The sequence below is a fragment of the Gymnodraco acuticeps genome, unplaced genomic scaffold (genome assembly GCF_902827175.1).
Source record: "Gymnodraco acuticeps unplaced genomic scaffold, fGymAcu1.1, whole genome shotgun sequence".
Lineage (NCBI taxonomy): Eukaryota > Metazoa > Chordata > Actinopteri > Perciformes > Bathydraconidae > Gymnodraco > Gymnodraco acuticeps.
The window spans coordinates 909-72,997 of NW_022990594.1; the positions used below are offsets into that span (position 1 = coordinate 909).

Genomic DNA, 72,089 nt, shown 5'->3' on the forward strand with positions numbered 1-72,089 from the left:
TTCCCCCCTCTCACGGTTTCACCTACCTGTTTACGATGGTGGACAGGACCACCCGCTGGCCCGAGGCTGTTCCCCTCACCTCAAAGTCAGCTTCCGACGTCGCCCAAGCTTTCATCGGCACGTGGGTGGCGCGCTTCGGGACCCCGTCTGACCTCTCCTCTGACCGCGGTTCTCAGTTCACCTCGGAGCTGTGGAACGCTGTTGCTGTGGGTTTGGGGGTCAAGCTGCACCGCACCACCGCATATCACCCCCAGGCTAACGGATTGTGTGAGCTGTTTCACCGGTCCATGACAGACGGCAACTGGTTGGATAAGCTCCCGTGGGTTATGCTCGGCCTCAGGTGTGCCCCCAAAGAAGACCTGCAGTCCTCGTCGGCGGAGCTCGTCTATGGTCAGACGCTACGGGTCCCCGGGGAGTTTATTCCCACCGCCACTGTGCCCTGGTCTGCGGCAGGGCAGCGCTCCTCCCTGCTGGAGACCGCCGGGACATTCACGCCCGTCCCCACGTCGCAGCACAGCAACCCAGCTTTCCGGGTGTCCCCCGGATTACGGTCGGCGGATTTCGTTTTTATTTGCCACGACGTCCACCGCGGTCCCCTGCGGCCCCCTTACGACGGTCCGTTCAGGGTCATACGTACGGGACAACACCTGGTGGTGAACGTTGGTGGCAGGCCTGAGACTGTGTCCGTTGATCGGATTAAGTCTGCTCACGTGGACGTTTCCAGGCCGTTGGAGTTGGCTCTGCCCCCACGCCGGGGCCGCCCTCCCATGGCCCGCCCCCTGTGGGGATGCCCTCGCCCTCGTTGGCGCCCCTGCCCCTGCCCTCGCCTACTACCCCGCCCTCCTCGGCCACTGTGGTCCGTACGCGCCGGGGTCGGGTGGTACTTCCTCCCAGGCACGAGGATTTTGACTGTGTGAATTCTGAGCGGGCTTGTGTGGTGATTGACATTATTCACCCACGGATTTATGGGTTGGGGTATTGTTCCGCACGGAAATTTTAGCGAACCGGACTTCCTGTTTCCGCCGGTTTTCGCTTTCCGGGCATGAAGTTGTTTACATGTGTGTTCAGATGCTAAATACAAGTCTAGCTTGTACCTTTGATACCCCGCCTCCGACTCCCGTCTCTCCCTGAGACTGATATTGTTGGACAGAGTATTTTAAGAGGATATGGTAGACATAATATCAGCAATACTTCCAGTCAGTACTCCGGCCAGGGCCGGCCCTTGGCATAGGCAGTATAGGCGAATGCCAAGGGCGCATCAACCAATCCGGGGCGCCGAAAATTGGGGAGAAAAAAAAAGTTAGAAATAAAAAAAAAACAACACAGTTTCCCGATTTTGGATCAACAAAGTACATCTTATTATCTGACATTAACAGAACTACGCCTATATTGCGTACAGCGCCAATAAACTATGGCACACACCCCCCCAGTAAAAACCAGAGGTTTATGTGAAATTGTTATTTTTTTTAAAATAATGGTTTTAGTGTGCAATTATAGGTTTTCATTTTGTATTCGTGTTAATTTAAAATAAATCAAACTCCCAAAAAACGTACACAGCTTCTGTGTGCTTTTATTAACATTGGAATTTACTGTGTAAGCGGCCGCGGGGGGAGAGAGCTTTAGAGAGCTCTCTCCTGAAAGACTGAGCGGCTCTGATAACCTCAGCTCAGTGAGGTAAAGGCACACCTTTATATGATCATTATAGTTATTAAAAAATAAGAGGATAGATGAAAAACAGGTATAAAATACTATGTGACAGTAAAAAAAGTTGTTATTAATAAACAACAATACAATTTGAAAGAGGAGTGATTTGTAAAATATCCATAAAGAAAATCTGCTTACAGTTCCGTTTCATTTGGGTGTTGAGAGATGTATCCATAGATCTCCTAATGTAGCTCTCAAAGTGCACCAGATTGATGCTTTCAACTTCAAGATTTAAAAAAGTCTTCCCGGAGCATGCCCCCGGACCCCCCTAGAGGAGGTGAGGACCCCCCCCACTTAAATGATAAATCATGTTCAAATGGATAGGAAACTAAATACATTTGCACACATCTTGTGTCCATATCTTTCTGTTTTGGTGGTCATGCCACAACCGTGCACGTGCATGCATGCGCGAGTCATAGTGAGTCATGAACAGAGCCGTGATCAGCTGGAACTCTTTACCGGTCCACATCTTTCAGGAACATTCTCAAGTACATTTCAAAAGGTTGCTAAAAAATATTTAAGTATTACAAAGTAAATTTGAACTGTGGCTGTGGCTATGTATGCATATATTATTATATACACTTATTTGTATTTACTTTTGTTTGGCCTTAGGATGGCGATAATTGGATGACCATTTTAGTTTTCACTTCATTTCACTGTAAATTGCATGAAATTATGAGCTGTTTTGTTTTGTTTTAATGTTGTTGTATGTTTGTTTATGTATGTTTTGTGTGTGTGAGGACCCCAGGAAGAATAGCCAATGCTCATGCTAGTGCTAATGGGGATCCTAATAAAGATAAAGACAAAGGTCCCTCAAAATTGTACTTAAGTACAGTACTTGATTAAATGTCCATGTAGCTTGTTCCAGTTCCTCGCTTTCCTTGACTTCCACTGCCATGCAATTCATGTTCAAATACCCGCTGGAATTACGAAGGAAGTTTGGGGGAAACTTGGTAATGTGATTAATTTGATGTAAATGTTTTGACACGTTAAGGTTTGCAGATTATTCGCAACCATTTTTTGACAGCACAAATTTAAACCAAAATGTATCATTATGATGGATTTGATTGAAATGCTTGCATTATAAAGTGTGTGTTTATGTATTTGTCTCCAGGGTTACTATTTCGTCTCTCAGAATGGAAACCATGAGAGATTTGGATGATGAGGAGGAGGACACAACTTCAGTGTCCAGAAAACCTCCAGATTTGAGTAAAACACTTGGAGCATCTGCCACAAGGTAAGAATCTGTTTCTGCTGTGAACTGACCTGCAGAGGAGTCTGGTCTGATCTGAGTAGCAGATCACAGTTCGTGTGTGTTGGGGGAGGGGCTCTGTGAGGAAGGGGCAGATTTGTTCCGGCTGTGTATTTTCAAATTCTAGCCACTGGAGCTGGTTTCTCCAAAATTACATACGCCACCTTTAAAGTAAATGAACTTGGAACGTCTAGAACGTTTCACTCTCACAAAATAATTGTAACAACAGAAACCCTCAAACACCATTTTTAAAACATAAAGTTTAGAGTAAGAACAAAAATCTTTAAAGGGGAAAGAAAATCAAAACTGAAATCAAAAGCTGCTTTTTACAAGAACTAGTGATGTGTGTAAAACATTTGTCGTTTCCACAGACAGAGAGCAGAGTCTCCAGTCCCCAGCTGTCTGTCTCTGAAGAGTGACCGGTCTATGGCGGAAACCTATCTACTTCAGTAATGAACCTGGACCCTCAGACACAGAGTAAGAGTCTGTTTCTGCTGTGAACTGACCTGACAAACATATATATATATCTATATATATATATAGATACATACTGTATATATATATATATGCCATCTGATCACTTTAAACTCTTCTTTAATAATTACATGAGTGCAGTAGCCCACAGTATAGAAACTCAGTAGAGCTCAGTATAGAAACACAGACATACTTGAATCAGATAAGGAAAATATCGGCACCTAGAGCTCTACAGTACTTCATATTGAATTGAAGTTATACATTTATGTGTATCAACTATTGATTGTTAGTTTGACTATTAATGGAGCAGCCACAACGTTAGCTGAGTCTAACTCCACTCAATCTAATCTCCATTCAGGAACTAGCATTTTTAAAGTGATTTGCTTTCCATGTTGTGGACAGACCTGACAAAGTGTTCACTGCTTTTACAAATTGGAATCAGTATGTAGTTATTATTAAACAAGTTTAATTTAGCCGTAGTAAAACTTGTGAGGTACAGTGAACATGCTGTAGGCGATGATGTTACAGACAGAAGGGCGTTTGGTTTCATAATTATATGAATAACTAAATATCTACCACTTGGGAACAGTTACCAGGATGAAATATCATCTACAGATAAAGAACTTTAACAAACAAATCAAACAAGAATTTGTCATCTTTGGGTTGTTCCATTGGTGAAAATCAGTCCCCGTAATGTGCTATAAAGGATGTGTTGATCTCCTCAGAGGGAAGAGGAAGAGTGGTGTTCCTGTGGAGGAGCAGCTGTCCAGCTGTGCTCTGTGTCAGGACGTCCTGAAGGATCCAGTCTCTACCAGCTGTGGACACTGGTTCTGCAGACAGTGCATCACCTCATACTGGGAGCAGCGCCCTCCATCAGGAGACCCCTCCTGTCCCCAGTGTGGAAAGAGATCCAGAACCAGAGCTGGACTGCAGACAGCCAGTCAGACCAGAACAGTAAAAAGTAAGTCTGAACATCTGTCCAGGGTTTCCCACAGATAGACTTTACTTGGGCTGCCCGCCCAGGTATATTACTACCTTCTAGGGATGCCAGCGATTATTCGATTATTCGAATATTCGTTACAGTCTCCATAATCGAAAATTATTTTTAAAATTCGATTTTATTTATATATTTTTTTATTATTATTTATGTTTTTTTTTATGTACAACACAACAGGATTCTTCCTGCTGTGTTGTACATAATATAAGTTCATTTAAAACATTTTTTTAATCTCACGTTTCCTTCTCTCTCCGCAGAACGTGGTCTGCAGGAGGTTCTAGATGAACATAGGCTCAGTCTGAGGAGGAGATGTGAACGTGTGACTGAAGGAACTGATCAAAGTGAAACCCTCCTCAACAGGATCTTCACTGAGCTCTACATCACACAAGGCCTGAGTGAAGAGGTTAATACCCAACATGAGGTGAGGCAGCTGGAGACAGCTTCCAAGAAGAAGCCCCTCCATGACACTCCAATCAAGTTCCAGGACATCTTTTAAAGCCTTACCTGACCAACAGACTCTCATCAGAGCGGTCCTGACCAACGGAGTCGCTGGAGTTGGAAAAACCGTCTCAGTGCAGAAGTTCACTCTGGACTGGGCCGAGGGTTTGGGGAACCAAGATGTCAGTCTGGTGATCCCGCTCTCCTTCAGGGAGCTGAACCTGATCAAAGGTGAGCAGTACAGTCTTCTCAGGCTGCTCCATGTTTTCCATCCAACCTTACAGAAGGTCACAGCAGAGCAGCTGGCTGGCTGTAAAGTGCTGCTCATCTTTGACGGCCTGGATGAAAGCAGACTTTCTCTGGACTTCAGAAACAATGAGGTTGTGTCTGATGTCTCACAGCAGTCCTCAGTCAACGTGCTGCTGACAAACCTCATCAGGGGGAAGCTGCTTCCCTCGGCTCTCGTCTGGATAACTTCCAGACCTGCAGCGGCCAATCAGATCCCTCCTGAGTGTGTGGACAGGGTAACAGAAGTACGAGGCTTCACTGACGCCCAGAAGGAGGAGTACTTCAGGAGGAGATCGAGTGATGAAGACCTGTCCAGCAGAATCATCTCTCAAATCAAGAGCTCCAGGAGCCTCCACATCATGTGTATGATCCCAGTCTTCTGCTGGATCACTGCTGCAGTTCTGGACCACATGTTGACTACAGACCAGAGAGGAGAGCTGCCCCAGACCCTCACTGACATGTACTCACACTTCCTGCTGGTCCAGACCAAGAGGAAGAAGCAGAAGTATGAAGAGGGACATGAGACGAGTCCACAGCAGCTGACGGAGGCTGACAGGGAGCTTCTTCTGAAGCTGGGGAGGCTGGCGTATGAACATCTGGAGAAAGGAGACATCATGTTCTACCAAGAAGACCTGCAGCGCTGTGGTCTTGGTGTCACCGAGGCCTTGGTGCACTCAGGAGTTTGTACAGAGATCTTCAAAAGAGAGAGTGTGATCTTCCAGAAAACAGTCTACTGCTTTGTTCATCTGAGCATTCAGGAGTTTCTGGCTGCAGTCTACTTGTTGCACTGTTACACCAGCAGAGACACAGAGGTGCTGAAGGACTTCCTGCAGGGAGACTGGGACGATGACAATGATAGCAGGGATCAGGATTACCCATCCCTGGATGTCTTCCTAAAGAGAGCCATGGAGAAATCCCTCAGAAGTAGAAATGGCCACCTGGACCTGTTTGTCCGCTCCCTCCACGGCCTCTCTCTGGAGTCCAACCAGAGTCTGTTAGGAGGCCTGCTGGGTCGCACAGACAACAGACCAGAAACCATCCAGAGAGCCATCAGCAACCTGAAGAAGATGAGAAGTGATGAAGACTCTGATGAAAGGAGCCTCAACATCCTCCACTGTCTGACAGAGATGAAGGACCACTCAGTACATCAGGAGATCACAGAGTTCCTGAAGTCAGAGAACAAATCAGAGAAGAGACTCTCTGTGAAACGCTGCCCTGCTCCGGCCTACAGGCTGGAGATGTCAGAGGAGGTTCTGGATGAGTTGGACCTGGAGAAGTCCAAAACATCAGAGGAGGGACGACGGAGACTGACTCCAGCTGTGAGGAACTGCAGGAAGGCTGTGTGAGTCCAGATGTGATTAACTTTAGAGATTAGTGCAGATAAGGATTTTAGTTTTTAAAATAAACACTATACAACTTTTTGCTGTTTCACATACTGTGAGAGCAAAATTGAATTAATACAATTATTCTAATACTTTAAAAATGGTACAGTTTTTTCTTCTCTTCATTTTCATTGTCAAAATAATATGAAGGATGTTTTATCACAGCAACATGTGATAGAACATACAGAATAACTTTACATGTCATTGAATGCAGTAAAGTTATTATGAAAGGATTGCAGTTTCTTTATCGTTAAATTAGACACAGAGCAATATCTGATTTATGTTGACTCTGGTCTTCTCTAGTCTAGAAGGTAGCTAGCAAAGAGGTGACAGACATGGGATCAGATCACACTCTACCACATATGAAATAGACAGACATCCAGTGGTAATCAGATCATGATATTCAAAATGTTTTTCCTCAAATGCATGAAGTAAATATGTTGTTTCCCCTTTTTCTATATAAACTAATTCTGTAATATGTGTTCTAACAGAATTCCTGACAGTGGATTCTTAGACTGGGAAGTCGTGGCCTCAGCTCTGAAGTCTGACCCCTCCAATCTGAGAGAGCTGGAGCTGGGAGTAGACCTGCAGGATTCAGAGGTGGAGCAGCTGAGTTCTGGACTAAAGAGTCCAAACTGTAGACTGAAGACTCTGAGGTCAGATCACTGGCTGTAGTTCATGTGGTTTTCTACTGTATTTATAATTGATATATTTATAATTCCATCATTTGCCTGAGTACAAAGATATTTTAATAAGTTCACATTTCTTTCTAAATTGCTGAATATTTGACAAGAATAACAGAAAGCAGAGAAAGTAGATGTGTGAGGGGACAGTGTGTGAGACAGACTCACACTGTGCTCCAAGAGTCAGTGGAGATGCTGTCAGGACTGATGAGCTGTGAGGGAGATGGAGGAGGTTCTTCTGATGCATTACCAACGCATTTATAGTTACCTACTATTACATTTCTAAAAGTATCTACGTCATTTTTGACCTCGGCCTCTGAACCCTCTCCAGGTCTGAAAAGATGATGAGACTTTGAACTATCTCAAGCAGGACCATTGTTCTCTGAACTTACATGATGTGTTCTTTATTCAGACTCTGGTGCTGCTTCTTTGTAAACTCTGTGATCTTGAGTTGAAATGTTGTGGAGATGTAGCACTCACAACAGGAAAGAATGAAACGGAGAGGAATCAATGAAACACAAACACAGAAATAGTGGAGATGACTCATTATTATTTCGTTGCGCTCCACCAAACAACAATGGGGAAACATGAGCTGCTCTCAGCACTCAAACAGCAATGCTCCCACGAGTACCAGACACACAGGGCAGATATAGGTTTCTAAAGGACACACAGACATGTTCCTAAACATGTTTAACGCACACACATTGTCAGGTCTCCTAAACTTGGACATGTTCCAGATGTGGAAAGGTCATCATCTCATGACTTCTTTAGGAGTCTTGCAGGATATGAATGATCCAATTAACAAACTGTATACGTCTGCACATGAACGCACATATATTTCTTACATTAACTAACACTTAACTGTATTATATCTAAATGTAGCCTCTTTGCATTTCCTCTGAGCTTGGCGTCAGCTCACTTAACGTAATAATTAGCAAAGAGACGATTCTCTGGAAACTCTAACTTAATAACAAACCTAGTTACTATGACTAGGTCCAAGACTGATGTAACAGAATCAGTTTCTGTGGGTTTGATTAGTCTGGCTGCACATCACGAGTTAGTGGAGAAGGAGCAGAGTTTATGATGTGAAGTCTCCACTTTTTATTGAAGGTGAAGAACGTTGTCTTTCATATTAATGAGAGCTCTTTTCACTTTTTGGATCTTACTGTTTTTAACCTGTGGGGAGTGTCCACTTTATAAACGTCTACATTCTCTACTTCTCCAGCTATAATCAGATTATTAAACCTTTCATTATTTCAATCAGGAACATTGTTTTCTAAACTTACATCATGTGTTCTTTATTCAGACTGAGGAGCTGCAGTTTGTCAGAGATCAGCTGTTCTGCTCTGATCTCAGCTCTGAAGTCCAACATCCATCTGAGAGAGCTGGACCTGAGTAGCAACGCTCTGCAGGATTCAGGAGAGCTGCTGAGAGATCTTCTGGAGAGTCCAGACTGCAGACTGGAGACTCTCAGGTCAGTTCTCCATCTCTAACTTCTGTGCTGAGATGAATATGTGAGAGTTGTGTTGACTCTGAGCTGCAGACATCAGGCTGATATGATCCTGATCCTCACTGAGCATCTCAATGCTAAAGTCTACTTTCTTCTTCTGTGGTTTAGCTCATTGACTGTAGCAGCCCAGCTAGAAATGTTTGGTTCTAAAAACATTCTGAGAATGTTACATTCATTGTTCTAGGAATGTTTTCAATGAGAAGTTTTCTTTTGGTTCCAGAACGTTCTTCTGAAAGGTAGGATAACGGTCTCTAAAACATTCGTAAAAGGTTTTTGATAACATTGAACATTATGCCCTACTGTTCTTAAAATGTTTTCAGCTGCAAGTTAGATTTGTTTATGTTGCCAGAATGTTATTATTTGAGAGAAGGATAACATGCTTTATATTTAAAACATTATGCAAATGTTCTGTGGTAACAATTTACTCAAATATGTTTACATTATTAGAACATAAAGACATAATATTCCTGTAATTGTTCAACTCAAAATGCCTGGGCAAGTGGACTGACCACTGTGGCCATTAGGATGATTTTGATAGTTTACTTAACTATTGGAATTTGACTCTTAACACATGTGAAAGGATGACTCGGAATCAGCTGTGAAAGTAACATTTGTTTATTATAAAAGGGGAGCTGGGAGTGGAGGTTGGTGATGGCGGCAGTGGGAAACAGTTGTTCCAGCGTGGAGGGGGGCCTGGCTGGTCTTGGGAGTGTGGAGGCCTTGGATTCCTCCTGGGAGACACACACAAATGAGTGTGAGGCAAAAGCAGGCAAAGCTGTCAAAGAATATGCTGGCAAAAAGTTAGAGCGGCCGCAACAAACCGCTCATGGCAACAAACCGCTCACGGCAACAAACCGCTCACGGCAACAATCCGGCAGGGAATGAGTGCAGGCTGCAGGCTTTCATAGTGTGGCTGATGATCAGGCTGCAGGTGGGGTTGATTGGAGATTGCTCCCAGCCGTGTGGAGCAGACCAGCAGGTAGAGAGAGAGACACAGTAGAAACAAACACATACAAACACTAACAGGGGTTTCAGTAGTGATGGCGAGATGAAGCTTTGAAGCTTTCCAGCCAATTGGTTCGCAAAAGGGTTCATCTCATGAGGCTTCATCTCATGAGGCTTCATCATGGGCTTCATCTCATGAGGCTTCATCATGGGCTTCATCTCATGAGGCTTCATCATGGGCTTCATCTCATGAGGCTTCATCATGGGCTTCATTTGAACACAAACCCCCTGTTGGTCAAAGTGTGTAAAACAGGCAGATTGGACATCTCAACAGTGTGCTCCATCTCATACCGAGTTCCCAATGAGTAAAGCCTTAGAATAACTCTAAACAACCAACATTACATATTTTCATGTTAACAATATTGTTTTTATTCCAGTTGAATGATTGTGATTGAAAAGCCTAAGGAGGCTGGTACACATTGCAAAGAGGGATTTGTATTCCTTAATAATATTCTTAAACTTAACCATGTTGTAGCCGGAGAAAGGCTAAACCATATCAAAGACTATTTATTAACTACATTATCTCATTTAGCTGTAGCTTTTATAAACAACAAAAAAGACGTATTGTTCAGTCGTTGAACCAGGGACCCTGCGGTCGTGAGTCAACTGCTTTCCAGCTGAGCCACAGCACACAAGCTGAATCTCACCGAAAACACTGCACTATATTTATTCATGTTTTTATTCCTACATTTATTTATGCTTGTATCCATTTATACTTATGACATGTTCCGACCTCTATATGAGTGAGGGTCTGAGCTCTTTTAATTCCATCGTGTCACCAGGCCCGGGTACAGGAAGGGTAATATGGTTCTTATTATACATCCATGGGTATTATGAGCGTTGTGGTTCAACCGATCTGAATCGCTTCCTGAAGCAGTCACGTGGTATCGACAGGCAGCGAGGCTTCGTTTGTCATCGGTGACGTCACTGGCCCAACACGATACAAGCCTCGATACAAGCTTCACAAAAAGCTTCGGGGATTACTCGACACACGCTCCGAAGCCTCGGCGCAATACGTAACATCACTAGGTTTCAGGGACGGGCAGTGACAGTCGGTCCGTTCCTCTATATGTCTGTCTTTGGTTTTCTAAGTGTTATTCGATCCATATGAATAGAGATATGTGCATAAACAACAAAAACACTTATGGTATAATGTTCGAGCAATGTTATCACCAAACATTTGAAGAATGTTTTAAGAGAACGTTCTCCTACCTTTCTACATTCTAGGAACCAAAATAAAACTTCTCGATGAAACCATTCCTAGAACAATGAATGGTATTATTCTCAGAATGTTTTTAGAACCAACAATGTCTAGCTGGGAACTCAGACATGCCTACGCAAACGTGCAATACCATGAATTACGTGCTTTATTTTTTTTAAAAGGAAAATGTGGAGACATCAGTTTGTTTTTTAAAGCGCACTACAAATAACTCTGACGTTGACCATGACCGTGTTAATATTTCGCATCACAGGAATGTTTTATAAAAAAAGAATAACCTCCTGAAAACATTATCCAAATGTTGCTTTCAAAATGTTCTTCTTTGGTTATCAGGTAACATTGAGGGAATGCTTTATAAAGAACATCTTTAATGTGTTACCCAACAACGTCCAAAACACATCCTTAGAGTGTTGCAGGCGAAACGTTCCACCTTCGTTAACATATCACATTCAAGGAACGTTTTATAAAAACACTTTCTGTCATCTCAGGCCTCAATAACATCCTCAAAACATCCTCTGAATGTTGCAGTTAAAACGTTACGTCTTAGTTAACCTTAAACCTTATAGGAACATTATTTGAAAAAATAAACATCTTAAAAAGGTTCTTTGAACATCAGATTAAAACGTTTCTTTAAAACCTTATTAGAACCTGTAGGTCAGGCATCCTCAAAGTCCGGACTCCGGTAAGATTTGTATTTGAGTGCCCCTGCTGTAGGTAACGTTAGCCAACGTTGTGAGAACGTTCCCCGCTAGCTGGGAGAGCTTTGTTAAAGAAAAATCATACTCTGCATAATTCACTCTGAACCTTTAAACACCTGAAATTCATCTTTTATTCTCCATCATGCTTTTTAAATAAATGACATTATAAACACATGAATACAATAATTAAATATTTCTATTAAAACTATCAAACACTAACAAATATGTTCAGTTGTTGCTGTTTCTAACATGTTTCTGAAGCTGCATGATGCTCAGACTGACTGAATAGTTTACACTGAAGATGCTGTGATCTATGTCTCCACTGTTCCTGAGATCAATATTCTCTATTTATTGTGATCACATTTCTTCTAAATTCATCCTGACTTCTTTGTAAACTCTGTGATCTTGAGTTGAAATGTTGTGGAGATGTAGCACTCACAACAGGAAAGAATGAAACAGAGAGGAACCAATGAAACACAAACACAGAAATAGTTGAGATGACTCATTATTATTTCGTTGCGCTCCACCAAACAACAATGGGGAAACATGAGCTGGGGCCTGTTCTACGAAGCCGGTTCAACCTAACCTGGATATGTTTGAGTTAGCCGGTTGGCCTAATCCAAAACATACGCGCTCTCGCTAAACTGTACTACGACGCTGGTTATCAAGTGGATCGCTCAAGCCAGCCGTGTCCTATCTAGTTAGGTGTTCACATGAGAGGGGTGGTATCTGGAGCATTCGACCAATCACAGACATGGAGAAGCGTACTGACAGCGCAGCGTCATACTTCCTGAATGAAAAGTGAACTTTAATACTAGTCAAAAATGAAGAAGTTAAACTTTAAACATCCATGACTTAAACACTTGATCCAGGATCAAAGCCACAGAGCTGCACCTGCAAGGTGAATACAGCTGGTAACAGAACAAGTGTTTGAATGCGTACATTAACAGGTTTATGATATCACTGCCCGTCTAAGACACCATCTGACTTTCATTACATTTGTCTCGAGTGTTTCGTCAACTTAATGTGTTGCTTAAAATAATACTTCTGCATCCAGTAGTAACAGTAGGCCTATGTGACGCTGTGAGTGTTGCACGGCCAGATACGGCTCAGCTGACTCAGATCAGGAGATATATGATACATTATGAAGTGATATGGACTGTACTTAATGTGACTCTGATCCGGTTACTTATGTTGTGGCAGATATGTGGTAAGTGTTCTTAACGCTAATGTTATTATAGTCAGATTGCTCTGAAGATGGAGCTGATATTCTATTCATGTTCACGTTCACACAGTCGGTGATTTTTGCCGGCCGTCTTTCCTGCAACGGCAGCTTTTCTGTATTTCCTTTCTCCTGTAATTTGACTTGATCGCTTTAAACTCCACACTGAGCTCTGATTGGTCAGCAGGCAGTGCTTTCACTGAGTTGAGCTCTTAGCCTGCAACCTAACCTGGTCCCGACCAGGTTAGCCGCTAAGCATAAGTTACCATGGAGATCTAGCCCGCTAAAAAGAGAACCAGCTTCGTAGGACCGAAAAGCCGGAGTTTTCCCTAAATGTAGCCGGCTAAGCGAAAATCCTGCTTCGTAGTATACCCCCCTGCTCTCAGCACTCAAACAGCAATGCTCCCACGAGTACCAGACACACAGGGCAGATATAGGTTTCTAAAGGACACACGGACATGTTCCTAAACATGTTTAACGCACACACATTGTCAGGTCTCCTAAACTTGGACATGTTCCAGATGTGGAAAGGTCATCATCTCATGACTTCTTTAGGAGTCTTGCAGGATATGAATGATCCAATTAACAAACTGTATACGTCTGCACATGAACGCACATATATTTCTTACATTAACTAACACTTAACTGTATTATATCTAAATGTAGCCTCTTTGCATTTCCTCTGAGCTTGGCGTCAGCTCACTTAACGTAATAATTAGCAAAGAGACGATTCTCTGGAAACTCTAACTTAATAACAAACCTAGTTACTATGACTAGGTCCAAGACTGATGTAACAGAATCAGTTTCTCTGGGTTTGATTAGTCTGGCTGCACATCACGAGTTAGTGGAGAAGGAGCAGAGTTTATGATGTGAAGTCTCCACTTTTTATTGAAGGTGAAGAACGTTGTCTTTCATATTAATGAGAGCTCTTTTCACTTTTTGGATCTTACTGTTTTTAACCTGTGGGGAGTGTCCACTTTCTAAACGTCTACATTCTCTACTTCTCCAGCTATAATCAGATTATTAAACCTTTCATTATTTCAATCAGGAACATTGTTTTCTAAACTTACCTCATGTGTTCTTTATTCAGTCTGAGGTGGTGCAGTTTGTCAGAGATCAGCTGTTCTGCTCTGGCCTCAGCTCTGAAGTCCAACATCCATCTGAGAGAGCTGGACCTGAGTGAGAACGCTCTGCAGGATTCAGGAGAGCTGCTGAGAGATCTTCTGGAGAGTCCAGACTGCAGACTGGAGACTCTCAGGTCAGTTCTCCATCTCTAACTTCTGTGCTGAGATGAATGTGTGAGAGTTGTGTTGACTCTGAGCTGCAGACATCAGGCTGATATGATCCTGATCCTCACTGAGCATCTCAATGCTAAAGTCTACTTTCTTCTTCTGTGGTTTAGCTCATTGACTGTAGCAGAGCTTTGTTAAAGAAAAATCATACTCTGCATAATTCACTCTGAACCTTTAAACTCCTGAAATTCATCTTTTATTCTCCATCATGTTTTAAAATAAATGACATTATAAACACATGAATACAATAATTAAATATTTCTATTAAAACTATCAAACACTAACAAATATGTTCAGTTGTTGCTGTTTCTAACATGTTTCTGAAGCTGCATGATGCTCAGACTGACTGAATAGTTTACACTGAAGATGCTGTGATCTATGTCTCCACTGTTCCTGAGATCAATATTCTCTATTTATTGTGATCACATTTCTTCTAAATTCATCCTGACTTCTTTGTAGACTCTGTGATCTTGAGTTGAATCAGTTTCTGTGGGTTTGATTAGTCTGGCTGCACATCACGAGTTAGTGGAGAAGGAGCAGAGTTTATGATGTGAAGTCTCCACTTTTTATTGAAGGTGAAGAACGTTGTCTTTCATATTAATGAGAGCTCTTTTCACTTTCTGGATCTTACTGTTTTTAACCTGTGGGGAGTGTCCACTTTCTAAACGTCTACATTCTCTACTTCTCCAGCTATAATCAGATTATTAAACCTTTCATTATTTCAATCAGGAACATTGTTTTCTAAACTTACATCATGTGTTCTTTATTCAGACTGAGGAGTACTGCAGTTTGTCAGAGATCAACTGTTCTGCTCTGGCCTCAGCTCTGAAGTCCAACATCCATCTGAGAGATCTGGACCTGAGTGGCAACGCTCTGCAGGATTCAGGAGAGCTGCTGAGAGATCTTCTGGAGAGTCCAGACTGCAGACTGGAGACTCTCAGGTCAGTGAGGGGTCGACTCAGTCTCTGCTGGTTCAGCAGGATTGTATTGAACACAGGGAGGTGGATGTGTTCCTCTCACTGGGGAATCTCTCCAGTTCCACCTTCCAGGCGTAGCCTAGCTTAGCACAACACATCAGTGATGTTACCATTTACCTGCAGTTTCTCCTTTTGTTCATCTCATGGTCCTTTTCTTGCGTTCTCCCAAGAACAATAGAATGCAAGCTGACAATGCAAAGCCACATTTCAGTCAGGCGCAACTTGTTAACAGACACATTTTACAGTTAAAAAGTTAGTCTGTTAGTTTTTCCTATGAAGTTGATTTGTTCCTGGACTTACGCCTAGTTAACTCTGTGATGCAGCTGAGAGCTGTGGCAGGCAGTCGTAGTGTTTGCAGACAGGATATGATGGGATGGAAAGCATGAGATCAGGACTCTGAAGCTGACTCAAAGAACAAACACTTATTCGAACTGGATCTAAAACTGTTGGATTGTGTTCATCCCTACAGGATCAGAGGAGGAGAGACGATCACAGCCAAGATCCAGAAGAAATGTGAGTATTGTTGGAGTAGATATCTCTTCTCCGCGCCGATCCTATATGAGTCTGCTTTAAAAGAAGGAAAACTCAAAACAACCGGGATACGGGTTAAACCAGGGGTGCCCAACCTTTTTTGAACCGAGAGCTACTTTTAAAGTTGCCAGTCTACCGAGATCTACCAGTCCAAATAGAGAGGCGTAGCCATTACTGACAGCCTACTACCAGGTAAATACACACTTCTACTTGTATAAAACTGACCTTTGTACGATTAATACTTCATAAAATACTCAGATCCTTTATCTTACCGCTTTCTAATCTACACAAGTATTTAACTGAAGTTACACAACAGTGTTGTTGATACAGAGTTGGCGTTTATTCACACGTCACTACAGTGGGTAATGTTTTCAAGAAACATTGAACAGTGCTGCCACATATGAAACAGGGAAAAAGAAAAGACTCTGAACCCTTTCTTTGCCATTATATAAAAATAGTGTTGCTACCAAAGTATAAATGAGGCTTACTAATAAGACGACTCAGATCTGAAGCTACACAGGAATCTGCTGCCAAAGTGCAATAAAAAAGACGACATTAATAGAATCAAACCCTTTTTTTGTTGCATTTTAGTAGATTATAAAAATAAATGCCTTTTTAAAATAGGAAGCCAGCAACACTAGTTTCTTAACCTGAATTGATAATAGACTATAATCAATTTAAGTTTACATTCTTATACCATTTTGTACAATAATTATAAGGGTGTCATTACTGAGAAATGTCAAACAAATTAAAAACCTTACATTTGAAAACAGGTTTGCATTCCTCCACTTAAGGTGACGTTATCATTGGAAACAATAAAAGCTAATTGTTTTGACGTAGAATCTATAAATTGAATCGTTAGAGCAGAACAGAATGGTCGTATTGTAGCCTGAGTTCCGTGCAGCCTCCAGCTTTACCAGGTGGAAACATCGTCTATATAATGTGAATACATGCAGAATTAGACAGTAAGAGGCCCCTGACATTAGGCCTATACTAAAAATTGTAGGGGCTTTTAAGAGCTTGCAAACCTACAGGCATCCTCTGCATAGCAGTATGAATAGCCTTAAAAAACAACCCACTCTGTGATAACGAGAGTCATGTATCTGACCCAAATGCCCTAAGTCAGGGGTCTGCAACCTTTTTGACCAAAAGAGCCATTTTGCTCCTTTTTCCAAAACATTTTTTTGTCTGGAGCCGCAAAACATATTTCATAGTTTTTTATTGTTACATCAGACAAAAACTAGTTTTTTTGCATTCATTAGGTTATTTATTACATGATATAAAACTGTTAACCTCTAATAAGAAACAAAGAACTCTTATAAGGAGAATTAAAAATAATACACAGGCCTACTTTAAAATAAATTAAACACAGCACTTGGGGAGTCCTCTGCACATTTGAAGGGAAAAAAATATTATTAAAATGGGCCCACTTTGAAATAAATAAAACATATAGCTGCACCCTAAAAAGAGTTAAAGGTAGGGTAGGTAAGAATGGAGAAACCAGCTCGAGTGCGCTAGAATTTGAAAGTACACAACCGGAAAAGATCTGCCTCTTCCTTCAGACTTCCTCACAGAGCCCCTCCTCCAACACACACGAACGCGCACATGACCAATGAGGGCACGAGATAAGTTTGTGCCCAGATGGAAGGCTGACAGGCAGGTAGGCCATCCAGTTACTTTAGCCGGGCCGGCTCAGAGGATTGGTCGTGCTTTTTACAGCGCTACGGCTTCCAGAGATTAATTTTTGTATGTATTTATTGTCAAAGCATTTAATATATTCATTGCTATCGGGACGTTAAGAGCATTCCATGGAATATAACAAAGTGTTTTCTGAAATAAATTACATACCCCATTGAATTATGACTGAAGATCGTCAGCTGTCTTCCTCTCCCGTGTTGTTCCTCGATACGTAAAGGCTGCAGCACCGTTGACAACTTCTCTCTACATATCAAACATACCGGTAAACCAGCATCGCTTGCTGTGAAAGCATATAACTCTGTCCACACAGAATTAAATCCTGTGTTCCTCCAGTTCTTGTATTTGATGTATCCATAGTTCGCTCATCGAGCCGGGGGTCAGGTTATTCGCCTCCAAGAAAAGGCGCTCGCGCGGGACCATAGCAGGATGTGACGCTATTTTAGTTGACCTAATTAAAACCGTTTTGTTTTTTATTTATGTGTCACAGTATCACCTCAAAATACAAGATACGAAACATTTTCAACCATGCAACAAAACATAAATAGTCCTACAAATATTTTAATTTTATTTCCTTCTTATTTTTGTCTAAGCTCAAGGGAGCCAGAGCAGAGGGCTTAAAGGGCCGCATGCGGCCCGTGGGCCGCGGGTTGCCGACCCCTGCCCTAAGTGAAGCCGTTAGTCTCATCTGACTGACCCAAGGGTTGGTGCTGGTGTGACAGGGAGGCTTCCTGGTGTTCAAAGCAGAGGTCAAGTTTTCAGTTCATGGCTCAGTGGGGGGGAGCAGACCCACGTGAGACAGTATCAACGGCTGTAATGTTCAGTTTGAGGAGTGTCATTCTCTCTGGGAGCAGGAAATGGTGTCCATTCTCGGACCAGACCATTAATGTCATGTAGAGCAGCCATAGCATCTCCGCGACTGCACTCAGCCGGACTGTAGCAGGGCAGAACTGGGTGACTTTTAGTGAAGCTGTCCAAGGCCATGGACAAAATGGAATCACGTACTAACAAAAAGGACACAAGGTCATCAATGTCTCGCTTTTCCATTGGCCTAATCATAACAAATTAGTGGGAAAAATGTGGAACACTAATCCATCATCATGTGAAATTTTGAGTTAATTTAAATAATTACTTATGGGTTGAAATCAAATTAATATTTGTAATATATTAATATTAAGATTTGTCGGTATCCTGCCGACAACGCCAATTTGTCAGGGAAACTTCTGCAGCAATGGAGAGTCAGGACTCAAACAGACATGAGGAGAGTTGGAGCTTTGATGTCAAACAATGATGTTTATTACAAGTCAACGGCCGGAGAATTCATATCACAAGTCACAGCAGCAAAAGGTTCTGACTGCACGGGTGGGTTGCCATGTCAATTCTGACCAGCCTATCTCTCGATAGACCTTTTAACTAGTTTACAGAGAGTTAATGAGCATATTGGGGGAGGGTGCGTAAACACTGGGAACACTGCAGATATCCCCGATATCTGGAAATACTCAATCACCTGTCTGTGGAGCTTTAGAAAGCCAGCGTTCTCACAGTCGTAAACCATTTCGTGACCGAGAGTTGAACTGGTTTATCAAGATAGCTGGAGCCTCCCATTCCTTAAGAGAGATAACAGAGCCAGGGTTTGGTCGTAAACGTCAACACACAGAAAAGGTTAAATATCTAGGAGTAAGGAAGAATTATTCCCTAACACTCTCCTGTTTCCTTCTCTCTCAGCAGATAGTGGTCTGCAGAAGGTTTTAGATGAACATAGGCTCAGTCTGAGGAGGAGATGTGAACGTGTGACTGAAGGAACTGATAAAAGTGAAACCCTCCTCAACAGCATCTTCACTGAGCTCTACATCACACAAGGCCAGAGTGAAGAGGTTAATACCCAACATGAGGTGAGGCAGCTGGAGACAGCTTCCAAGAAGAAGCCCCTCCATGACACTCCAATCAAGTGCCAGGACATCTTTAAAGCCTCACCTGACCAACAGACTCCCATCAGAGCGGTCCTGACCAATGGAGTCGCTGGAGTTGGAAAAACCTTCTCAGTGCAGAAGTTCACTCTGGACTGGGCCGAGGGTTTGGGGAACCAAGATGTCAGTCTGGTGATCCCGCTCTCCTTCAGGGAGCTGAACCTGATCAAAGGAGAGCAGTACAGTCTTCTCAGGCTGCTCCATGTTTTCCATCCAACCTTACAGAAGGTCACAGCAGAGCAGCTGGCTGTCTGCAAAGTGCTGCTCATCTTTGACGGCCTGGATGAAAGCAGACTTTCTCTGGACTTCAGAAACAATGAGGTTGTGTCTGATGTCTCACAGCAGTCCTCAGTCAACGTGCTGCTGACAAACCTCATCAGGGGGAAGCTGCTTCCCTCGGCTCTCGTCTGGATAACTTCCAGACCTGCAGCGGCCAATCAGATCCCTCCTGAGTGTGTGGACAGGGTAACAGAAGTACGAGGCTTCACTGACGCCCAGAAGGAGGAGTACTTCAGGAGGAGATCGAGTGATGAAGACCTGTCCAGCAGAATCATCTCTCACATCAAGAGCTCCAGGAGCCTCCACATCATGTGTATGATCCCAGTCTTCTGCTGGATCACTGCTGCAGTTCTGGACCACATGTTGACTACAGACCAGAGAGGAGAGCTGCCCCAGACCCTCACTGACGTGTACTCACACTTCCTGCTGGTCCAGACACAGAGGAAGAAGCAGAAGTATGAAGAGGGACATGAGACGAGTCCCCAGCAGCTGACGGAGGCTGACAGGGAGCTTCTTCTGAAGCTGGGGAGGCTGGCGTTTGAACATCTGGAGAAAGGAAACATCATGTTCTACCAAGAAGACCTGCAGCGCTGTGGTCTTGATGTCACCGAGGCCTTGGTGCACTCAGGAGTTTGTACAGAGATCTTCAAAAGAGAGAGTGTGATCTTCCAGAAAACAGTCTACTGCTTTGTTCATCTGAGCGTTCAGGAGTTTCTGGCTGCAGTCTACTTGTTGCACTGTTACACCAACAGAGACACAGCGGTACTGAAGGACTTCCTGAAGAGAGACTGGCCCTATGAGAACAGTAAAAACCGTGATCAGGATTACCCATCCCTGGATGTCTTTCTAAAAGGAGCCATGAAGAAATCCCTCCAAAGCAGAAATGGCCACCTGGACCTGTTTGTCCGCTTTCTCCACGGCCTCTCTCTGGAGTCCAACCAGAGACTGTTAGGAGGCCTGCTGGGTCGCACAGACAACAGACCAGAAACCATCCAGAGAGCTATCAACAACCTGAAGAAGATGAGAAGTGATGAAGTCTCTCCTGGCAGGAGCATCAACATCCTCTACTGTCTGACAGATATGAAGGACCTCTCAGTAAATCAGGAGATCACAGAGTTCCTGAAGTCAGGGAACAGATCAAAGGAACTCTCTATGATCCACTGCTCTGCTCTGGCAGACATGCTGCAGATGTCAGAGGAGGTTCTGGATGAGTTTGACCTGAAGAAGTACAAAACATCAGCGGAGGGGAAACTAAGACTGATTCCAGCTGTGAGGAACTGCAGGAAGGCCAAGTGAGTCCAGATGTGATTAACTTTATAAACTGATGTGGATCAGAAGCTTAATTATTCAATTAAACACTATAACATTTCTGCTGTTTAAAAACTGAGAGCAAATTAAAACCAACGCTGTTCTTCTATTTATTTATAATAATAGTTCAATTGAACAGTTTTTCTCTCTTCATACTCCTTTGAGTGATGGAGGCGACATGTCAAACACATGAAGGACTCTAGAGGTTTCTCAGCATGTGATCTCACCACACTGCAGGACTTACAGTTATCAGTTATTACTTTCTAGTAGTTTCTTTATCATTAAAACACACACACGTTTTTATTACAATGTATTAGAGTTTAAAATAAGATCTAGATAATTTCCCACTAATACCAGAGTTATGTCTTAATGCTGATATACGGAGAACATCTTGCTGATGGTTGAAACCGTAGTGGTTTGTTAATTGTGTTTGTGTTGAAAATACATGTTCAGATGCTCAGAGAAGCAATCTAGCAACAGCCTCTGACAGCAGAATTATACATAATATAAAATGGCATCAGCAAATGTCATTCAGAACATATGTATATGTATATGTATGTAATGTATATCAAATGTTTATTCATGAAATGCTTGAGGTTAATATAATGTTCCCTCTTTTAAACACATGTTGTAATATTTGTGTTATTATAGACTTACTGACTGTAAACTCTCAGAGGCTGAATGTGAAGTCGTGGCCTCAGCTCTGAAGTCTGACCCCTCCCATCTGAGAGATCTGGACCTGAGTCACAACGCTCTGGAGGATTCAGGAGTGGAGCGTCTGAGTTCTGGACTAAAGAGTCCAAACTGCAGACTGGAGACTCTCAGGTCAGTTCACTGACTGAACTTCATATGGATCCGTTTGTGTTTATGATTTTCTGAATTTGCCTGAGAACAAAGACATTTTAATTATTTTCCTCACTTTTGCTAATGACTGAATATTCATCAGAATAACAAAGAGAAGGTGAATGTGTGAGGGAGAGTGTGTGAGCTTCCATAGACTCACTCTGTGCTCCAGGAGTCAGTGGAGATGCTGTCAGTACTGAAGAGCTGTGAGGGAGATGAAGGAGTTGTTAAACATCTGATCAAAGTTAGAGTTCCAGATCATCAATGGATTGTTTCTGCTTCATCGCTGACATTAAAACCCTGTTTAGCTCTGAACAGATTATTAAATCTGGAGTTATTTCAAACAGGAACATTGTTTTCTAAAGTTACATCATGTTTTCTTTATTCAGACTGGAGAGCTGCAGTTTGTCAGAGATCAGCTGTTCTGTTCTGGCCTCAGCTCTGAAGTCCAACCCCTCCCATCTGAGAGATCTGAACCTGAGTCTCAATGATCTGCAGGATTCAGGAGTGGAGCTGCTGAGAGATCTTCTGGAGAGTCCAGACTGCAGACTGGAGACTCTCAGGTCAGTTCACTGACTCTCTGTTACTGCTGGAGATCTCATGTTTCATTAGTTATTCAAGCTGATTCTTCTACATTAATATATTACATCCATATGTTTGAAATTGTTGTTTTGTTCATATTTTTAAAGCAGGGGTGTCAAACTCAAATACACAGTGGGCCAACATTAAAAAGTGGGTACTAGTGGAGGGCCGGACTGGTTCAATGTTTATTGCAGAACTTATTGAAATTAACTTATTGCACATATTGAACCTGGAACTAACAAAGCTTCAATTATTGCCTATAAAAACAACATTAAACATTAAATAATCAGGTGCATTCATTTCTTATGGCTCTATCTGCAGCTTTTCCAGAGTCATTTCTTATGAGTACATTTTCCCACAGGCCAACAACAGCTTCAACAAAACTATTCCCCTCAAAGAGAAAACCAAACATGCCCTGTCGTCCTGAGAGAAAGTGCAGAAGGAAACATCCATTAAACTCAGTGTGCTGCTCTGTGATGCTAGCTCAGATACTTGGCATCTCATCTTGGGTGCAAGGTCATCAATGTTTGGGCTCAGGCTCTGAGCTGAGGAGACCCTCAGGATGGAGTGAAGGTGTGCGTTAGGGCTGAACGATATACCGTGTCATGGCGATAACCGCGGTATGCGCATGCGCGGTATTCACACCGCAGGGACGTGCGGTTTTATTCATTAAAAAAAAAAATGCTAACGCACTTTATCACAGAATTCAAAATAAAGATACCCTTATTACTTATCGAAACTGCACATACAATATATCCGATTAAAGCTGAGACTCCACAGATTATTTAAGTATAGTATCTAAGCGATCCGATCTCGCAACAGGGGAAGCAAACACAGACATCGCAACACGTACCTTTTACGGAGCTTTTACGGGAGATCTTCTCACCGTAGCTGTCAATCTGATCAAAAGACGTGTTCAATGGCATTAAAACGAGAAAGAAAAAACGCGGCTGAATCGGTTGATCCATAGGTTGATAATGTTTCTGTGGCTTTGAAGCAATTGTTTATAATCCATAATTCCATTTTTATGTAAAAATCGGAGCACAACAGTTAGCTGCTAATGGTAACCACCAGAGTGTATGCAGCTTCCGGTTTTGGCTACGCGTCACTCTCACTCCTTATTTGGTAATGTGTGTGTGTTAGACTGCGCTGGGCTGCCGCATAGCCAAGACCGGAAGCAGCAGCCACTCTGGTAGCTACCATTAGCAGCTAACTTTTGCTCTGCGATATTTACATAAAAATGGAATTATGGATTATAAATTAAATCATTTTTTTATACAGAGACGTTAAAAACCTATGGATTAACCGATTCAGCCGCGTTTTTTCTTTCTCGTTTTAATGCCATTGAACACGTCTTTTGATCAGATTGACAGCTACGGTGAGACATCTCCCCTAGAAGCTACGTAAAGGTACGTGTTGTGATGTCTGTGTTTGCTTCCCCTGTCCGAGTTCAGATCACTCAGTGATGATACTATATATCTAAATAATCTGTGGAACCTCAGCTTTAATCGGATATCTTGTAAGTTTAGCTACGATAAGTAATAAGGGTACTTTTATCTTGAGTTCTGTGCCAAAGTGCGTTAGCATTTTTCGCTCAGGGGTCATTTAGATGCTTCTTATGAGACTTGTGTTTTGTTTTGGTAAAAATGGTTTGTATCGTCAGTTAGCTGAGATTATTTCCGTTAATCTGGTATAACACATTAATAGGTTCTTAAATATTACGATCCCCTGAGACACTGTCGTGAAAAAAAAACCCTAAGTACCCGCCGGGACTTTGGGGTTTAACAGGTTAAAAAAAACGCAATATATACCGCAGGGGGGGGGGGAAATCGCAATGTCAGTTTTTTTCAATACCGTGCAGCCCTAGTGTGCGTGCAATATACCGGCGGGCCAGATCTAATCGTAATTAGAAATTATCCTGCGGGCCGAAATTTAATCCGAGTTTGACATGTGTGCTCTAAATGTAGTTTGCAGTCATAGTAGTTGATTGTTTTATAAAGTAACTATTATTCTTCCACTGTTAGTTGTTAAAGTTAATGTATGTTTTTCTTTAGTAAATTATCTGAATAAAGAAGCTCCTCTGAACTAATATTAGTTTAACATAAAGTTAACTTTCTGACATAGAAATGTTAATGTTCCCATCATGTAGACGTGTTTCCACAGATAATAACCAGAAGCTGATATAATGATGATCCACAATAACAGAATGACAGTCACTGTAATTCAGGGAAAGATCATTGATTAGAACGCAGTAATGATGAGCTGCACATTTCAGACCTGAACATCTGACTGGATTATAAACTGATTTTATCCTCATCATGTTTTCTTTATTCAGACTGATAGAGCTGCAGTTTGTCAGAGATCAGCTGTTCTGCTCTGATCTCAGCTCTGAAGTCCAACCCCTCCCATCTGAGAGATCTGGACCTGAGTCTCAACGCTCTGCAGGATTCAGGAGTGAAGCTGCTGAGAGATCTTCTGGAGAGTCCAGACTGCAGACTGGAGACTCTCAGGTCAGTTCTCTGACTCTCTGTTACTGCTGGAGATCTCATGTTTCATTAGTTATTCAACCTGATTCTTGTTCATTAATAACTTGCATGCATAAAGTAGTAAATGTCCTTTTATTCATGTTTTTATTTGTACGTACTAAAGGAAGAACCGCATAAATAAATATTGACTGTTTCTTAAAGGAACTTTAATAGCTTTTATTTGTAAAAAGTAAATCTGTGTTTTTAATATTTAGTAAACGATAACGTCTGAATAAAGGTCATCTGAAGTGATATTAGTTTTACATGATAAAGTTTACTTTCTGAAAGAGACCTATTTTATTGTTCATTCATTTCAATGTTGAGAAACACATCTGATTATAAATTCATTTTTTATCCTCATCATGTTTTCTTTATTCAGACTGAGAGGCTGCAGTTTGTCAGAGACCAGCTGTTCTGCTCTGATCTCAGCTCTGAAGTCCAACCCCTCCCATCTGAGAGATCTGGACCTGGGTAACAACAATCTGCAGGATTCAGGAGTGGAGCTGCTGAGAGATCTTCTGGAGAGTCCAGACTGCAGACTGGAGACTCTCAGGTCAGTTCACTGACTCTCTGTTACTGCTGGAGATCTCATGTGTTCAGTTTGTAATTGAAACTAATTTATGTACATTAATAACTTGAATCCATAAAGAATCCGGGTCCGGGCCCCCAAGTAATATGAGAGCTGTTCTCTGCCGTCATGTCGGCTAAACTCTGCTGCTCCGGGATGACGGTCTAACTGCTGGTGAACTCGGAGCGCTGTTAGAACGGGACGCTCAGATACTCAGAGCAGAGCTCACTGTCAGAGAGCCTGATGTGCAGGGATTGTTAGGGGGGTTATTTTTCTTAATATTATTTAATTTAGCCTTTAGCTGGCTAACTAGCATACATTGTCACTAACTCCTAATGTTAGCTTTATCCTTCGTTTTCCAATAGATTTTTTGATGTTACAGACCGCCACATGTCAATAGTCCGGTGTTTTAGATCCTGTGCTAAGGCTATAAACAGAGGTGGAAGTAGTACTTCTAAATAAAAGTAGAAGTACTCAGATCGTGTACTTGAGTAAAAGTAGAAGTACCAGAGTGTAGGAATACTCTGTTACAGTAAAAGTCCTGCATTAAAAAATGTTCCTCAAGTAAAAGTAGAAAAGTATTATCATCAAAATATGGTTAAAGTGGACCTATCATGCTATATTTGAATAATATATTGTAGGTATATACCTACCTATATAAAACATGTCTGTGATGGGTTTTTTTTCAAAATACCAAACAGATCATGCATTTTAGCCATGCCTCATTTAGCTCTATTTGCTCTTTTTTAGCCCTGTTTTTGCAAGGGCTGATTCTGTGAGAAGTCTTCTTTGCTGCTTTTGTGGCAGACTACAGCGCCACTTACAGGCCTGGCATATGTACTACATCGTTTCCAGCGCTTTCGAGCGGCAATGGCCGTGGCTGTCTCCTCCTGATAGGTGGAGAGTTGCCCATATAGGCGGAGCTCCCCGTTTCTGACGTCAGAACAATTTCAAATCTGTCTGGTCTACCTGCATGTGCCATCCGACCTCTGCAGCTCATCCAGAATGCAGCGGCTCGTCTGGTCTTCAACCTTCCTAAATTTTCCCACACTACTCCGCTCCGCCGCTCCCTTCACTGGCTTCCGGTAACTGCTAGAATCCACTTCAAGACACTGGTACTTGCTTACCATGCTGCGAATGGATCTGGCCCTTCTTACATCCAGGACATGGTTAAACCGTACACCCCAGCGCGTGCACTACGCTCTGCATCAGCCAAACGACTCGCTGTGCCCTCGCTGCGAGGGGGACCCAAGTTCCCATCGGCGAAAACACGTGGGTTTGCTGTCCTGGCTCCAGGATGGTGGAATGAGCTCCCCATTGACATCAGGACGGCAGATAGCTTGCACATCTTCCGGCGCAAACTGAAAACTCATCTCTTTCGACTCCACTTCGAGCGATAGAACTATTAACAAAGCACATATATACTAATAAAGGACTGGCTTTTCTAAAGCCAGTTGAGTAGCACTTGAAATTTTTTTGCTCTATGAAACCTGATGTACTTATATGATTCTGTTTTCTTCAAGTTGTATTTTGTTGGACGAACGCACTTATTGTAAGTCGCTTTGGATAAAAGCGTCAGCTAAATGCAATGTAATGTAATGTATCAGATCCGTAGCAGCCCCGTTTTTAGAGATTTGGGTATGGAGGAAAAGAGAGAGGGTTGTGTTTTCTGACACATATTCATGTATAAAGGACGTACAAAAGTGCATTTTGCATGATAGGTCCCCTTTAAAGTAGCGACAGTAAAAGTAGTCGTTGTGCAGATTGGTCCATTTCAGAATAATATATATGATATGTTTTATAATGATTGATCATGAAAGTGTTCTCAAAGCTGGTAAAGGTGCAGCTAGTTTGAATGACTTTGTATACTGCAGGGTAGCTTGTGGATTTACTGCATGCATCGATATGTTTCTATTGGATGTGACTCTTTGCGTTTTCTTATTGTAACCACTGATTCTTTACTTGTTCTGACAACACATCTGATTTTTATTGGATTTTTATTATCATGTTTTCTTTATTCAGACTGGAGAGCTGCAGTTTGTCAGAGATCAGCTGTTCTGCTCTGGCCTCAGCTCTGAAGTCTGACCCCTCCAGTCTGAGAGAGCTGGACCTGAGTAAGAACAAGCTGAAGGATTCAGGAGTGAAGCTGCTGAGAGATCTTCTGGAGAGTCCAGACTGCAGACTGGAGACTCTCAGGTCAGTTCACTGACTCTCTGTTACTGCTGGAGATCTCATACACTGTGTGCACAATTATTAGGGGAGCTGTATTTTTGAGGATTCATTTTATTATTGAAGAACTATAGTACTCTCGGTCAATCCAAAATGTTAATGAACCTCTAACCTGAATATTTAAGTAAGTAACAATTAGGTTTTGGTGTTCTTAGGAGAAAATCTGTGCGTGCACAACTATTGGGTAACTATTAGTTTGCAGAATGAATATGCAACTAAAGGAACAACTCAAATGTTCCCATCTCACTTGTTTAATTCCATCTGTTAAAGGGAGAATAGTTATCAACTCAAAATGTAAATCAAATAAAATGTCTGACATTTCATAAAAAGACCAGATACCAATGTAGCCACGCTTCTCTTCAATAACATTCACAATACTTCCATTCATGGAGTCTGTCAGTTTCTTGATCTGTTGACGATCAACCACAGCCTCCCAGACTCTGTTCAGAGAGGTGAGCTGTCTCCCTTCACCGTAAACCTCCTGTTTAAGAAGGGCCCACAAGTTCTCTATAGGGTTTAGGACAGGGGAGGAAGGGTTTAGGTCAGGTGAGGAAGGGTTAAGGTCAGGTGAGGAAGGGTTTAGGACAGGGGAGGAAGGGTTAAGGTCAGGTGAGGAAGGGTTTAGGACAGGTGAAGAAGGGTTTAGGTCAGGTGAGGAAGGGTTTAGGTCAGGAGAGGAAGGGTTTAGGACAGGTGAGGAAGGGTTTAGGTCAGGTGAGGAAGGGTTTAGGACAGGTGAGGAAGGGTTTAGGTCAGGTGAGGAAGGGTTTAGGACAGATGAGGAAGGGTTCAGGTCAGATGAGGAAGGGTTTAGGACAGGTGAGGAAGGGTTTAGGACAGGTGAAGAAGGGTTTAGGTCAGGTGAGGAAGGGTTTAGGTCAGATGAGGAAGGGTTTAGGACAGGTGAGGAAGGGTTTAGGACAGGTGAGGAAGGGTTTAGGACAGGTGAGGAAGGCTTTAGGTCAGATGAGGAAGGGTTTAGGACAGGTGAGGAAGGGTTTAGGACAGGTGAGGAAGGGTTTAGGTCAGGTGAGGAAGGTTTACGTCAGGTGAGGAAGGGTTTAGGACAGGTGAAGAAGGGTTAAGGTCAGGTGAGGAAGGGTTTAGGACAGGTGAGGAAGGGTTTAGGTCAGGTGAGCAAGGGTAAAGGTGAGGAAGGGTAAAGGTGAGGAAGAGGGCAATGTCCTTATTGTTTCATCTTTAATGTCTTTACTGGTGAACCACACAGCAGAGTACTTGATGCCTGTGATGGAGCGTTGTTCTTCATAAAATCATGGTCTTCCTGAAAGATGCAGACTTGTTCCTGTACCACTGATGGAAGAAAGTGTCTTCTAAAAACTGGCAGTAGGTTCAGGAGTTGATTTTGAGTCCATCTTCAACCTGAAAAGGTCCAACCAGCTCATCTTCAACAACACCAGTAGTCCACCTCCACCTTGCTGGTGTCTGAGTGGAAGTGGAGCTCTGTGCCTGTTACTGATCCATCTGCTCCGTCAAGAGTCAGCCTCATCTCATCAGTCCATGAAACCTTTGACAGATCTGTCTTCAGATATGTCTTGGCCCAGTCTTGAAGTTTGAACTTGTGTGTCTTGTTCAGAGGTTGGGTTTCAGCCTCTCTTACCTTGGCCATGTCTCTGAACACCTGAGACTTCTGGGCCCTCCAGGTACACGTAGCTCACAGTTCTGGAATATGATACTGGAGGATAATGGCTTCCTGGTAACTTCACGTTTCATTCTTCTCAAATCTTTGAGATTTCATCTTTTTCTCAACACGTTTCTTGCGACCCTGTTGACTATTTTCAACAAGACGTTTGATGGTCCTGTGATCACACCCCAATATCTTATCAATATAGTTACAACGATCTGCAGGATTCAGGAGTGAAGCTGAGAGATCTTCTGGAGAGTCTCAGGTCAGTTCACTGACTCTCTGTTACTGCTGGAGATTACATTACATTACTTGTTAGATGCTTTTTTATCCAAAGCGACTAACATTCAATACTGTGAACAATCCCCACAAGAGCAATTTAGGGTGAAGTGTCTTTCCCAGGGACACAACGACATGCTGACTGCAGTGGGGTTTGAACCTGTGACCCCCTGATTCAAAGTTTAGTGCACTAACTCACTGAGCCACAGCCTCCCTTAGATCTCATGTTTCATTAGTTATTCAACCTGATTCTTCTACATTAATATATTACATCCATATGTTTGTAATTGTTGTTTTGTTCATATTTTAATTAGGGATGCTCGATTATGGCAAAAATCATAATCACGATTATTTTGGTCAAAACTGATATCAGGATTATTAAATACGATACGGGGGCAGAATGTGTGACGCACGACACATTGAGAGCATCGTTGCGAAAGGGAATGCAGCAAAAATAATCGTTTTATTTCGATTACGTTGTTTTCATAATCGTTGCAAGACAAAATCGAAATTAAAATACGATTAATTGCACATCCCTAATTTAAATGTTTACGTACTAAATAAAGTACTTAAAGGAACTGTAAAAGATATCTGCTGTTATTTGTAAAACGTAAATCTGTGTTTTTAATATTTAGTAAACGATAACGTCTGAATAAAGGTCATCTGATGTAATATTAGTTTTACATGATAGTTTACTTTCTAAAGGAGACAGATTTTATTGTTCATTCATTTAAATGTTGAGAAACACATCTGATTATGAATTCATCTTTATCCTCATCATCTTTTATTTATTCAGACTGAGCTGCTGCAGGTTGTCAGAGATCAGCTGTTCTGCTCTGATCTCAGCTCTGAAGTCCAACATCCATCTGAGAGAGCTGGACCTGAGTCTCAACGCTCTGCAGGATTCAGATGAGAAGCTGCTGAGAGATCTTCTGGAGAGTCCAGACTGCAGACTGGAGACCCTCAGGTCAGTGAGGGGTCTCTGCTGGTTCAGCAGTATTGTATGAAACTCAGGGAGGTGTTTCTCTCACTGGGGAACCAGATCAGTGATGTTACCCACTGACTGCAGGCTCTTCCATTCTTCCATCAGCTATAGCAGGCCAGCTGGAAATGCAAAGCCACATTTAGTCAGTCATCTCCTCTCTAGGGCTGCCCTCCACTGCAAACTCTTCTAGTCGACTGATAGTCATCAATTCAGGCGATTAGTCGACTCGCGTTTACGATATATTATGATTATTCATATATTAGGTTTTTCTCCCAAAATGGTTTCAGTCTCCAAGGCTGATAAAGAGCATTATTATAACAGTGTTGTGCTTCACATAGAATATATAATAAGACTGTAATAATGAACCTTTGAAGTATAGATGAGATCTTACAGTAGAGAGCGCATGAGAGTCACAGCACACGGACGCAGCGGTGCAAACAGCAGAAGCTCCGCTAAGGAATCTCAATGTGTGTGAACAAGCAGCGAGGACACACACTGAACGTTTAGTTTAGTTTCTATAATTCATATCTGAATATAACAACCCATTAAAAACTACACAGGAAACGGAAACACTGAAAATATGACCGTGGGCTGGAATCCCTCCGAACATGACGCCCTCATCATGAGATGAGAGCTTTATGGTGTTCTGAGGTCAGAAGGACTTTATACTATAGGTCTCTATATGTTGATGCAGAGCTAGCTGCTGCCTGACTCTCTGCTTTCCTCCCAGTCTGAGAGAGGGACACACGTTGGGGATAATCATACGGAGGAGACTTCTTCTCAGTGGAGTCTGCATGTCACCTTGTGGGTCCTTTACGCTCAGAAGGATCCACACTTTAGATGTCCTGCCCGACAGAATGATCTCAATGACCAGGCTCCGCTCTGAATAAAGGCTGAGGGTTTCCAGCTGACTTCTTTAGCCGACTAACGTTCAGTCGACTAATTGGGGGCAGCCCTACAGCTTTCCCCCAGACATATGGGGTTTCACAGAAGAGTGGGAAAGGTAGTCTGTTCTTGATGGGATGAGTTCACTGGTTACTTCCTGTCATGCAGCTGAGAGCTGTGGCAGGCAGTCGTAGTGTTTGCAGAGAAGATATGATGGGATGTAAAGCCTGAGATCAGGACTCTGAAGCTGACTCAAAGAACTAACACTTATTCAAACTGGATCTCAAACTGTTGGATTGTGTTCATCCCTACAGGATCAGAAAAGAGACGATCAGAGCCAAGATCCAGAAGACCTGTGAGTACTGAAACCATATCCTCCATTCATCAAGATATTGTACAATAAATCTGATCTTAAAAGGTATTTTTAGTACAAGAATTATTATTATTGTTTTATTATTATTTTTCTCACCTCTTCTCTCCATCAGGTGTCTCCGATGTGGAACAGGAAGTGAAGACAGACACAAAGGTGAGAGAGGAGCAGTTGAACAGAGTTGAAGCTAGAACTTAACTTGATAATAAAATAAATAACTTTGTTTGTTCCAGGCTCCTGAATCCTTCTCACCTGAACACACAACTGAGTCTTCATACAGGTAACCCTATAACATGACCAAATATTATTTTAAACACATATATTCTATTAATTGTGTTTAATTTCATGTCTTTCACCTTGAGGTATTGCATCCAATCTCTTTCCAGCAGACATAAATAAAATAATGACTGTGTGTAGGATTGTTTTCTTGTATCAGTCTAGATTCTCGCTGGACTAGACATTTTGTTAATTTAATGAAAGTGTACACACACATTCTGATGCATGTGCACTGTAAAAAAAAACTCGTAAAAAAACGGTCAAAGTACTGGCAGCAGCGGCTGCCAAACAAAAACCCTTAAATTAAAGTAAAATACTTTAACTGAAATAAAGTGAATAAGCCATTAGTTTACGAGAATTGTCCTTAAAGATTGTACAGGAAAACACTGTAATTTTACAGATTTATCTGCTTTTTTTACAATCAATAACCTTTAATAAAAGTACAGCACTAAAACTTCTACGGGCAAAAAACGGTCAAATGACTGGCAGCAGCGGCTGCCAAACAAAAACCATAAAATTAAAGTAAAAATACTTTAACTGAAATAAAGTGCAAAAGCAATTAGTATACAGAAATTGTCCTTAAAGATTTTAGAGGAAACTTTCCTCTCTTTTCAAAATCCATTGTCTTAAAATGTTACATTAAAATACCTTAAATAAAGTTCTGATGAGAAAAACAGTTTTAAAATTTTTTTTGTATTAGATTTGTATGATCAAACACTAAAATAAATACAGAACCTAAAGTTCTACAGCTAGAATACTGTTATCTTACAGCTTTTTTCTAACATTTTCCAATCAAACAGGTTCAACAAAAAGACATCACAAAATGTTCTGTAGGAAACAATTACTCTGAAAACTTAAAATATAAAAATATTTGTAGAATTATAGTTAAATCAGGAGAGACGTGATGTAGACGTGATGTATGGAATTTATTATCGGTCATATTATATAAATGAAACATAATGATGACAGTTTATAACAAGTGAATGAAATGGTGTTTTGGCGATTAGGCCCAGGTTTTGTAGGATATCAATCGGGAAGGGAAGAACCGTTTCCGATGAACCCCCCTGGGTCTAGACACTGGTGGTGGTGATAAGTGGTTAGGTCCGGTTGGAAGGGAGAAGGTTAAGCTTGGCCCTGAGTTGAAAGCAGGAGGCGAAGGGGTGGTGGAGGGTTGCGCGTTGACACCTGGAAGACAGCTGATAGGAAAGGGGAGAGCATATATAGAGGGATTAACAGGTGCGATGATTAGGCTTGTAAATGGAGGGGAATGATAGGTTAGCTGAGGAGTGGCGCTCCCTGTCATTTAGTGCAGGGAGCGAGTATTGCCATGACGTGCAATACGGAGTGATAGGTCTTCCTGTCTGAACTTGCGCTAAGCTTCATTACAACTAATGAATACAGCATTTCATATTTAAACATACTTATAAATAATAGAAACAAAAAGTAAGTTTAATTTTTTAAGATTACTTTGAAACATTCTCAACTGAAAATAACAGAAATTGCAAAATGGCGACATATGTTCACATTGTCAATGTGAAGGAGCAGTGTGCAGGATTTAGTACATCTAACAATGGTAAATTCCAACCAATGGATAACTTGTTCACTCACCCTCCTATCCCAAGTTTGTAGGAGAATGAATATTGGCTGCAAAAAACTTGAGGCCCAATCATGTTTCCTCTGTCCATTCTGCGCTACTGTAGACGTGGCAGTGCAACCTAGAGTACAAACAGATCAGAATCAGAAACGGATTTATTGGTTCACATGTACGAGGAATTTGACTAGGTGTCGTACATACAAATCAAAAATCAAAAAAAGTACACCGATAGCGAACTATATTAAGAACACTGTAATAAAAATATAGTAAGATAGAAATAAAATAAAGAAGTAATTTACATCGAAATAGAATGCAATAAATGATAGAATATAAAATATGTGCAGTAAGCAATATTTAAACATTGCATTATTTACCATCCTGTGATCTCCATTATGTAATGCATAGAGTCTGCGTTGTGGCTGAGGTAAAGTGTCAGTAGGGGGGGGGCGGGCTTTGTTGAGGTGGCGAGAGGTTTTGGTCCTGATGGAGAGAGGTTCTGGTCCTGATGGAGAGAGGTTTTGGTCCTGATGGAGAGAGGTTCTGGTCCTGATGGAGAGAGGTTTTGGTCCTGATGGAGAGAGGTTCTGGTCCTGATGGAGAGAGGTGTTGGTCCTGATGGAAAGAGGTTTTGGCCCTGATGGAGAGAGGTTTTGGTCCTGATGGAGAGAGGTTCTGGTCCTGATGGAGAGAGGTTCTGGTCCTGATGGAGAGAGGTTTTGGTCCTGATGGAGAGAGGTTCTGGTCCTGATGGAGAGAGGTTCTGGTCCTGATGGAGAGAGGTGTTGGTCCTGATGGAGCGCAACCTCCTGCCAGAGGTTTGTGTTGAAGGCAGAGCTGAAGTCCACAAACAGGATCCTGGCGTAGGTTCCTGCTGTGTCCAGGTGCTGGAGGAGGAAGTGAAGTGATAACTATTAGTAAACCATAATGATGGATGTTATTATCAGGAGCTGCCAATAGATCCCCTAAATCTTGTATGATGGACCTTTGAAACACACACACACACACACACACACACACACACACACACACACACACACACACACACACACACACACACACACACACACACACACACACACACACACACACACACACACACACACACACACACACACACACACACACACACACACACACACACACACACACACACACACACACACACACACACACACACACACACACACACACGTTATTGAGAGCATCCCAAGGGCATTGATTATTTCATAAGTTTAGAAGGGGGGAACATAGTCTACCAACAGTTAGCTTTTGTTAATTTTACCTCGAGCCAAACTTCTGAGACTTGTTTCTGAAATCCCTTTCTCTTAAAGTGAAGACATAAATAAATAAATAATGGAGCTTACCCTACAACTAACCACTGGATTGCTTGTCTAACATGACCTAGTCCATAAGTGAGGTAAGGGTGGGAACAATCAAACGCACCCTCCAAGGCACTGCGTGTTAGCGAAGTACAACTGGGATTTCGAAGAGGAAGATATGCTTGGTCAATTCTTAATAAAAAAGAAAAACCAACAAATTGGGCACTTGAGTTTTCATTAGCAGTGCCTAGCTACAGCTGCGGAGCTTCGGTCAACACCGCTAACAGTCTATTTCCTTAAAATGGTACATAACGCTGAATCTATATTTTCATCTTCAGGTGATGAAATCTGCATAATGTCCCTGTACAATAAGGTTCGAGCATTTTGTAATCCAGTGAGGAAATTCAAGACCAGTAAATATTGATTGATTAAACAACACTAAATAAAATGTTAGTGTTTTCTTCAAACTCAGACTCTCTGCTGCGGCTGTACCTCAAAGACAAAACAATTGTCTGATGATCTTTGTTGAACAAGGTCTGATTGTCCTGTACATGTACAATGTGGGGTATTTTTAAATACTTTACTAAACCACATTCAATATTATGTTAGACACAAGTTAGTTATTACTCACATATCAAAGTATTTTCATCTGCAAGATGGAAGAATAGCTGGGTGCTGCCTGGAGAGACTGATGAGGGACACAGGCTGGCGTCAGCAGCTTTCCACACAAAAGGCGCATTCACACCGCAGTACTTTTCCCACAAAGGTTCATGAGAACTTAGTTCATGAGAACTTTTTAGTTCTCATGAACTAAGTACAGATCGCGTTCACACCGGAATAAGTCCCTGGGGGAGGATTAGGCAAATGAAGCCGCTGACGTCACTTCTTCTTCTTCTGCTTTGGGTTTACTGGCAGGCCGCAAACCACTTCACGGTGTATACTGCCGCCCAAAGTCCCCGGCCGGAAGTCCCCGGAGTTGGGGACTGGCTTCAGTAGAAGCTGCTGGGACTCCCAGCAGCTTCTACTGAAGCCTTCTGAGTAAATCGCCAGAACGCCGACACCTCCTCATCTCCACCGCTCCCATGTTTTATTTTGTGTTGCCATAAGTTAGTCTCTCTGCGTTTCTGCGCTGGGCTAATGCTAATGCTAATTATGCTAATGCGAGGATAATAAAATGGCGGCTTCACAAAACTTTTTGGGAGTTTTACGGGGCGTGGTTTGCAATCCGCCCAGCCAATCAGAAATATAGCTCTTTTCTCACAAGAGAGCCGCACGAAAGTCCCTGCTCTCTAGCAGCTCTCTGCTCTCTAGCAGGGACTTTCGTGGGGGTAAAAAGGTTCTCATGAACTAATTTTAGTACCGGCTCTTTTTGGTGTGAACGCGACAAAAGAGTTCTCATGAACTAAGTTCTCATGAACCTTTGTGGGAAAAGTACTGCGGTGTGAATGCGCCTAAAGCCATCACATCATCTCTTCCATAGTCCTCACTGTCCACTGGTCAAAAGAGTGAACATCACAGCTGTCATGTTAACCCTTTGTTACACAACATACAACCAATTTGTGTCAAAAGTGACCCGTATTAGTTTTAATTGTAAATATATTTGCAATAAATTACTTTAATCATTCAGGATTCCAGGTATTCCTCAATTAACCTGTTTTGGATCAACACCAATTCTAATTTTTACCTTTCTTACTTTTTGAATAAAAATCATGTTTTTATCACTACACTTCTAAGGCACAACATGGGTCAAACATTACCTGTATTCTTTTGCTATGTTATTTCATGCATGGCTGAGTGTTTCTTTACTATACATTTTCAAAAATAATTAATTTTAGTAGTGATTTGTACCAAGCATGTATGATGTAGTAATACAAAAAGTATTTTGGTTCACACAGTGTGACATTAGCTAGTCATGTTAGCGTGTAATATATAATATAGAGCAGAGCTAACTAGCAAGTTAGCCGAACGTTAGCGGTTAGCTTTCTATGCTATGCTAGCTGTTGTACTGAACATTAACAAACTAGATTCCGCTGTAAGAAAGCTGTGAAACTTTACATTAAACTTGGCGACAACACTGTGACACCCCTCTGCATGTTTATGTGTAATTCTCCCGTGTTGGAGACGAGAGGGTGGGGGGGGGGGGGGTAGCACTGCAATAAACTGTAAACTAACGTTAGCAGCCGCATGTTAAGCCGGGTTTCCCGGGCGCACCAACATCTTGCAAGAAAACAGCATCTCAGGGCTTCTTAACATTTAACAATCTATTATTAATGATGCATACCAACTTAACGGGAAGAAACTCAGCTAACTAGAAGATGAAACGTAACCTTAAATACAAAATAAAACATTCACAAACTAAGGATTATCTAAATACATGTTTAACTCCATTACAGTTGCAGGACTCACCAGATCTCAAGTCTTCTGTTCTTTGTTGACGTCCCGATGCTCATATTTAACGTGTAGGCCTATATGTAAGACGACCCCGATATTAATCCATAAACTCCTGCAGCAGACACACAGACAGCTGTAGCTCCAGCAGGAGGAGACCCGCTCAAACGTGGATGTTTCAAATGTGAACGACTGTGACAGGCGCGGACAGTTCTCATTGGCAGGTTTCTTCGATTATGTTTAGATTAACCAATGAGGAGTGTTGTGGACTCATTCCAAACATGCCTGACTTGTCTGCCGTGTTTTGGCTGAATTCTATTTCAAGTGCCGTAGCTTTGGCTGTCGGCCAGAATCCGAAAACCATACATTATACTGTAAAACTAAGGTTTATTACTGTATATTGACCAATGGGAAAAAAAAACACAGCAACAGAACACATAAATACAACAAATAACTGTGACTTATTGTTGAGTAAATAACAGTGTGTGTTTTAAACCTTGGTCCTCCCTGCAGAGATTTCTCCACTTTCTATGATTTGTATTTTTTTTAATGATATTGTCAACTGTAGATGTTTACAATATAGTAAGTTAGGAATTCAATGAAAACATATTTATTTACTTTTGTTTCAACATTGGATATTTTGTGTTTGTGGTGGATTCAATCGAATATTGAGAAAATGATTTATGTAAAACTGTTTTACTTACATTTGACCTTTTTTTTAATTTGACGCTTTTTTTTACAGTTTTATGTTTACCTTAAAATTACAAAGAAATATCTTAGTCTTATAATAGTAATACACTTTTATATTACGAGTTACATATTTAATTACAGATAATACTTTTTATTTTACGTACATCTGCATGTATTTTCTGAAAGTGCAAAAATACTGTAAATATTATATAGTACATTTACTGTAAAAAACAAAAAAGAAGAAAATAAACGTTATTTGTTGTTATTGTCAAAATACTTAAAATAATGTTTTGGGTTGTTAATTTATAGTTAATATCTGTCATTTTACAGGATTTTGCAAGTTATTTTAAAAAACAAGATAATTACTATAAAAATGTACAGTTATTTCCGGTACAATTACGATCTTTTTTTACAGTGTAGACACATCTTCAGTGATGTTCCTGTAATCATCAGGTGTTTCAGATCTTTCATCAAACCCTCCTCCAGGTCAGACTCCAGCTGGATGAACACCTGTCAGTCAGAACACAAGCCAGTGAAGGCTTGTTGTAGTAACTTTATGGTCCTTGGTCTTGAAATGACCTTCAATCACGCCTCAAACTGACGGCACTTGTCTCAATAGCATGTTTTAAATTGAAGTTGTGTGAAGTCCTTACAACCAGCTGCTCTTGCAGTACTAAGTAGTGCACCTTTCTTACTGTCCTAATGTGCACAATGTAGTGACTGCTTTTTTGTCTTTTGTTTTCTTAGTTATGTTCTCTGTATTTTATATGTTTGTGTTCTGTGTAACGTTGCTGCCTTCTTGGCCAGGTCAGCTTTGCAAATGAGATTCTATCTCAATGCTTTTATCTGGTTAAATGAAGGTTAAATACATTTAAAAAAAACTTGTCTCTTGTGTGTCTACAGGTTCAGGTGTCCTGGTTCAGGTGCGTTCCAGTGTGCTTCGACTGGCCTGGTGTTCGTCATGGCTCAGGAGGCGGAGCTTCTGTACAGGACGGTCCCTTGGGATGAGAGTCTCCTCCAATCAGCTGGCAAGCAGGCAGCAGGGCCACTGTTCGACGTGAAGAGTTCTGATGAAGCTGCCGTATGCCAGCTCCGTCTGCCACACAGTGAGACAGAGGATGGTAAAGACATCTAGTGTTAACAAATATACTTATATAATGTTTAGCACCTTATAATATCCACTACCGTTCAAAAGTTACGAAGCAGTTTTATTAATTTACAAAGATAAGATAATTCAGACACAAAATCTGCTCTTTACATTCAAAATAGTTGTGTCCCCAAAAGAAGAAGAATGAAATTATTAAAACATACATTTAGACGATGTGTTGCATGACATCATTATTGAAGCAGACGATGCAATGCAGCTCTAAATACTGAGTTGGAGTGTCTTTGGGCCTCTGCAGTCTCCTCACTGTATATTAAAGACATGTAAACTGTGACCTGTCAGTCCACAGCATGTTTAGCTGCTAACAGTGCTAACTCAACGCTAACTCTCACTCGAAGCTAGCAGTTTGATTAATTATTACTTTGTTATCCATCTCTTGCTCTTTCTGCTCTTCACATTGTCAGTCTGGCTGCAGCATGTACAAAACAAAACAACACTTATAAGTTAGACTTTCTACGCCCTGAAAGCTCTTCACACATCTAGAGAATCACTCAGACACGAGACCGGACACAGTCAAGCTGTTCTGGCTGCAGATTACAAACATCTCAGCAGTCTTTTAAATTAGAAAATAATTACGCATGCTCACCTCCAGAAAGATCACAGGGGACGGAACAATAATTAAACATTAGAATAAAAGGTGGAGGATATAAACTGGTACATCCTAGTAAGGCTCCAAAGTGAATGACATTAGATGAACATTAGCTCTGAGCTAAAGTGGTGTGACTTTGAATATGATGAAGCTGTTTCAGCAGCAAAGCAACACTGCTCTTTGCTCCACAGCGCTGCTCCTGGACGGCCTGTTGTCTGTCGTCCACATCACTGAGGAAGGCCTGAGCATCCTGGAGCCGCTGGAGATCACACACACCCACGTGGTGGTGAAGGTGCCTCACCTCTCTCTCTATGGCCTGGTCTGCGATATCCTTAAAAGGGTTCTGTTTCTGCGGATAAAGGGCCAAGTTCTGCTGTTCCTTCAACCCCCGGGCAGAGAAGATCAAATACTGGATGTATTTCTGCTGCAGAAAAACGTCCCTAAGGAGGTAAAGCCATGTGCTCACCATCAGACTAAACACAGCTGTTTCCACACACACTGCTCCCATCTCAAACCTCAGATCTGAACTATAAATCTTCAGATCACTCTTTGTGGTTTCTGTTGGATTCTCTCAGCATGTCTTTCTGCCTGCTGACACAGCACTCGATTCTTCTGTTTTTTTAGCCATGCAATTAATGGTAAACATAGCAGGAATTGGTAATGTGATTAATTGCATTTTTGTATTGCTTCATGGTTTCCAGATTAATCTTGAGTGTTGGTATGGAATTTCATCCACAAATATTTATCCTATGTATGTCCTCATGATGTTATTCTTAATTGATTGTAATTCTTATCTCTGTAGATTAGCTTGGTCAACATATGTTGTTTTTAATGTGTTTTAAAGTGATACAAATGTCCTGTTACTGAAGGTTGTTAAACAACAAGGACGTGCAGTGCACATCAAAATCCCCCGTGACTGTGAGCTGGAACTGTATAAAGGTTACAGTGTGCACTGTGACCCTGAGGGCTTCCATATTCAGCCTGAGGTGAGTCACTGATACTCTGATGAAACACAATGATCATTAACACACATTTAGCTGCATTCACAATCAGGAAAGAAACAGATAAACGTTTAACTTCTGCTTCTGGTTTCCAGCGTCAAAAATTTGACTCAAGTTTTGGAGAAGATTACAATCCAACATTTCAAGTTTTCGTAAAGACGGGTACAGAGAGAATGGATTTGAAGGTCAAGGACCAAGATGGAAATGTAGTCTGGAATTGTCTCGTGCCACTGGAAGGTAAAGACTCCACCTGAGCTCAGACCCAGTGATAGACTGGATAACTCTAAAGCTCCATCTCATAGCATTCTCTATTAAGGCTCCATGGCAGCGCATCATTACGACATTAAACACACAACCTGTTCTATTCTGAAACTATAGTAAAAACTATTGTGGCGTGGCATCATGGGAGTTGTAGTTTTCAGCTTCTCATGGTTAAGTGGATATGGCGCCATTACAGGAGACCGTGATGAACGTACTGTTACCTTTAAAATGACATGTCTCTCCGAACCATTTGAGATAATGTACGTACACAACTCAACAAAATATAAATAACATAGGTGTAGGAGTTTTTATATATTTTAAATGAGGAAATGTTACATATTATAACTTTAAGTGAACATAAATCCACCTCTGGGAATGTCGAGTTACTTTAATTTTTAAGAGATCTGTTTAATGTCCCATCAGAGAGCAGAGTCCCATCAGAGAGCAGAGTCCCATCAGAGAGCAGAGTCCTATCAGAGAGCAGAGTCCCAGCAGACCAGAGGCTGCTCTCAGTTCGGACTGAGTTCATTCAAAGAGTGTCTCCAACTATCCTGAACGACCTTCTGGATAAACTCTTTGAGTCTGAAGTGATCAGTGAATCTGAAATGACGTCGGCCAGAACCAAACCTCAAAATGCCGGAGCACGAGAGGTGGTGGACGTGGTGCGAAATAAAGGAGCTGCAGCCAGCAGGGTTCTGATCAATGCTCTCCGAGAGCTGGACCCGTATCTTTACGAAGAGCTCAACTTGAGCTGAGGCAAAACCTCGTGGAGGGTGTGTGACAGTTGAAGTCTAGTCCTCTGTTTTGTTACCTGTACAGATGTAGCGCTTCATTTCAGACGCCTACCCGTGCGGGTCCGTGATCGGCACGGGGTGGGCCCCTGCTGAAAAGGAAAACCCCCCCGCAGGACTTGAAACGCCCCCTTGATAAATACATTTAATTATAATGAAACCAGCTGCAATGGATAATGGATCCACCAGGGGGAGCCGTGATTAAAAAGCTGCCACACTGGAACTCACGTGAAATAAACAGCTGATCTACAGGTATCTGATATCACGGATATTTGTTAAGATCCATATGTCACGGATAGGATCATATTCTGTGCTAAATAAGAGACATGTAATCATTTACTAAACATCACCATGTTTAACAAAATAATGTTTAATTCACGTTGGCGTAAGTACAAAACCATCGCTATGTTTTTAGATCAGGAAATGCATCCAGGCTCAAACAAACGATTTTCAATCATCATCCTCACGATCATTTAATGTATCATATGTTCGCAAGTTGAAATTAATGCACTAAATTTAATCCACGTGAGTTTACAACAACAAAAATAATCGCTTTGTTTTTATATCACATCCGACCGGAGGAAAATGCAGCACGGGTCTCACTACCGATCATCCTAATCCCACGGGCAAACAATAATATGTACAGTGTTAATAGTTTACTGTATTATTAGTGTCTAATATTACTGGGGATTTCGGAATGGTGGCCTACTGGATTTTGATTTATTGTATCGGCTTCATATCGCAATATATTCCCGAAGTCTGAAATGCAAAAATGTCCCACATTAGGGCAATTCACCCTACATTTAATCATTCAAACAAAATCATATTTCGTTTCTTTTTAACGAAATAAATGTGGTGTAATCCACATAATTTACTGTGTTAATTGTTTACTGTAGTATTGTGCACATTACTTTTCGCTGCTTGTTGCACCCCTGGTTAGAAGCCATGCATTTCGTTGTCTCAGTACCTGCAATATGTGCAATAACAATAAAGTTGAATCTAATCTTGAGCAGGAACAAATGTATTTAGGCTACTTAGTACATATCTGACATAAACGATTAAACACATTTGTGCATTCTTTAAACCGAGTCAAGCCGAGTCCGGAGGTGGCGGCACATTAAAGTATGCACCTGATTGTTTAACTTGAAGGTGCCTGATGACATTTAATCATTCAAACTAAATCATATTTCGTTTATTTTTTTATGAAATAAATGTGGTTTAATCCATATAATTTAGGCCTACTGTGTAAATTGTTTAGTATTGTTTAACTTGAAGGTGCCTGATGTGAACATTTCCAGAAGAACTCTAGCTTGAATGGCCTTTGTATGTATACAGTAGGCCTATAGCCCAACCATTTACACCTTCCTTTTTCCCCGTCCAAAGTTTGAATTGGATAAAGGTAATGGTTATCGATGGTGCTTTTATAGCCTATTGTATAATAACTGTGATTTATATTGCTTTTCAAATGCATATGGCCACCCATTTACACTGCTCTTCCCGTCAAGAATATGAATAGAATTTAGTTAGATCACTTTACATTTCTGCAAATTAATTTGTAATCACACACGTCGCCCCGTTCCGAAAATGATAAATAAAATAAAAAGAGGAAACAATGTTCAAGTTCAGTTTTCAACGTTTTATTTAAAATAACTGACATAACAGACACCATACTGTAGGCCAGGGGTACTCAAATACAAATCTTAAAGGTCCAAAATAAATGTTTCAATAAGACAAAGGTCCGTTTATTACGGTCATTCAAACTTTTAAACAATTGCAACAAGATTCTTAACACGAGGTTGCAAAAACAAAAATAATCTGTATGCAGCAGTTTTCATTGTTATTGTGTCTGTGCTTGATCCCTCAGAGTCGCAGTGTAAGAGCTGCACAGTTATGAATAAAGGCAGCTGCACCCTCTTTCATTCAGCATTCCCATTATTGCTTTATAAATGTCTTGCCCCCTTGTGTGTCCACTGAGGTTCGTCAGGCCCAACACATCTTCAACAAACTCCCCCTTTGCCTCATCATAAAAACTCACAAACACCAGCAACTGAGCATTGTCAGCTGTGTCAGTGGACTCACCCACAGCTAAGGAAATGCACTGTGCATTTTTTATTCCATCACAAAGCTGATGAATCAAATCACCAGCCAGTATTTATGTTCTTCTGGTTGCTGTGGAATCTGAGAGGGGATTTGCTTAATTTGACCTGTTATTTCCTCTTTTTGTTTGCCTTCAACATGGTCTCCATCACTTCAGTCATGCATTCTTTTATACTGCAGTTATTATCCAGTGGAAAGTCCTTACCTACTGGCCTAGTTAAATCAAAGTGGTTACTTTTTTTTGGCTGGGCAGTGAAGTTTTACACACCGTCTTATTTGACTTTCTCAGGACTTAAAACAGTTTTTTTGGGGGCAGACCCCCTCAAAGAAAAAAATATATTTACACACGTAAGGTCATCATCTTAAAGGTGGGGTAGGTAAGTTTGAGAAACCGGCTCGAGATACACTTTTTGTTATATTCCATGGAATGCTCTTAACATCCCGATAGCAATGAATATCTTAAGTATTTGACACAAAATCCATAAAAAAATGTCATCTGTGGAAGCCGTGGTACTGTAAAAAGTACAACCAATCCGTTTAGCCGGCGGCTAAACGGATTGGATTGCCGCCCTGTCTGTCAGCCTTCCATCTCGTGCACGCACAAATGTATCTCGTGCCCTCATTGGGCGTGCATTGCAGCAGTACTTCAATGACTCGCCAGGCGGCCACTTTCACCAGTCTGCAGACGTCATGTGCGCGTTCATGTGTGTTGGAGGAGGTGCTCTGTAAGGAAGTCTGAAGGAAGGGGCGGATTATTTTCGGCTGTGTATTTTCAAATTGTAGTGCACTCGAGCCGGTTTCTGAAACTTACCTACCCCACCTTTAATAGTTGTGTATGCTCATCCGTGAGCAGAGCATCAAGTTGACATGTCTATTACAGCTGAATGCGGCGATTACCATTTCACAAACGTATTAAGATCAACAGCTTTAGAGCGTTTTGATTGAATGCTGAGTACAGCCAAACTGACAGTCTCTTCTCTGTCATTGTAGACCGCAAATACCTCATTCCTTCAGTGCTTGGGTCCGAATGCTTCTCGTTTTGCGCCGTCCAGTTCAAAATGAAATCGCCGCCAATCGTATGTCCACACTCGCGCCAGGACCGGGGGACGTGCATGACGTGCATCTTGTGCTGCATTCACTTGCACTCGGACATTAGAGACTTTCTCTCATAAATGTCCGATGAGCCACAACTTTTCTTTCAAAACAAAGCTGCCAACTGGGGTGGCAGCTGGGGTGGCAAGGCCTATTTTTAGAGTGTCAGTTGCCACCCCGGTAGGTGAAACTAGGCTACAAGCTACAGTACAGATGGAACTAGATGAGCTGTTAACTCTCGCTCTGAATTTTGTTTTTTTTAATTCTCGCTCTGACTTAGACAGGTTGAAAGAGACACACACATGTTTCCCGCCCGCATTCCGCGAAGACCCGCCCTACTGTGCCTCTGATTCGCAGATTGTTTGGGGGGGGAAAACGCTGACTGGATGCTGAATGTGATTGGACCAAAGCGTTGACACACACAGGTGGAACACAGTGGAACAGTCAGACATGCAGAGCGCTGTTTGCAGTGGACATAGCGGAGAATTTTGACTCGTTGCGAATGCGTTTGTGGCGATGTTCTCACATATAATACAGAGAGATAATACATATGAAAACTATAATTTGCTCAGAGTCCGGAGACAGTGGTGGTTCGGTCCGGATCCGGACCGGAGTCCGTAGTTTGAGGATGCCTGCTGTAGGCCTATCTGCTGCGGAAACCAGGACGAGCTATTTCGGGATCTGTTTTTCGGGGGCTCCTCAGTCTCTCATTTACCCGGCTCCTGATCTTATGCCACTGGTCAATGTTCAGATTTGGGAACCAATTGGAAACATATAGGCCATAAGGTGAACCCTGTTATCGTTTCAACCCGCTCCACAGAAGTGAAACTACACAATCTTTAGTTCATAAAAAAGAACGAGTCATGTTTATCCACCAAAAAAAATATCGTCGCTAAATTTCCTGCCAATTCTTCTAGGCACGTAATTATTGGCTGAACTAGTCCCTTCGAAGCGTAATAATATCTTGGTCCAAAATCGTGCCACGGTTTGTCACGTGATCGTGCTACACCAATCGTGTAGCTGCATATTGTCAACAGAAGTGAAAGATGGCGGCCGCCATGGTTACGCTAAACCAGACCAAATGGATTCTAAATAGTGGTGTATGCTTGTTTTATGTCATGTTTTGTCATATGTCTTAATACATCACTAAGTCCGAGGTATTTGCGTTATATGCACGGTATTTGTGAGAGGTTTTACTATCTGGGAACAGAGTTGACCATCGAATCAACATTGACTAGCAGCGTTTATCAGCCAACTCCAGCTACAAACAATTTCCCCACGGGGATTAATAAAGTATATCAAACTCATATTTATCAAACTATCATTCCTGGACTACCATGTTCACATCGCTAGGTTCATTGGGATTATTCCATTAGACTGAGGACTTTTTGTCTGTCTGTTGTTACCCTGTACACGTTAAATGCACTCTTAAAATAAACATGACTTGATTTCTGCGTCCAAGAAGAAGGTTCACTTGTTACGTTAAGTCATTTAGATCAATAAAATGCAGTACTTCCAGGCTGAAGACTTTTCTTTTTGTTGCTGCTTTTAATTGAACTATTCATATCTTAGACTGCACTGTAACTTTTATCCATGTACTTTTTTCTTTTAATGTTTCTTTTATTAGCTTTTCTTTTTAATGCCTGATTTTAAATGCCATTTTCTTAATGTCTTTCATTTTTTGTAAAGCACTTTGAATTGCCTTGTGTTGAAAAGTGCTATATAAATAAACTTGCCTTGCCTTACTTATACCAATAAGTTATTCCATTGATTCATTTATTTACTCATTCATCCCTCCACAAATGAAAACAACACTGATGAACCATAAAAACGAGATTTATTACAAATATAAAAGGTATGACATAGAAAACAGTAGAAAACAGAATAAGGACATGTAATGTAGTATAATTGATTGGTGTCAGGCTGGGCGGAGCGGCTGATTGGTGCTGTGATTGCCTCAGCTGGTTAAAAGAGTCCTGCTGATTATACTCTGTGTTCTAGTACCAAAAACAAACGTATCTATGAGTGATGTGTGAGCGCGTCGGCCAGGCGCTAAAACCAAAAGAACAGAAAAGAGCTTAAGAAAGATGGAAAGAAGGCTCTTTTATTCCTATTCCTCACTGTCAGTGTCAGGGCAGTCATCGTTCTCTTCCTCTGTTTCTTTTTTATTTGCACAATTTGAGCAACGACATAAGTCTGTGCAACAGAGTCCTGCAGAGAAGCATGAACATCTGCCTTTCTCACAGGCAGACTCTTTGCAGCTGCAGTGTATCACATGCAACACACTGTCAGGGGCAGGATTTCTTGTCATCCAGGTGACGTGTAAGTTCCCATCCTCTATTTCCCAACCATATCCAGCAGGTGATGGAGCATTCATTTCTCTTTTGAGACAGGACCTCATTATTGCTGCCTGGTAATTTGCCCTTTTGCAGTGCTGATGGAGGGCATCATGAGTAGGGGGAATGCTTAATTCTGGCAAGGCCGATGGTGCCATACAGAAAGCCTTGTACCTAGCATCATTTACATGTTCGGCTGCTGGCTGATCATACAGGTGACATACATACCGGCAAAGAAGTGCAAATGTTGATTGCTCCAAGTCAAAGTTAGTACCTAAACTTCTGAAAGCCTTAAGGTAGTCATCTTTCTCACATGCAACAGCAAATGACTTTCTTTTGCCTTTGCCATAGAAAGCGCTTGTGGAGTCACACCCAGAGAACGTGTGAATTCCAATCAAGGCTGAACACACACTGGTTCCGAGAGCTGATGACACCATGGCAATGTCAATGATCCGTGTCCTGTTGCCAGTCCCTGTGAACACATATAAGCTGCATGGCTCACTGTTGTGAGGTCTGCATATGTCCATGCCACATAAAGGAATTCGGCCAGTGCTTCCTTATTTTTTCCGTCAGAGAGAAACTTCTTCCACTGGGTTGGAGTTTTCTGATCTGGGCTGAAGATTGTTATTAGTTGTGACCCTGCATCAGCTCTACGGGACCGTTCTAGGCTTTTGATGCTGATGGGTGGATACCGGTCAGTGACAAAATCAATGCGTGTACACTTGTGATGCAAAGCAAGTTGGAGTATGCTCTGCAGTATGGTCTCTGCAAGCTCTCCAAATGTTGCTGGTCTGGATGGCATGGCCTGCATGACTGCCATGCCATCAAAAAGAATGGCACCACCTATTGGAACTTTGTCAACCAAGCACTCTCCACCTTTGCTCTGCAATAGATCCATGAGAGCTGATTTGTTTGTTTTGGCAAGTGAACCATCAGCACTTGCTCATGGATATGACACAGTTCCCAAGGAATAATTCCCCTCATTTAAATTTTCCTGCTCTGGCCAAGGATGAGGAGCCTGGAAAATAACTTCTTGTCAGCACGCAAAATCACTTCCTTGCCTGCTTTAATGATCATTTTCTCCTTCATCTTGCATATAATGCACAGGGCAGGAAGGACGGGGCCAGAGCCTGCGATTGGCAGGCCTGACCTTGATCGTAGCTTCTCTGTTTGGCTTCCGTACGTGCTGCGAGACGTCGATGGGATGGGCTCGACCTCAAGGTCCTCCCTAACGTCTTGATCTCCCTCACGTGCGAGCCGTCTTTCCACCTTCGTCATGGCCTTTTTGTCGGTAAACCTTCTGTAGCATGTGTGGTGGAAGCCAGCGTCCTCAGGAATATCTTCGAACTCGAAATCAAGACAGTGCTTGTGGTTTTCAGCCACCACGTTCCGAGAGTCTCCCTTCAAGCCGAGCGACCGTTGTAAGCTTGTCCTGTACGTATTCCATCTTGTATTGGTAAAACAATCAACCTTTTCGTGCTTCACAGACGTAATATGCATGTAACAATGTTTGTGTGTTGATAATTTTGACTTTTTGAGACTTTCTGGTGCGTTTTCCTCGGCTCCGCTACTCGATGAAACCATGGCGGCCGCCATCTTTCACTTCTGTTGACAATATGCAGCTACCCAATTGGTGTAGCACGATCACGTGACGAACCGTGGCACGACTTTGGACCAAGATATTATTACGCTTCAAAGGGACTAGTTCAGCCAATAATTACGTGCCTAGAAGAATTGGAAGGAATTTTAGCGACGACATTTTTTTTGGTGGATAAGCATGAATCGTTCTTTTTTATGAACTAAAGATTGTGTAGTTTCCCTTCTGTGGAGCGGGATTTCTTTTCTAAAGGACTTTTCGAGGTTCACCTTGCGGCCTAATAGGACTCAATCTTTTTCAACCTCTTGACGGGAAAAAAGGAAGGTGTAAATGGTTGAATGATGAATAAACAGTGAGGAGGGGTACAGTATGAATACACTAGATATACACAGCAGCCCAGCCTGTGAGCAGTATGAACACCAATGAGCGCTCAGCTCGAGTTACCAGCGAGTCGAAAGAGAGAATGATATCTGCATTTTCTCTTTTGGTTTGATTAGGACACATCCTGGGGATTGTGTTTACAAACATTGACCAGACCGTTCACCAGCCCCCACCCCCCATGTTGCCTATGCTGTCCTGTGTTGCGAACTCTTTGTTTAAAACGAATTGGCCATCGGAATGTGTGGAGGAATTCTCCCAAGGGTCACATTCCACAGCTCCCCCCCCCCCCCTCCTGTGATCTCCCATCCCCCAGTCTGTAGGTTTGTGTTTGCATATTTCTATGCCGTAATTCATACTGGTCCTCTCACGCACATACATTCTCCTTACAGTATACATACATAGGCTATATGAGTCCGTGTCTCTACGGACCATTTGTTTTTCTTTATTAAAAAAGTAAAGGGAAGAGCGTCTGAGAGGCGTTTTTGCCCTTTTGCTTGTTACCTTACTAAATGGTCTGATGGTCAGTGGAGCGAGGGGGGAGGCCCGCGAAACTCACGGAAGTGATTTCAAAACAAAAAGCACTCGTTTGCTTGGAACAAAGAAAACGGCCAAGACACACATTGAGTCCAGAAAATGAATGTTATTAAGGGCTGTAAATATAATAAGCCTGTGTCTAAAATTGACAACAGGCTTATTATATTTACAGCCCTTAAGATACACTTTTGTGTTTAACAGCTGACCACTACCATGACATACTTTGTTTTAGTAGATTTCGCATGAGAGCAAAATGTATAAATATGAGCATTAAATTATATGAATATGAGAACAAAATGCATAAATGTGTGAGTGACAATATATGAATGTGTGCATTGAAATATGATAATATGAGAGCAAAATGTATGAATGTGTGAGTGTAAATATATACGTGTGTGAGAGTGAAAATGTATGTATGTAAAAGGAGAATATATGTGTGTAAGAGTGAAAATATGCTGCATTTTGAATGTCCGATAGTCCACCATTTGCACCGGAAATATCAAACATTTAATAAAAGTGAAAAACAATGAACAAGACTTAACGTATTCATCATAATTAATTATATGTATTTCGTTTGGATGTAGGATGTTTGACTTTGTTTAGAGCAGTGATCTTCTACTATATGAACATTTTGGACCCAAAATCACAACAAAAAAACGTAAAAACAGATTTTGAAAATGATATTATTTTTCATATAGGTAACACAAACATACACAACGAAACCATTTAAAAGCTGGACATATATACATGTCACTATGATAATGTGAAAGTTTGATTGAGGTAGCATGGGATTTCATTCTGATAAGGCAAAAGTGTTATTATAAATATAATACAAATATATATATATACATTATGTACAAAAATCAGTTTTGTCTGTCTTTATCTGTGCCACGCTTCAAAGCGGTTTCTGTCAATACGACACAGAGGGCAACATCACAGGTTCCTCCTCCTCCATGTCAAAAAACAAGCTTAAAGCTTGACTCACGTTCAGAGTTCTCTTCATCATAGTTGAATCTTCAAAACTCTAAATCTATATAACTATATCTAAATTCTCAATGTTTGTCTGTCACTTTGCTTCAATCCAGTCTCCCGCCGTCTCTCTTCGTCTCCCGCCGCCTGTCTTCGTATATCTTCGTCTCTCTCCATTTCCCGCCGTCTTTCTTCGGTTCCCGTCGTCCCTCTTCGTCTCTTTTCGTCTCGTTTCGTATCACTCCGTTTACCTGATTACCTCACCCCCTCCCTGGTAAATACATCCTGTCGAGCAGAATCTACAGTTTCCAGTATTTTCCGTTTCGTAAAATGATCAAATACGGCGAAAATATTCAAATATGTGCTTCAATTTTTCATACTTTTGAAATGTATTAACTTTATATCATCGTATCTCCGTGTTTACTGGGTCATTTTGCATGAAACAAAGACTGGGATATAGTTTCAAGCCAGTACTTTCGACAGAAACATACGGCAATGTTGTCCGGACTGTTGTTTTTATGCGGCACCGGCTTAAATGTGCATAAATGTGTTCATCCATTCAATGTGGCTTCTGCTATAATGGGGTTAATGTATGATATTACTTAATAATACAATACATTATAATATATGATATGATAATTACATTTTAGTTTTATTCATTTCTTATTTCATAGTTTCTCATTATTATTATTTGTATCGCTCATCTTATTTTTGATTTTATTAATCTGTGTGAATCTGTGCTGTCCTGTTTTTCACTCTCACCCTGTTGCTGTTTGAACTACTGAATTTCCCCACGGGATTAATAAAGGTCCATCTTATCTTATCTTAATGTATACGTTGATTTACTTCAATCTACTGTGTAAAAACACCCCAACAATATTACAACAAATATACTGCATAAAGCAAACTATATACTTTATTTGATCTAAAATATTGATGTTTTTTCATTATAGTAGCTGTGAAAACCATACAGTAACAAATAAATGATTACATTCTACAGTATTCAGCAAACACAACTGCAGAGCTGCAAACATTGCAAACAGACTAAGTTCTACAACACCCAGTTGTCTTTGTGTATTTTGTGAATGAAGCGCCATCTCATGGTTAAATCCTGTAATTGAACAAATGGGGAAATTGGGCAACGCCCTCTAGCAATTTGGCAACACCCCCAGCCACTGGCATCCGCTGGGCTTTTGACTGGGACACACCCATCTGAGTCTGATCTGGAGTGCTACATCTGTACATGTCTCCCCTTGTCCTTGAAGGTAACACAGATTCTGAGCGAAGGCCACTTCCCTTCTCTCTTTTCTCCTGGACTCCCTCCTGAGAGCAGCTTTTCTTTCAAGTACATGTTTACGTTATTACATAAAATACTTTAATTTACCAGCATCCATTGCATCCTTTCACATTTGTGTCAGGCATAGGAGCCGGGTTATGACAAACATAAGGGCTTGTTCTTATTTTACCAATTGGTACTGACTTCTGGGTAAGATTTGGGATTTTGGGGCATTTGGTACCAAGGCATGCGATTTGGAGTTTTATTTGCTTTGTATTATCAAACTGCAAAAACCTGTACCTGTTTGTGCTGGTGAATATAAATATAATATACTTAGGTAGTGAATTAAACCCAGTGGTGTTCAGTAACAAAGTACAATTCTGAAGTACTTTTGCTACTGTGTACTTCTACTCCACTACAACTCAGAGGTACATGGTGTACTTTTCCTCCACTACATGTATTTAATCCCTTTAGTTACTTTACAGATGTGGATGAATGATGTGAAATATAACCAAGTGTTAAATCAGACTTTAGTTCCACCTGGAGTAAATCTACAAGCACTGCAAAAACTGCAGATCTAACCAAGTGTAATAATCTTATATTTAGATTCTAAATCTAGTTTGTCTTGATTTGAGTTTAAATAGCTTATCTAGTGCTTTCTATGGAAGATTTTTTTGACTTAATTCAAGTAAATGTTACTTGCCTTGTCTTGTTAAGCAACTTTGTCTTTATTTTAGTTATGTTTAACTAGATCCAAGGGACCAGGCTTGGATTTTCGTCATTTTAGGGGCAAGGCCATTTGGCCTTTGGTGTCACACATCTTTTCAGCGCGCAAAGGCCACATGCCAGGGCACAAAGGCCATTGAGGAAAAAATTAGGATTTGGAGCTTAAAAATAAATAACTTCACTTTCTAATGACAAAAAACAAATCACTTTTTTAATATCAATAATCGTATCATCATATAGGCCTATGCCTCCTTAGTATTACCGTATATCAAATGAAATACTTTACTTTGAATAATTAGTGTTTGATATGTTTTCCATCTACTACTACTCCCATTCACAAATCCGAAATGAAATCTAAAAATCAAAAATTCTATTAATATGTAACAAATATATTCCATTTCAGAGCAGAAGAAACAGCCTTCAAGGTTCAAACTCTGCACATACATCATTCAGCACCGTGAAGCTCCAACATCCTACTGTATGAACAAGCAATACTTTGAAATGCAAAAGTGTGTGTGTGTGTGTCTCTCTTTAATCAGCTCCTCATATCTGTTCAGTCAAACCTCAACAAACACCTGCAAAGAACACATGCTTTTTTGTTTATATCACGTAGTCTGTTCTTCTTCTCTGTCTTCCGGTTGTTGCCTGTTTTGAATGACGAATACACACTACCGCCGCCTGCTGGTAAGGAAAGTTATTGCCACTCACGCATGCACAGTTCGTACGTGCTCGGCGAGTAAAGTAACGAGTTACTTTATGTAGATAGTAACGAAGTAGTGTAATATATTACTTTTTTTAAAGTAATACATTTATAATTTATAATTTGTAGTTCAGGACCATGGACAATGCAGCTTCCTTGCATTGACAGTTCTCTGTGCTGAATTTCTGCGGAGTTTCCTTTGCCTCATTTTTAATTGTGTGACCTGTCTGGTTTAAATGAGTGTGTTGCTGCTTTGATGAAGCCTAATTTGATACAGTTTCAAATTAATTTCTGAAATATTTCGTAATATAGTTGTCTTTGTCACATTTTATTTGGCATTAGTAAATAATTATGCACATTTACAGATATTTTACATGATATGAGTGATAACACGTGTTATAAGGGCTATTTTGCACAATAGGTGTGCCTTGAGATTTTTACTTGTCCTTTGGTGTGCCTTGGGCACAAAAAGTTTGGGAACCACTGCTCTAGACAGCACCCCGAGCACCCCTGGGTCAATTACCGTACAGCCAATCAAAACGCGTGACGTCATTGGTAAGCGACGGATATGGTAGCCTGAGCAGATATGGTACCTACACCGGAGCAGCGGAGGACTGATGAGGTATCTAGAGATCTGAGTCCAGCGGGCTGCTTGTGTTTCTGTTCCTCACAGGACATCATAGGACCAGCAGATCCTGTGTGAACCAGAGTTCCCGTTAGAATATTTTTTCGCCGGTCAACATGTCCGTTAAAGTTTAAATCTTCCGGACAAAATGAGAAAAGTGCCGGTCAAAGGTCTTCTTTGTTATTTATTGTGCTTTAAAACAAATTGATATGATTCGATATTAAACTAATTATAGTAGATTAACTACATTATTCAAAAGTGTACAGTAACTTACAATAGCACGGGAATAATAAACGGAGCGCTCTCCCTCTCCTGACAGCCCGTCAGTATCATGCAGCTTGCGGATCCAGTAATGAGTGACCCGACAGTGAAACTAAACATATCTATAACTAGTTACGGTAGTTTGAGAGGTAATTAAAATAGCTATGTGTGATATTCTAACCTGGTGTGTGTTTTGTTCTGTGATCATGCAGAGCTGCGTGTCGACTCGTCAGCAGCAGCTGATCTCTCTCTCCCGCCAGATTAGACTTTACTCGCGTTTATGTCCATATCGATCAGATCCAGCTAGTTCTAGCTAATGATATGACTACCTGCTTATTAAAAGACACCTCAACAATAAGCATCGCTATGCAACTGGGTGAGGCCACAAAGTATAGCGCAGCATTATGCATTTGTTTACATGCCCACCAGAACCCCGAGGCATTACCAACAGATCAACGCACAATCAAACCACGCGGGACATCTCTTTCTCCACATTACGTGTTAGACATTAGAATGGACTCTTCTTGTCTGTCACATAAATGGCGCAACTGATGTGGTATTGCGCTAAACGGAAATTATTTTGAACGGACACTTTGACCGGAGAGATTTAGATTTGCCGGTCTTCAGCATATTTTACCGGTCGTAGTCCGGTAATTACCGACTAATGGGAACTCTGGTGTGAACGCTCTACGTTAGTCAGTGGACGTCCGACAACATGCACACTAACTTATATTGCAACTATAGGCAGTGGTGTAGTGGGGATTTTTTTACTGGGTGGACGGGGCGGGGGGAGATACTATGGATGCGCTCGTGAACTGTCAACAGGGGGGGGGGTACACTGTGGACCTCTGTGTCGCCTGTCAGCTCAACATGATGCCGTTTAAACAATATAATAATAAAGGGCGGTGCCGGCTGTCAGCGAACTGATCCGGCTTTTCTGCGCGACTGTCACTCAAATGCGGGACAAATAATAAAAATGCTGTGTGTGCAGTCCCGCACAAAGCGGCACACCTGGTCACCCCACACACACACACACACACACACACACACACACACACACACACACACACACACACACACACACACACACACACACACACACACACACACACACACACACACACACACACACACACTTCAAATAAAGTTGCATAAATGCTTGAGGTACGTTTTTATTATAATGTAATAACCCCCCGCGTCCAGCGCCCACTACACCACTGGCTATAGGCTATACTTTGCCTTAAATTGCGTGAATAAGCTAGCTAGACAGCTAAAGTTAATTACATTCATCCAATGTCAGAAGGATTACCTTTTAACAAACGTTGTAATGCTTTTCTTTCGATTCAATTTGAGTAACACATTGAAGATATAACATTGTATTGTTTTCTTTTTACACTGACTCAGATATAATGAAAAGACTTCGTCAGACGAAGCTAATCATCATCTAGCTATCATTAATAGTAACAATCAACTGATTCGTATGCATTACACTTTCAAAAATAATGTATGCTGCAGCCCACTGACTTGGTTTGAAATCAATATATTATGCAATTTGTGACCCCCCACAGGACATAAAAAGCACCTAACTAGATCATGAAAATCCCCCAAATCACGGGGGGGTAGGCACCCGAACCCCCCGAGCATGTTTGGACCTCTGTATTTAGGAAATCCTGGAATACGGCCCTGCATCTGAACAGGACATCGCACGCTCACTGCTTGATAGCGCGCGAAGGTCCGTTTACGACGGTTGTTAAACAACATCGTTATGGGGAAATGCAAGTCTGCGTCCAAATGGTTGGAAGATAAGGAGGAAGGACAATCAATACTGTATATAGTCAATGTGAGGTGAAGTGTGTCGCCAAGGTAACCGGTTAGAACTCAAAGTGGCGATGAGGTCTTTAAATGTATAGAAAGGGTCTTAAAGGGTCCTACATTTGACTTCAGGATTCCTGCATATACCCTGTGATGGGACTTCTCATGCTCCCTAAATGTTTCCCCTGCCTTTCGCCAGTTGTTAAACCCTGCTTTCACAAAACTCCCATCCCTGATCTTGTCTGCACTGACGAGCTTCTTTTCTATAGCAGAGCAACAGAAGAAGCACACCGCATTATCACTTTCTCTTATATAGTGAAGCTTTTTAGAGACTGCTTACACTAAAATGCTAACTCAAATATAGTAACTCAAAATAAAACTTTTGTATTGATTTGTTTAGTGAACTTTTTGGCGTTGCAGTTACAACTCTCAGCCAACAGATGGGGGTGCTGCAGCCCCCTCAGCACCCCCCCTTCTCACGTCCATGGCAGCGAGCGACCACAGGAACAAATCCTAAAAACCTGAAATGACTCAGCATTTCTGCACTTCCTGTTCCTTTGTCTTCAAGTCAAATGTGTATTTGGTTTGACGCCTGAAATAATGTGATAAACAACATTTTAAGAGAAATGTTAACGTTAGACATTCTTATATCCAATAAATACCACACTTCTGAATGTTGAGAGGTATATGTGTCTGAAGCAGCCGAAATCATATAGAAATAAAACAGATAATGAACTTAAAATAACACAGCATCTGAGGCACCAGTTATTGAATCATACGCACGGCAAATATCATTAACAAAAGTACAATGGACAGCTTTCCTATCGATTCCTTTCCTTCAGCCCTTTTTTATGGTTTCCCTTGTGGCTTGTATCACCCAAGCCCCCAACATTCGTTGTGTCCAAACGGCGGTACCACAACTTCTGTATCAGTCCGTGACGTCACCCGGCCCAGAAAGACTTTCCCCCATTGACTAACATGGGGAAAGAGACGTCTGTAAATCAGTGGATAATTTTGTTTAAACTAAATAAACTACCCAGTATGAACTATATGATAGCCCTTATTAGAATCATTCGGTCCTTAAAATTGTAAAATGCACTAAAAGCCGAATCTAGATTTATTTTCTGTCTCCATTCATTCTAGTGAGCCGAGAGTGGGATCTCGGGGGGCGGGGCTTAAGGGGTGCACATACGGGTACTTCTGCTCTGACAGCCAGGCATGCTGGGTAATCTGACGTTTCGCTCTCTCAAAAGTTGGGCCATTTTGTCCACATGCGCCAATGAGCAGCTCTCATGAAAGAACGAGACCCCGCCTCCCACGCTGCATCCAGTTCTTATTATACCTCCATGGTGTCACCCTGGTAAAAAAACCTCATGCCTACTAGTGCTCTACTCCCACCTCCACCTGTCTCCCATATATATACAATCACACCAGATGCTCTGATCACCCAGTGCCCAAACATGCCTTCAAAATGAAAGCATAAAAAGTACTTTAACTCACTTCCATAACAACACTAAATAATAATACCTTCACTATACACAAAAACAGCAAGAAAATAAATGTTTAACTATTAAATAATATAAAGCTCCAAGAGTGTCTTTAAACAGGTGGTTCTAACGAGTGGCTAAATTCATAATAACGTCGTCACGCTGATCACGGAGAAACTCATCTCCTCATTGGCTGTGATGTTAAATCATGTGACTGTGATGTAGGTCCTTTAAGCCCCTGTCACACTGTCCTGAAATTGAAACCCGATGGACACACGAATATGGAATTGTGAATTTTGCACGAAGATGGCCCCGAACCACACACGAAGGCAACATTTACATTACATTTAAGACATACAACTGCAATGAAAGTACCAAAAACAATTATGTTACAGTACTATGATACTGTACTGATATCTTCAGACTTTGTTCTTTACTTTATCCGTCTTTATATGTAGAAAATATTACGTTTTCTCCGTAATGTTGTTTCCATAACAACAACAACTTCCTGTCAACTGTCCTTTAAAATAATATATTATATCCTTTTTAGTTTCACAGAACACAAATTGGGTTATTTACATAATATGTTTACATGATTTTGTTGTGCAATAAAACAACCCGATGGACACACGATAAAGGAAATGTTCAAATTCGGCTGTGATCGTAGCAACATCGGGCCATTCGTGAGGGCATCTTAAGCCATCGTATGACCGCCGGTGGAGTTTCTCAGGCTCCAGCAGCAAAATCTTTGGCATGCCAAAAAATTGCCGAAGGACCTTGAGAAGGTTAATTTTCGTGGTGAATTCGTGTGTCAATGTTGCCCTTCGTATGGCCATCGTGAGGGCATCTTGTTATCATCGGTGCCATCGGGCATTGGCCCGATCAGAGTGAGGGTGAATGCACCGATGATAACACGAAGATGACACGACTTGACAAGATGCCCTCACGAGTGCCTTACGAAGTTGCCGCTCACGAAGTTGCTGCCGGAGCCTGAGAAACTCCACCGGCGGTCATACGATGGCTTAAGATGCCCTCACGAATGGCCCGATGTTGCTACGATCACAGCCGAATTTGAACATTTCCTTTATCGTGTGTCCATCGGATGTCAATTTCGGGACAGTGTGACAGGGGCTTTATAGCCTGATGCTAGCTTTTCACTTGAGTGAAAGAACAGGTATTGGATGTACGCTACTCAAAAAGAATGTATAAATACCATAGGGTAATCGTTTTTCGACATTTGAATAAGGAAATGTTGCAACTGATATATTTTAAATAAATAAACCCACCGCTGGGAAAGCTGAGGAATATAAATATCTCTGTTACATCACATTGAACTTTTGTCTAACTTATTAGTCGTGTTTTAAGAGATCTCTGTTTAAAGTGATTGTTGGTTATATAACTAGAGTATTTTCCCTGTTTATCTTCCAGGTCCATGAGGGGATATTGTTAACCATCAGGCAGTGCATTCAGCCCCGTAATCCTGCCTTTGTTCGTTTCCTGCCATTTCTGTCCCTCAAGTCTTTGGAAACAGTCAGAAGAACGTCTACGGAGAAGAGGAAGAACAGTTTTAAATGATGACATTTCTGCGTGAATCACCCCGACTGCATTAATCACACGTGACTATTTTTCCCTTATGTTCCCGGTAATACCTTACACTCTATGGCGCTTTTCCACTGCAGCACGTAGCACCATTTAAGCGTGCCGTGCCAAACCCGGCCCCTTTTTTTTTTGTTGCTTTTCCACTAGGCGTAGTTCCAGCTCAGGGCTACTTTTTCACCTTTTTTCTGGCTCTCCAAAATCGAGGTTCTTACCGGGCCAACAACCGGGATGAATATGCTAAACTAGTGACGTGAACACTCTCGACTGCTGAATGGTCAGAGAGAATCGCTGGCAAGGAGGCTACAACTACAACAAGATGAACATATTTGACCGTGATTTAATTGTAATACACGTTTCAAAATGATGCCGAAGTAACAACATACTGATACCGGTTAGTAAAAACCATGAATTAATGCTTTGACAAGTCTGCAGACAGACGGCAGGCGAAACACCTTTTAAAATGCGTGTTCTCTGAATGGAGATCGGCTAAGCTAACGCAGTATATTCTCCGACCGTCCACACTCACAACAACGGCCTACAGACATAAATAAAGCAGCGACTGTATTCTCCATGACACAGGCAGTCTGTGGTTTGTACTTGTTTAACTTCTGTCTAGTTTCTGAACAGATGTGAGGAGCTGTGAGCTCTGAGGGCTAACAGCTAACGGCTGATGTTGGTTTTCTGTGGTTCGCATTGAAGATGACGTCACGGCTCCGCCTACACTGCGTTACTATGGTTACTGCCCCAGCTAGTTTATAAACTGTAATGGAAGCGCAGCATAAAGTGAGCCTGGCCTACCAAGGCCTAACCATACCGTACTAAGCCGTGCTAGGTCCTGCAGTGGAAAAGCACCAGTAAGTAATAGCTCTGACACTTTTTTTTTCCATAAACCTAGTCTAACTGCAGTGAGTAACATTTCCATGGAGTAGGAAGATATTCAATACCAAGATGATAATGATACATGATGGCGTTTTTCAGTGTCTGACAGGCTGTGTAACTTTAAAAAAAAAATCTTTAATAAATGTTTATGCATGCTTTAGTGAACATGAATCTGTCTCCGGCTCTTTTCTGCTGTAACAATGTACATGTCTCCTCTGTGGGACTAATAAAGGGATTCTGATTCTGACCTGAATGTTATTATCACATGTTTTGAATGCATCTAGTTTGAGATGAATCACCTGACTATATGGACGGAGACAACATGAAGCTTTCACTCCTGAGGGGACTGACAACAACAAATACCCAACTACAACACCCGGGCAGAGATAATACATTTACATTTGTGAATAATGTTTGATATTCTAATGGTAAACCCTTCTTACCTTAATGTCCGTTACTTGGGACGGTTGAAACACACGGGCTCTTCCTCTCTCTGCAGCCTCCTCTTGTTTGTCCTTCAGTGATCTGTTGTTGCTGCTATTTGAAGGTTAATGGAGGAAACTCTCGGAAGAGCACCTTCAACATACCATTACAGATATACTACAATATACTACTCACGAAAAATGAATCTTATAATCTGTCCGGCAGAGGCTCAGTCAGTAGGGGCTTGGACTGTGAGCCGTACACTGTAAAACAAATCTGTAATCTAGGCAGTAAATTGCTGTATTACCCACAGTAATTTACTTTTAATTTGTAATACAGTGTGATACTGTACATTATGCTGCATTGTGGGAATATTATCCTTAGTCGGGAAATGTATACAGCAATTAAAAAACGATACTGTAATATTACAGCAATACTGTAAATAGTGCTGTAATGTTACAGTATAATTTTGTTGTTACTGTACAATATTTCGGGGTGAAAATATCAGGAGCAAGAGGAGAGAACCGCTGTGACTTTTAACGGATTATTTAGGTTTATAAACGTTATTATTGCTGGGGCTTTTTCCCTAAAAGTTCGTATTTTATTTCGAGATTGAGTAGCAGTATTATATGGCTAAACAGCTTCAACAGTCAGCGGACCAAATGGAGGAGAGAGATTCAGAATGTCCTCACCCGAATCGAGGAGGAATCCTCCAACCAAGATCTCTCTGCTGGTCATGATGGCACATCTCAAGGACAAAGAAGAGGCTCTTTTCCTTCTGGCTGATGTAAGTGGAGTTATACATTATGATCTTGGGCAATGAAAATGTAATAATTGATGCCTTTCAAATATTACATTATATTATACATTAATTTTAACATATTATTGTGTGTGTGTGTGTGTGTGTGTGTGTGTGTGTGTGTGTGTGTCCTAGCATTACTATACTTTTGGGAACCTAAATCTGTGTACACAGTCACGTGTGGGGACTCGCCTCCCTTATGGGGACAAATTGGAGGTCCTCATGAGGGGAATCATTAATTTTAGGGTGAAGACTTGGTAAGGTTTAGGATTAGGGTTAGACATGTGTTGGTTATGGTTAAGGTTATGATAAGTCTCCAGGAAATGCATGTAAGTCAATGTAATGTCCCCTGAAGTGATGTATACATGGTATGTGTGTGTGTGTGGGTGTGTGTGTGTGTGTGTGTGTGTGTGTGTAGGACTGCAACCAAGGATGACATTGAGGCTCAACTGACCCTACCAGGCACCAAGGCTCATCATGTTAGGTAAGGATTTGACACTTTACTTTTGACATGTAAAGCTGAACATGTATTTTAATTCCACATGTTTTGTATGTGTGCTTCATACATGTATGATCTCTATAGTATTTCATTTTTCAGTTTTGAAGTAAAATAAAAAAAATGTTTTCAATGATATGCTGCCTTTTCCATTTTGTCCACTTCTCTTGCAGGGGACCCTTTCACTTTCACATAAGTACAGAAGATGTACTGTGAGTTGATGTTGTGACCTCACTACTTGTGATTTTGTATTTTAATCTGTCATGAACTGTCCAATGTAATCAGTCATAAACTGTTTTATTTATATCTGTCATGAACTGTCCTATTTTACCATGTTTTTCATATTGAACTTAATATTGAAATGAAATCAATAAACATATTTAATTTAAATCGTATCCCAGTTTCAGGTAGCACCTATTAAAAATGAGACAAGGATCTAAAATTGGTTAAAGAGAAAACTGCAGTAATATACTGTTTTAATGCATACACTACTGTAAAATGATACTGTATACAGAACAGTAATGTATTGTTATTTCACAATACCAGTATTGTATAATCACAGTAAAATATTGTTTTTGAGATTACAGCAACATAGACAATTACAGTAATATACAGTAATGTAAAAATACAGCACTGATTTTGATACTGTAAACCAAATACAAGATCGCTACTGTAAAGTAAAAATACAGTAACTTGTTGGCAACTTTGCTGCCAGTAATTTACTGTAAAATCCCCTGTATTTATTTGTACAGTGTATGCTTTATCAGCAGACCATAATAACCTGAGAGGCTGTCCAACAGCATCCTCTGGGACCCAAAGCATGCTCTGAACAGAGAATCTGAACTGCTACCATCTAATGGAGATTCACTAAAGTCAGCCTGAAGCATCCTCTGTGCTCCAGTCCATCCTGTCAGTGAACACAGAGCTAAGTCCAGATCAGATGCACGCTGAAGGCTCTTTGAGCAGCTTTTCTCTCACTGATATTTGTTTATGTTGGACCCCGAACCTGCAGTTCTCTAACAGGGCTGGAATGGAGGGATATGAGGGATGTCTAAAATGCATGATCTGTTGAGCAAAACACATCATGGACATGTTTTTTATATATTTGTATATATCTGAGACCCGGCAGAGGCTCAGTCAGTAGGGGCTTGGACTTTGAGCCTAAGTGTGGACTGCTACTTGGAGAGGTCCCAGTTCACCTCCTGCCCTGCCGTGGTGCCCCTGAGCAAGGCACCGGACACCCCCCTCACTCCCATTGCTCCCCGGGCGCTGTACAACAGCTGCCCACTGCTCCTAGTAGACTCCTGGTACTAGACTCCTGGTTCTAGACTCCTGGTTCTAGACTCCTGGTACTAGACTCCTAGTAAAAGACTCCTGGTACTAGAGTCCTGGTACTAGACTCCTGGTACTAGAGTCCTGGTACTAGACTCCTGGTGCTAGACTCCTAGTACTAGACTCCTGGTACTAGAGTCCTGGTACTAGACTCCTGGTACTAGAGTCCTGGTACTAGACTCCTGGTGCTAGACTCCTAGTACTAGACTCCTGGTACTAGAGTCCTGGTACTAGATTCCTGGTACTAGAGTCCTGGTGCTAGACTCCTGGTGCTAGACTCCTAGTACTAGACTCCTGGTACTAGAGTCCTGGTACTAGACTCCTGGTTCTAGGCTCCTGGTACTAGACTCCTGGTGCTAGACTCCTGGTGCTAGACTCCTGGTGCTAGACTCCTAGTACTAGACTCCTGGTACTAGAGTCCTGGTACTAGACTCCTGGTTCTAGACTCCTGGAGTGGAGTACACTCGGGCTTAGCTACGTCCGACGTAGTGATTCGAATTTACACTGAGTGCACCAAGCCTGACTAGTCTCGGGCGTAGCTGCGCCTGGTCTTAAGATGCGCGTCCACGTGAATACACGCAAAACAGTAATTGTTGCCAAGCAACGCCATTTTACCATTTTACAGACTCAGAGGACCGCAGAGAAGAGGGAATTCCCACACCCACAGCGTCAGCGATGACTCAAGGGGAATCCCAAATGGCCACACCCCGAAAGAGAAAGAGGGATTTGTCAGAGCTACAGCGGGAACTGACGGAGAAAGAAATCGTTCGTGTGGAGGTGGAGACCGTCAAATTGAGAGCGGAACACGAAACAATTGAGCTGGAGAAGGAGAAATTGAGACTCTTCTTAATGCCCTTTCATTGTTAAACATGTAAACAAGACGCCCTGCCATCATTAATATCCTTCTTGCCTGTTTTACGTTACTATGGATACTAGTCTGTCTTTCCGATTTACGCCTGCTCCATACTAGGGGTAAAAGTTACACCCGGGCGCAACGCATACAGGGCTTAAGTCTAAGTGGTGCACTAGTCATAACTTTAGTTTGGTCTCAACCTTCGGTTCTACGTCGGACGTAGAGTTACGCCCAGCTGGTGCACTCCACTCCTGGTACTAGACTCCTGGTGCTAGACTCCTGGTGCTAGACTCCTAGTACTAGACTCCTGGTACTAGACTCCTGGTGCTAGACTCCTGGTACTAGACTCCTGGTGCTAGACTCCTGGTGCTAGACTCCTGCTACTAGACTCCTGGTGCTAGACTCCTGGTGCTAGACTCCTGGTACTAGACTCCTAGTACTAGACTCCTGGTGCTAGACTCCTAGTACTAGACTCCTGGTACTAGAGTCCTGGTACTAGACTCCTGGTACTAGAGTCCTGGTGCTAGACTCCTGGTGCTAGACTCCTAGTACTAGACTCCTGGTACTAGAGTCCTGGTACTAGACTCCTGGTGCTAGACTCCTGGTGCTAGACTCCTAGTACTAGACTCCTGGTGCTAGACTCCTGGTGCTAGACTCCTGGTACTAGGATGGGTTAAAAGCAGAGAACACATGTCACTGTGTGCTCTGCATGTGAGACCATTAAAGAGGGGTTCATCCCTCCCATTCCATCTATTTTATAATATATGCCTAAAATAACATAATAGGAGCACTATAATATTGTCTGTTGCATTGCTGGAAGAGCACAGGACTTCAGATCCAAAACTAAGCTGTATTGTGACAATTACAGCCTCTTGATTTGAATGTATTGAATGCATTTGGTATTGATCACAGTTCTAAATCTGAGTATTGTGTTCCCTCTCTCTCTCCAGTTCCGACCCGCGACCTGTGGGCTGGCTTCCCTCAGGACTACATGAGTCTGGTGCACCAGTGGTACTGCAGCCTGGGCCAGTGCTGCGACTCTGGAGACTGCCGGGTCACCAACAACATCACAGGTACCCCAATCATCTGCTTTCATAATCACACTGAATCGAGCTGACGCTGAATAGCTCTGTTTCTGTTTGGGAGCATTGTCCATACTGAGAAGAACCAAAGCATGGAGGAGGAGGAGGAGGAAGTTATTATATGTTTTCAGGGCATTCATTAGATTTGGGAGGAAAGACATGTAAAACAAACAGCTCTAACAACAATATTTCTACACGTTCTGTCGCTATTTCTTTACTTAAGTTGAAGTTTTGATCACTTTTGTCGACCGTTGCTTAAATATAACAACACAGCTGTTTTTTAAGCATCGCTGTAAATATCTAAAACGGTGCTTTTAAGTATTCTACTGTACGCTTCTTTGTTGAATAAGGTGCATTATGTTGATCTCTTTGTGTAAATATTCCACACTGTTTTGTGATTGGTTGAGGGTGTGTTGTTGTTGTGGACTTCTAATCTGAAATGTCCCTGAGCTTCAGACTCAAACACACGTTTTAACTTCTTATTCTTCTGTTCCTTTAATCATTTCAGTGAGTTTTGAAACAGCGTATCGTCTCTCCTCCTTGGTGTCTCTTTAACCTCTCTCTCTCTCTCCTCTCTCTCTCTCTCCCTCCTCCTCTCTCTCTCTCTCCCTCTCCTCTCCCTCTCTCTCTCTCTCTCTCTCTCTCTCTCTCTCTCCCCCCCTCAGGTCTGGCGCTGGACCTCCGGACGAGGCTCCACGGGCAGCACCTGGTCCAGTCCGTGGTTCTGAAGGCGTTGCAGGGCTTCCTCAGCAGCCCCGAGTCCAACAAGCCGCTCACGCTCTCCTTCCATGGTTGGTCCGGCACCGGGAAGAACTACGTGGCCCGGATCATCGCCGACAACCTGTACCGAGACGGAGTGAAGAGCGAGTGCGTCCGCCTCTTCATCGCCCCGTTCCACTTCCCCCACGCACGACTGGTGGACACTTACAAGGTGACACACGAGGCGGTTTAGATTCAAGACTCAAAGGTTTTATTGTCCTATGCAAAAATTATAACAATAATGAAATGAAACAAGATAATTATGATGCGGTTCAAACTTAAGCAGTGTCAAATTGATAAACACAAATATTATTGACTTACAAATGATATATAAACAAATGATCTACTTAATTACACGTCCGAAAAGGGGTGGGAAGAAGTTTACACTTATCTAATCCCACCCCTTCTCCCAAAAACGACATTATTAAAACATGTCAGAGCGATTAAATCTACTTTAAAGCAATCTTTTTGAGTAAGTATGCTAAATGAGCATTAGCTGCAAAGTGGCAGTGAGAAAGGATGCATGGTTAGACAGGGATACAAATCCAGATACCGGTACCATCACTGCAGAACTGGGTTAAGGAGAGGAGTGAAAACACACCTTCAGTTCAGTGAGGAATACATCTCTCATCTCTTACGCCGGAAGTGTCCGTAAAAAGTTGGGTTTAATACAATTATAAAGGCTTTAACACAATAAAGAATGTAGTAGTAATCCTCACAGATGAGTGAGGGGATCTTATAAAACCAGCTCAAGGAGGACACGAGACGAAACAGAGGACGTGGTAGTGTTGATTAGGAGACAGCGACTGTCTTTAACTGTTCAATAAAGATATTCTTGAGACATAACACCGGAGACTGTACTGGACACGTTCATGTCTAAAGCACACCGAAGCATAAACTAGTTCCGGCATTACCCCAAACAGGACTGCCGTCACACACGTATCCCTACGCCCTGTACGTTATAAAATAGTACCATACAACACAGACGTTATTGAGTCTGTTCCAGTCTCATCTTGTTTCCGTTAACAGCTGAGTTGTTCATCACTTCAAATGTTGCAGCTGCAAGGAATTGTGGGACGGTGTAATCTCCTTCCCTTTCATTAAGGATGCTCCGATGTATCCTAAAGGAGATAACAAAGGAAGCCTTAGGGACCTTCATGAGAGGGAAATATAGTATTGGACCTCAGAGTGTGTTTGGGCAGCGTGTTCAGTGTGTGTGTGTGGGTTGTTTGGTAAGATGTGTGTGTGTGTGTGTGTGTGTTGTAACTCTCAGAGTATGAATGATAAGAGTCTGATAACAGGGTGTACCGTTCCTTCAAATCAAACATCGGGGTTTCGTCCCACCGGTTCTGACCTAGCCGGCTTTTTGGAACGTGGCGTTTCTCCAACTAAAGCTCAGGTTCCTCTCCACACACTTTACCCTCATGTAGTAATAAAAGCTTATATCTGTCAGTGCGTGCGGGCATGCAGTTACAGTCTCTGGACTTTACTGTAAATCACGTTATTGCTTTATTACATTTGTTTTTAGCAGACCATTGACATGCACCTATATATATATATATATATATATATATATATATATATATATATATAGTGAATACTCTGGTGAAAGTAGAAGTACTGACTAAACTTCTTTCCTCAAGTCAAAGTAAAGAGGCTTTGAAGTGTCCTTCAGTAAAAAGTACCCATAACTAGCAGCTGCTTTAAAGAGTACCTGACCTCCCTTTATATTAATAGAACAATAATGTCATTGTTAGCTAATGAATGTTTCCATGCTGAACAACGGCAACATGACAACGTTTCCATTGGTCCCTCTTCTTTAGAGAAGACCAGGAAATGATGGATACACGGATCGTGTTCAAATCAATAGGCACGCAATGACTCTAAAGAATAATGATCACGCATCAAACACACATTCAGACTAAAGGAACCAGCTGTTTGGAAAATGAGAGAAGTAGAAAGTACAGGTATTTGAGTTCAACATGTAAGAAGTAGAAAGTACAGGTATTTGAGTTCAACATGTAAGAAGTAGAAAGTACAGGTATTTGTGTTCAACATGTAAGAAGTAGAAAGTACAGGTATTTGAGTTCAACATGTAAGAAGTAGAAAGTACAGGTATTTGTGTTCAACATGTAAGAAGTAGAAAGTACAGGTATTTGTGTTCAACATGTAAGAAGTAGAAAGTACAGGTATTTGAGTTCAACATGTAAGAAGTAGAAAGTACAGGTATTTGAGTTCAACATGTGAGAAGTAGAAAGTACAGGTATTTGAGTTCAACATGAGAGAAGTAGAAAGTACAAGTATTTGAGTTCAACATGTAAGAAGTAGAAAGTACAGGTATTTGAGTTCAACATGTGAGAAGTAGAAAGTACAGGTATTTGAGTTCAACATGAGAGAAGTAGAAAGTACAGGTATTTGTGTTCAACATGTGAGAAGTAGAAAGTACAGGTATTTGTGTTCAAAGTGTAAGAAGTAGAAAGTACAGGTATTTGTGTTCAACATGTAAGAAGTAGAAAGTACAGGTATTTGTGTTAACATGTAAGAAGTAGAAAGTACAGGTATTTGTGTTCAACATGTAAGAAGTAGAAAGTACAGGTATTTGTGTTCAAAGTGTAAGAAGTAGAAAGTACAGGTATTTGTGTTCAAAGTGTAAGAAGTAGAAAGTACAGGTATTTGTGTTCAAAGTGTAAGAAGTAGAAAGTACAGGTATTTGGGTTCAAAGTGTAAGAAGTAGAAAGTACAGGTATTTGTGTTCAAAATGTAAGAAGTCAAAGTAAAAAGTGGAGTAAAGTACTGACACCAGAAACATGTACTGAAGTACAGTAAGGAAGTACGTGTACTCCACTACTTCCCACCTCTGGTCAGAACCCACTACAGGAGAGGGAAGAGCCCTAAAAGCAGAATAGGGCCTCTTTAAAACAAACACATACTGAGTAATATCAGGAGAACACACAGATGCCACACTGAAAGAAACAACTTGTAGGATTTACTTGATTAAATCTTAGCAAGTATTTGCACTTACTTTTTCTAAGTATATTTTACTGCTGTAATATCAAGTAGAACTTACTTTCCAGTATCAAGTCAAATGTACTTATCACCAGACGTAACATTGGTGAAAATATGAAGTAAATGTTACTTAATAATGTTGAAGTTACACGTTATATTTATTTGAACTAATTAAGTAAAGTCTAATTATTTTCTTCATGGACAGGAACATCACTGTTATCAAATTATTAAGTAATTATATATCTGTAATAGTTACTGTTATGAAGTAAATAAGTAGATTTTATCATATTTGTTCAGTTTAAAATGTTGAATTACTCGTTTGAAGTTATATTACTCACTTTAATTATGTAATTGTTACTCATTTACTTTTGAAAAATGTTACCTAATAAATGTAATAATCTATGCATTTAATATACATTGAGCACAAATCACACAACTAAAATACAATTACACTTTATTTAGTCAACAATTCAATCACTATTAACCGACAACATTAACATTATAATAACTGCATGCAAACAATCTCTAAGCAGCAGCTTTCACAAAGCCAAGAGCCAGAACCATGAAGCTCAGAGGCAGGTGAGAAAACGCTGTGGAGAAGTCTGCATGTGAAGAAGCTTGACAATGACTTTATATGTGTAACTTCCTCCAAGTCTGCGAGGTCAAAGTTTCAAATCAGACAGAAATGAAGTCAATTGTCAAAAAAAATTAAACTTGCAGCGACATACAAAGGGCCTCATGCAAGAACATACTTGATATGAATAGACGGCTTTTCCATGTCTTTAAGGCAGCAGGTTCACGTTCAAAGCTTGCACTTTTGGGGTCAGCTTAATCCCATCCAGTCCGAGTAACAGTTTCTGGAACACCTCAAAAGTGTAGCGCAGTGTTGGGGGGTACGCCCAGTTGAACGCATAAATCAGCCCCATAAGGAGCGTGCATGCTTTGGCAGTACTGCCGCATCCTGGCATCATCTCTCTGCCTTCAAGCAGGAGGGCTGCATCCACTGGATCCTCTCCATTGGCACCATGGACAGCCAGGATCTTCAGGGCGTGTTCAGTTGCATCACTGCGGCTGTCCTCCTGCATACCATCTAAAAGAACAATGAAGTGAGAAACATAGCATGCTTGAATCATTCAAAGTGACTTCATTGTCAGGGCAGAATGAACACATGTGCTAAAGACCATCATTAACTCTGAGACCCTAGGGCCCTCATCCGGGCCGGCCAACTGTCCTGCCTTTCAGAGGCTCAGAGGGCTCTATTAGTTTCCTAGACATGACAGTTCTGAAGCTAGGATCTGAGGAACCCATTGGTCCACCATGTGATGCTAGGATGTGAGGAACCCATTGGTCCACCATGTGATGCTAGGATCTGAGGAACCCATTGGTCCACCATGTGATGCTAGGATGTGAGGAACCCATTGGTCCACCATGTGAAGCTAGGATCTGAGGAACCCATTGGTCTACCATGTGATGCTAGGATGTGAGGAACCCATTGGTCCACCATGTGATGCTAGGATGTGAGGAACCCATTGGTCCACCATGTGATGCTAGGATGTGAGGGACCCATTGGTCCACCATGTGATGCTAGGATCTGAGGAACCCATTGGTCCACCATGTGATGCTAGGATCTGAGGAACCCATTGGTCCACCATGTGAAGCTAGGATCTGAGGAACCCATTGGTCCACCATGTGATGCTAGGATCTGAGGAACCCATTGGTCCACCATGTGATGCTAGGATCTGAGGAACCCATTGGTCCACCATGTGATGCTAGGATGTGAGGAACCCATTGGTCCACCATGTGATGCTAGGATGTGAGGAACCCATTGGTCCACCATGTGATGCTAGGATGTGAGGAACCCATTGGTCCACCATGTGATGCTAGGATGTGAGGAACCCATTGGTCCACCATGTGATGCTAGGATGTGAGGAACCCATTGGTCCACCATGTGATGCTAGGATCTGAGGAACCCATTGGTCCACCATGTGATGCTAGGATCTGAGGAACCCATTGGTCCACCATGTGATGCTAGGATCTGAGGAACCCATTGGTCCACCATGTGATGCTAGGATGTGAGGAACCCATTGGTCCACCATGTGATGCTAGGATGTGAGGAACCCATTGGTCCACCATGTGAAGCTAGGATCTGAGGAACCCATTGGTCCACCATGTGATGCTAGGATGTGAGGAACCCATTGGTCCACCATGTGATGCTAGGATCTGAGGACCCATTGGTCCACCATGTGAAGCTAGGATCTGAGGCACCCATTGGTCCACCATGTGATGCTAGGATCTGAGGCACCCATTGGTCCACCATGTGATGCTAGGATGTGAGGAACCCATTGGTCCACCATGTGATGCTAGGATGTGAGGAACCCATTGGTCCACCATGTGATGCTAGGATCTGAGGAACCCATTGGTCCACCATGTGAAGCTAGGATCTGAGGAACCCATTGGTCCACCATGTGAAGCTAGGATCTGAGGAACCCATTGGTCCACCATGTGAAGCTAGGATGTGAGGAACCCATTGGTCCACCATGTGATGCTAGGATGTGAGGAACCCATTGGTCCACCATGTGATGCTAGGATCTGAGGAACCCATTGGTCCACCATGTGAAGCTAGGATCTGAGGAACCCATTGGTCCACCATGTGATGCTAGGATCTGAGGAACCCATTGGTCCACCATGTGATGCTAGGATGTGAGGAACCCATTGGTCCACCATGTGATGCTAGGATGTGAGGAACCCATTGGTCCACCATGTGAAGCTAGGATCTGAGGAACCCATTGGTCCACCATGTGAAGCTAGGATCTGAGGAACCCATTGGTCCACCATGTGAAGCTAGGATCTGAGGAACCCATTGGTCCACCATGTGATGCTAGGATGTGAGGAACCCGTTGGTCCACCATGTGAAGCTAGGATGTGAGGAACCCATTGGTCCACCATGTGAAGCTGGTCAGCAAAGAGGCTAAATAACGCTGCAAAGATAGGCAACATTTTGGCGAGGGGAAAATGACACGACCATATTCAAAGGGGTCATCCCCTGACCTTTAAGCTCAAGATAT

General features: G+C 41.8%; 1 protein-coding gene and 1 long non-coding RNA gene across 4 annotated transcripts; one reads left to right on the forward strand and one right to left on the reverse strand.

Moving 5' to 3' along the window:
- Positions 1-2,817: 2,817 nt before the first annotated feature.
- On the forward strand, positions 2,818-42,096 carry LOC117554400 (NACHT, LRR and PYD domains-containing protein 1a-like). Of its 3 annotated transcripts, XM_034228823.1 has the most exons (21): positions 2,818-2,941; positions 3,328-3,433; positions 4,156-4,391; positions 4,685-6,495; positions 7,027-7,191; positions 8,525-8,692; positions 13,963-14,130; positions 15,611-15,654; positions 19,093-20,905; positions 21,573-21,746; positions 22,154-22,327; positions 27,462-27,635; positions 30,386-30,556; positions 31,774-31,814; positions 31,945-31,985; positions 32,063-32,109; positions 39,000-39,217; positions 40,042-40,298; positions 40,720-40,836; positions 40,947-41,088; positions 41,536-42,096. In XM_034228823.1, exons 4-21 carry the CDS (start codon positions 4,889-4,891, stop codon positions 41,865-41,867), a joined length of 5,853 nt encoding a protein of 1,950 aa, XP_034084714.1. In that variant the 5' UTR covers positions 2,818-2,941; positions 3,328-3,433; positions 4,156-4,391; positions 4,685-4,888; the 3' UTR covers positions 41,868-42,096. The 3 variants fall into 3 exon arrangements, with proteins under 3 accessions (XP_034084714.1, XP_034084716.1, XP_034084717.1); XM_034228825.1 differs by lacking the exon at positions 27,462-27,635 and having other exon boundaries at positions 41,536-42,095; XM_034228826.1 differs by lacking the exon at positions 22,154-22,327 and having other exon boundaries at positions 41,536-42,095.
- Positions 33,709-34,131, reverse strand: LOC117554402. Its single transcript, XR_004570268.1, has 2 exons — positions 34,074-34,131; positions 33,709-33,820 (listed from the first exon to the last, which is right to left on the reverse strand). It is a non-coding gene; the product is annotated as an uncharacterized LOC117554402 (long non-coding RNA).
- Positions 42,097-72,089: the final 29,993 nt, after the last annotated feature.

Bases quoted from the DNA above. Each gene is read 5' to 3' on its own strand.
- LOC117554400 (XM_034228823.1), top strand. From the start codon at position 4,889: ATGACACTCCAATCAAGTTCCAGGACATCTTTTAAAGCCTTACCTGAC. The intron at 15,655-19,092 runs GTGAGTATTGTT...CTTCTCTCTCAG, and splicing joins AGCCAAGATCCAGAAGAAAT to CAGATAGTGGTCTGCAGAAG. The intron at 40,299-40,719 runs GTAAAGCCATGT...CTGTTACTGAAG, and splicing joins AGAAAAACGTCCCTAAGGAG to GTTGTTAAACAACAAGGACG.